At 45.9% G+C, this 51,604-nt stretch overlaps 2 long non-coding RNA genes across 4 annotated transcripts; one reads left to right on the plus strand and one right to left on the minus strand.

The window, feature by feature from the left end:
- Window positions 1-6,884: 6,884 nt before the first annotated feature.
- Window positions 6,885-24,835, minus strand: LOC132390565 (uncharacterized). 3 transcript variants are annotated; one of them, XR_009510940.1, is made up of 5 exons: window positions 24,695-24,835; window positions 13,731-14,253; window positions 11,650-11,808; window positions 10,891-11,543; window positions 6,898-7,917 (listed from the first exon to the last, which is right to left on the minus strand). It is a non-coding gene; the product is annotated as an uncharacterized LOC132390565 (long non-coding RNA). The 3 variants fall into 3 exon arrangements; XR_009510938.1 differs by having other exon boundaries at window positions 6,885-7,917; window positions 11,650-14,253; XR_009510939.1 differs by lacking the exon at window positions 24,695-24,835 and adding an exon at window positions 14,360-14,799 and having other exon boundaries at window positions 6,885-7,917; window positions 11,650-14,253.
- LOC132390563 (uncharacterized) lies at window positions 23,202-27,712 on the plus strand. Its single transcript, XR_009510937.1, has 3 exons — window positions 23,202-23,400; window positions 24,746-24,857; window positions 27,180-27,712. It is a non-coding gene; the product is annotated as an uncharacterized LOC132390563 (long non-coding RNA).
- Window positions 27,713-51,604: the final 23,892 nt, after the last annotated feature.

A 51,604-nucleotide genomic window follows, 5' to 3' on the forward strand; every position in this document is an offset into this window, starting at 1 on the left:
AGGCTTTCAGGAAAGAGAAGCAGAATAAAGTGTGTAAAGGTAGCAAGGTAGAAGTGAAAAAGTGTGTGTACTTCAATGCAAGGAGAATCAGGAACAAAGGTGATGAATGAGAGCTTGGATACGTACATGGAATTATGATGTAGTGGCCATTACGGAGACTTGTCTGGCACCAGGGCAGGAATGGGTTCTCAATAATCCTTGATTTCAGTGTTTTCAAAGGGATGGGGGGGGGGATGGGGAGGAGGGGTGGCATTACTGGTCAGGGATACTATTACAGCTACAGAAAGGGTGGGTAATGTAGCAGGATCCTCATTTGAGTCAGTATGTGTGGAAATCAGTAACAGGACGGGAGCAGTTACACGACTGGGGGTATTCTACAGGCCCCCTGGTAGCGGCAGAGATACCAAGGAGCAGATAGGGAGGCAGATTTTGGGAAGGTGCAAAAATAAGAGGGTGGTTTTCATGGGTGACTTTAACTTACTAAATATTGATTGGCATCTGATTAGTTCCAATGATTTTGACGGAGCAGAGTTTGTTAAGTGTGTCCAGGATGGATTCCTGTCACAGTATGTTGACAGGGCGACCTCGGGTAATGCCACACTAGATCTAGTATTAGTTAACGAACCGCGTCAGGTCACAGAACTGTAGGTGGGTGAGCATCTGTGGGACAGTGATCTCCGTTCCCTGGCCTTTAGCATTATAATGGAAAAGGATAGAATCAAACAGGACAGGAACATTTTTAGTTGGAGAAGGGCAAATTATGAAGCTATAAGTCTAGAACTTGCGTCTGTGAATTGGGATGATTTTATTTTGCAGGGAAATGTACCATGGACATGTGGACGATGTTTAGAGATCTCCTGCAGGATGTTAAGAAAAAACTTGTCCCAGTGATGAAGCTAAAGAATGGAAGGGTGAAGGAACCACAGGTGACAATTGAGGTGGAGAATCTACTCAGATGGAAGAAGGCAGCATACGTGAGGTTTAGGAAGCAAGGATCAGATGACTCTATTGAGGAATATATCAGCCAAGATGAACTGGCGGAGTAGACTAAATGGACCAAACAGCCTCATTCTGCGACTACATCTTTGGGTTTTATAGCTTTCCATCTGGTGTTTATCAAGCATCCAGACCTTCAATATAATCAGAAAAATCTTGACTTCCACCGGCCACCGAGATGGGATCCAAACAATTACAAACTACTCGAACAGAATAAATGATACAGATATATATCGATGTATTCACCTGAGGAAACGTAGTTTGAAAATCGTGCAGAATAGGGCTGTACAGCGCCCGCATGAAACGTTATTTGCTGTTCGGGAACAGTTCTTAATCTTGATATAAGGTGTGGAAAAATCCCAACATGTAAACACAACCTCAGTGATTCAAACACCAGCATGGCGAGAAGAACTTTATATTGAGCTACTGATTTCTTAATCACTGATACAAACCGCAGACCATAGTCTGGTGGGAAATGAAAAGCCAGAAAATTATGTTAACAATATTCTATTTCCTTGTGGGTATATTTCCAAGTAATGGCCTTCGCCCTTCATTTCAAACAATGAGCTGAGCAATATTTGGCTGGTTTAGGAGTTGTGGGTGAGGAATAAGGTTAATTCCTGACGAAAGGTCTCGGCCCAAAAATGTCGACTGTTTTGTGCTGTTCTGTGTTTCTTCAGAGTTTTGTGTGTGTTGCTCGGGGTTTCCGAATCAGAAGATCTTCCTAAGTGCAGGACGTCGCCGGTTGCGTTTCTGTGAAACTCAGAGCTCCTTGTCTCTGTGCAAGCTGCGGCCCTGAATGTTGGCCAAGTTCCCCCACGTACGCATTTCTCAGAACAGGGTGCGGCCTTTCTGCTGAAATCAGTTCAACCGGTTGGACAGTCGCCGCCCACATGCAGATGTGAGCAAAGATAGCACGATATTATGATTAACTATTTCTGTTTTCAGCAGACTCCAAGACACAATGGAATATAAAATATGATGCAAGGCATTTCTTACAGTTGCTTCCCAAATTTCTGCGAGTCTTACGCCATTTCTTCAAATAAATCAGTCGGAGACATTCTCCTTTCTAAACACCATGGTCATTCGGTGTCCTTTCTTCTTATAGAGAGAGTGATAGCGAACGGTGACTGGACCCCGCCCCTGGCAATTTGAGACCTGTGCAGACAAGATATTTTGTGATGAACTGGAAGGTGTCTAATACCCTAGTGGGTACGTTTGCTTGTGTAGTACTGGATGGGTTTGCGGGTTTAAACCGGAGTGGAAGGGGGTTGATATTCCGAGAGCCAGAACTGATACTGGAGAGTTGTGGCAGCTAGATGTTGTTTCGATCTTTGTCAAATGGTTGAGCACAGTTCGACTAATGTTCGACTGGGCTGCGGATATTCCGATACTAGAAGCATAGTGGAATCGTTTAGGAGGCACAGAAGGGGGCTTGTACTTGATTTGCAGGGGAGGGGAACAAGAGTGTTAGAGCAGATAGTGAGGTGGAGGAGGATTAAGGTCATGCGAGTACTGCAAGTATAGTGCATGGAGTAACATATAGAGAGGTTTTGAGGAAAGAGCAGCAGAATAAAAGGTATAAAGGTAGTAAGGTAGAAGGGCTAAAGTGTGTGTACTTCAATGCAGGAAGCTTCAAGAACAAAGGTGATGAACTGAGAGCTTGGATACGTACATGGAATTCGGGTGTAATGGCCATTACAGAGACTTGTCTGGCACCAGGGCAGGAATGGATCCTCAATATTCCTGGATTTCAGTGATTTCAAAGGGATGGAGAGGTGGGGAAAGGGGAGGACGGGTGGAATTACTGGTCAGGAATACTAATACAGCTACTGAAAGGGTGGCTAATGGAGCAGGATCCTCATTTGAGTCAGTATGTGTGGAAATCAGGAACAGGACGGGAGCAGTTACACGACTGGGGGTTTTCTACAGGCCCCCAGGTAGCGGCAGAGATACCGAGGAGCAGATTTGGAGGCAGATTTTGGAAAGGTGCAAAAATAAGAGGGTGGTTATCATGGGTGACTTTAACTTACTTAATATTAATTGGCATCTGATTAGTTGCAATGATTTAGACTGAGCAGTGTTTGGTAAGTGTGTCCAGGATGGATTCCTGTCACAGTACGTTGACTGGGCGAACTAGGGTAATGCCATACTAGATCTAGTATTAGGTAACGAAACGGATCAGGTCACAGTTCTGTATGTGTGTGAGCATCTGGGGGGGCAGTGATCACCGTTCCCTGGCCTTTAGCATTATAATGGAAAAGGATAGAATCAAACAAGACAGTATCATTTTTAGTTGGGGAAGGGCAAATTATGAGGCTATAAGTCTAGAACTTGCGTCTGTGAAATGGAGTGATATTTTTTTGCAGGGAAATGTACTATCGGCATGTGGTCGATATTTAGAGATCTCTTGCAGGATGTTAAGTATAAACCTGTCCCAGTGAGGAAGATAAAGAATGGTAGAGTGAAGGAACCACAGGTGACAATTGAGGTGGAGAATCTACTCGGATGGAAGAAGGCAGCATACGTGAGGTTTAGGAAGCAAGGATCAGATGACTCTATTGAGGAATATAGGGTAGCTGGAAAGGAAATTAAGAAGGAGATGAGGTGAGGAATAAGGGGCATGAGAAGTCCTTGGCTGGTAGGATAAAGATAAACCCCAAGGCATTCTTCAATTATGTGAAGAACCAAAGGTTGACAGGAGTGAAGATAGGACAGATTAGAGATAACGGTGGGAAGATGTGCTTGGAGGCTGTGGAAGTGAGCGAGGCCCTCAATGAATACTTATTTAACCATATATGTATATAGCAATTACAGCAAGGAAACAGGCCCTCTCGGACCTACCAGTCCGTGACGAAAGCTTACTCTCACCTACTCCCACAGACCTGCATTCAGCCAAGAACCTTCCATTCCTTTCCTGTCCATAAACCTATCCAATTTTACTTCAAGTGACAATATAGAACCTGCTTCTAAATCTTCTACTGGAAGCTCATTACACACAGTTACCACTCAATGAGTAAAGAAGTTGACCCTCGTGTTACCCCTAAACTTTTGTTCCTTAATTCTCAACTGATGTCGTCTTCTTCGAATCTCCCCGATTCTCAGTGAAAAAAGCCTATCCACGTCAACTCTATCTATACCCCCATAATTTTAAATACCTTTATCAATACCCCTCAACCTTCTACACTCTAAAGAATAAAGACCCAACTTACTCCAAATTCCAACTTACACCAATGCCTTGTACAATTGTAACATTACATCCCATTTCCTATACTCAATGCTGCGATTTATAAGACCAAAGGCTTTCGTCACCAACCTATCCACATGAGATTCTATCTTCAGTGAACTATGCCCCATTATTCCTAGATTACTCTGTTCTAAAGTATTCCGCAATGCTCTACCATTTACCATATATGTCCTATTTGGATTATTCCTACTAAAATGTAGCAACTGACACTTATCAGCATTAAACTCCATCTGCCATCTTTCACCCCACTCGTCTAATTGGCCTAAGTCTCTCTGCAAGCTTTGTAAACCTACTTCATTATCCACAACGCCACCTATCTGAGTACCATTTTTTACTAATCCTAATTTACCGACGGGATGCGAGCAGTATGGAGGAGTTTGGGTCTCAAATAAAATGATGAATCAGCCATGATGAACTGGCGGAGCAGAGTCAATGGACCAAACAGCCTCATTCTGCTACTTCATCGTTGGGTCTTATAGCTCTCCACCCCGGTGTTTATCAAGCCTCCAGACCTTCAATATAATCAAAAAAATCTTTACTTCCACCTGCCCCCGAGATGAGATCCAAACAATTACAAACTACCCGAACAGAATAAAAGAAACTGATATATATATATATATATATATATATATATATATATATATATCGGTGTATACACTTGAAGTAACTTATTTTGAAAATCGTGCAGGATTGGGCTGCACAGCCGTCGCATGAAACGTTTATTTCTGATTCTGGAACAGTTCTTAAACTTGTGATAAGGTGTGGAAAAATCCCAGCATGTGAACACAACCTCAGGGATACAAACACTAGCATGGCGAGAAGTTTATCACTGAGCTAATGAATTCTTGATCACTGATCCAACCCGCAGGCTATAGTCTGGTTGGAAATGAAAAACCGGAAAAATATTAACAATGTTCGATTTCCTTGTGGGAATATTTCCAAGTAATGGCCTTCGCCCTTCATTTCAAACAATGAGCCGAGGAATATTTGGCTGGTTTATGGTTAGGAATAAGGTTAATTCCTGATGAAAGGTCTCGGACCAAAATGTCGACTGTTTACTGTTTTGTGCTGTTCTGTGTTTCTTCAGAGTTTTGTGAGTGTTGCTCGGGGTTTCCGAATCAGAAGATCTTCCTAAGTGCAGGACGTCGCCGGGTGCGTTTCTGTGAAACTCAGAGCTCCTTGTCTCTGTGCAAGCTGCGGCCCGGAATGTTGGCCAGGTTCCCACACGTACGCATTTCTCAGAACAGGGTGCGGCCTTTCAGCTGAAATCAAGTTCAACCGGTTGGACAGTCGCCGCCCACATGCAGATGTGAGCCAAGATAGCATGATGTTATGTTTAACCATTTTTGTTTTCAGCAGACTCCGTGACACAATGGAATATAAAATATGATGCAAGGCAATTCTTACAGTTGCTTCCCAACTTCCTGCCAGTTATACGCTAGTTCTTTAAATAAATCAGTCTGAGACATTCTCAGACTTGCGGCTGTGAATTGGGATGATGCTTTTGAAGGGAAATTTACCATGGATATGTGGTCGATGTTTAGAGATCTCTTGCAAGATGTTAAGGATAAATTTGTCCCAGTGAGGAAGCTAAAGAATGGTAGGGTGAAGGAACCACAGGTGACAATTGAGGTGGAGAATCTACTCAGATGGAAGAAGGCAGCATACGTGAGGTTTAGGAAGCAAGGATCAGATTACTCTATTGAGGAATATAGGGTAGCTGGAAAGGAGCTGAAGAAGGAGCTGAGGAGAGGAATACGGGGCAGGGGAAGGCCTTGGCGAGTAGGGTAAAGATAAACCCCAAGGCATTCTTCAATTATATGAAGAACCAAAGGTTGACAGGAGAGAAGATAGGAATGATAAGAGATAAAGCTGGGAAGATCTGCTTGGAGGCTGTGGAAGTGAGCGAGGCCCTCAATGAATACTTATTTAAACATATATCCAGATAGCAATTACAGCACGCAAACAGGCCATCTCGGGCCTTCCAGTCTGTGCGTAAAGCGTACTCTCACCTATTCCCACCGAACGGCATTCAGCCAATAATCTTCCATTCCTTTCCTCTCCATATACCTATCCAATTTTACTTCAAGTGACAATATAGAACCTGCTTCTAACTCTTCTACTGGAAGCTCGTTACACACAGTTACCACCCTCTGAGTAAGGATGTTGACCCTCGTGTTACCCCTAAACTTTGGCCCTTAATTCTCAACTGATGTCGTCTTCTTTGAATCTCCCCGATTCTCAGTGAAAAAAGCCTATCCACGTCAACTCTATCTATACCCCCATAATTTTAAATACCTTTATCAATACCCCATCAACCTTCTACACGCCAAAGAATAAAGACCTAACTTACTTCAAATTCCAACTTACACCAATGCCTTGTACAATTTTAACATTACATCCCAATTCCTATACTCAGTGCTGTGATTTATATGGCCAGCATACCAAAAGCTTTCGTCACCACCCTATCCACATGAGTTTCTACCTTCAGGGAACTGTGCCCTATTATTCCTAGATCACTCTGTTCTACATTATTCCTTCATGCCCTACCATTTATCACATATGTCCTATTTGGATAATACATATCAAAATGCAGCATCTCACCCTTTCAGCATTAAACTCCATCTGTCATCTTTTAGCCCACTCGTCTAACTGGCCTAAGTCTCTCTGCAAGCTTTGTAAACCTACTTCATTATCCACAACGCCACCTATCTGAGTACCAGTACTTAGTAATCCTAATTTACTGACGGGATGGGAGCAGTAGGGAGGAGTTTGGGCCACAGATAAAACGTTGAATCAGCCATGATGATCTGGCTGAGCAGACTCAATGGACCAAACAGCCTCATTCTGCGACTACATCTTTGGGTTTTATAGCTTTCCACCCCGGTGTATATCAAGCACCCAGACCTTCAGTATAATCAAAAAAATCTTTACTTCCACCGGCCGCCGAGATGGGACACAAACAATTACAAACTACCCGAACAGAATAAATGATACAGATATATATCGATGTATTCACCTGAAGAAAGGTATTTTGAAAATCGTGCAGAATAGGGCTGTACAGCGCCCGCATGAAACGTTATTTGCTGTTAGGGAACAGTTCTTAATCTTGATATAAGGTGTGGAAAAATCCCAGCATGTAAACACAACCTCAGTGATTCAAACACCAGCATGGCGAGAAGAAGTTCATAACTGATCTAATGAATTCCTGATCACTGATACAAACTGCAGACAATAGTCTGGTTGGAAATGAAAATGTAGAAAAATATGGGAACAATATTCGATTTCCTTGTGGGAATATTTCCAAGAAATGGCCTTCGCCCTTCATTTCAAACAATGAGCTGAGCAATATTTGGCTGTTTTAGCAGTTGTGGGTTAGGTATGAGGTTAATTCCTGATGAAAGGTCTCGGCCCAAAATGTCGACTGTTTACTGTTTTGTGCTGTTCTGTGTTTCTTCAGAGTTTTGTGAGTGTTGCTCTGGGTTTCCGAATCAGAAGATCTTCCTGAGTGCCGGACATCGCCGGTTGCGTTTCTGTGAAACTCAGAGCTCCTTGTCTCTGTGCAAGCTGCGGCCCTGAATTTTGGCCAAGTTCCCCCACGTACGCATTTCTCAGAACAGGGTGCGGCCTTTCAGCTGAAATCAGGTTCAACTGGTTGGAGAGTCGCCGCCCACCTGCAGATGTGAGCAAAGATAGCATGACGTTATGTTTAACCATTTCTGTTTTCAGCAGACTCAATGACACAATGGAATATAAAATATGATGCAAGGCAATTCTTACAGTTGCTTCCCAACTTTCTGCGAGTCTTACGCAATTTCTTCAAATAAATCAGTCGGAGACATTCTCCTTTCTAAACACCATGGTCATTCGGTGTCCTTTATTCTTATAGAGAGAGTGAGAGCGACCGGTGACGGGACACTGCCCCTGGCAATTTGAGACCTGTGCAGACAAGATGGTTTGCGATGAACTGGAAGGGGTCTAATACCCTAGTGGGAACGCTTGCTTGTGGCGTATGGGATGGGGTTGGGGTTTTAAACAGGAGTTGAAGGCGGTTGATATTCAGAGAGCCAGAACTGATACTGGAGAGCTGTCGCAGCTAGATGTTGTTTAGACCTTTGTCAAATGGTTGAGCACAGTTCGACTAATGTTCGACTGGTCTGCGGATAGTTCGATGCTAGAAGCATAGTGGAAAAGTTTAGGAGGCACAGGAGCGGGCTTGTACCAGATTTGCAGGGAGAGGAGAACCAGAGTGTCAGAGCAGATAGTGATGTGGAGGAGGATAAAGGTCATGCGAGTACTGCAAGTATAGTGCACGGAGTAAAGTCAGATCTAACAAATAGAGAGGCTTTGAGCAAGGAGAAGCAGAATAAACAGCATAAAGGTAGTAAGGTAGAAGGGCTAAAGTGTGTGTACTTCAATGCAAGAAGCATCAGGAACAAAGGTGATGAACTGAGAGCTTGGATACATACATGGAATTAGGATATCGTGGCCATTACAGAGACTTGTCTCGCACCAGAGCAGGAATGGATTGTCAATATTCCTGGATTTCAGTGCTTTCAAAGGGATAATGAGCGGGGAAAAGGGGAGGACGGGTGGCATTACTGGTCAGGGATACTATTACAGCTACAGAAAGGGTGGGTAATGTAGCAGGATCCTCTTTTGAGTCTGTATGGGTGAAATCAGGAACAGAACGGGAGCTGTTACACGACTGGAGCTATTCTACAGGCCCGCTGTTAGCGGTAGAGATACCGAGCAGCAGATTGGGAGGCAGATTTTGGAAAGGTGTAATAATAAAAGGGTGCTTATCATGGGTGACTTTAACTTACTTAATATTGATTGGCATCTGATTAGTTCCAATGCTTTAGACGGAGCAGAGTTTGTTATGTGTGTACAGGATGGATTCCTGTCACAGTATGTTGACAGGTCAACCTGGGGTAATGCCATCCTAGATCTTGTATTAGGTAACGAATCGGGTGAGGTCACAGATCAGTAGGTGGGTGAACATCTGGGGAACAGTGATCTCCGTTCCCTGACATTTACCAATATAATGGAAAAGGATAGAATCAAACAGGGCAGGAAAATTTTTAGTTGGGAAGTGCAAATTATGAGGCTATAAGTCTAGTACTTGCGGCTGTGAATTGGGATGATTTTTATTTGCGAGGAAAGGTACTATGGACATGTGGTCGATGTTTAGAGATCTCTTGCAGGATGTTAAGGATAAATCTGTCTCAGTGAGGAAGATAAAGATTGGTAGGGTGAAGGAACCACAGGTGACAATTGAGGTGGAAAATCTACCCAGATTCAAGACGGCAGGATACGTGAGGTTTAGGAAGCAAGGATCAGATGACTCTATTGAGGAATATAGGGTAGCTGGAAAGGAGATTAAGAAGGAGCTGAGGAGAGGAACAAGGGGCATGAGAAGGCCTTGGCGAGTAGGGTAAATATAAACACCAAGGCATTCTTCAATTATGTGAAGAACCAAAGGTTGACAGGAGTGAAGATTGGACCGATTAGAGATAAAGATGGGAAGATGTGCTTGGAGGGTGTGGAAGTGAGCATGACCCTCAATGAATACTTATTTGGCCATATATCCATATAACAATGACAACACGGAAACAGGCCATCTCGGACCTTAAAGTCCGTGCCGAAAGCTTACTCTCACCTACTCACACCGACCAGCATTCAGCCAATAACCATCCATTCCTTTCCTGTCCATATACCTATCCAATTTTACTTCAAGTAACAATATAGAACCTGCCTCTAACTCTTCTACTGGAAGCTCGTTACACACAGTTACCACTCTATGAGTAAAGAAGTTGCCCCTCGTGTTACATCTAAACTTTTGTTCCTTAATTCTCAACTGATGTCCTCTTCTTTGAATCTCCTCGCTCCTCCGTTGAAAAAAGCCTATCCACGTCAACTCTATCTGTACCCCCCATAATTTTAAATACCTCTATCAATAACCCCTCAACCTTCTACACTCCAAAGAATAAAGAAATAACTTACACCAATGCCTTGTAGAATTGTAACATTACATCCCAATTCCTGTACTCAATGCTTCGATTTATAAGGCCAGCATATCAAAAGCTTTCGTCACCACCCTATCCACAAGAGATTCTACCTTCAGGGAACTATGCCCCATTATTCCTAGATCACTCTGTTCTACCGTATTCCGCAATGCCCTACCATTTACCATATATGTCCTTTTTAGATTATTCCCTCCAAAATGTTGCAACTCACGCTTATCAGCATTAAACTCCATCTGCCATCTTTCAGCCCATTGGCCTAAATCTCTCTGCAAGCTTTGAAAACCTACTTCATTATCCACAACGCCACCTACCTGAGTACCAGTACTTAGTCATTCTAATTTACTGACGGGATGCGAGCAGTAGGGAGGAGTTTGGGCCTCAAATAAGATGTTGAATCAGCCATGATGAACTGGCGGAGCAGACTCAATGGATCAAACAGCCTCATTCTGATACTCTGTCGATGGGTCTTATAGCTTTCCACCCCGGTGTTTATCAATCATCCATATCTTCATTATAATCAAAAAAATCTTTACTTTCACCGGCCACCGAGATGGGACCCAAACAATTACAATCTACCCGAACAGAATAAAAGAAACAGATATATATCGATGTATTCACCTGAAGTAACGTATTTTGAAAATCGTGCAGGATCGGGCTGTACAGCCGTCGCATGAAACGTTTATTGCTGATTCTGGAACAGTTCTTAAACTTGATATAAGGTGTGGAAAAATCCCAGCATGTGAACACAACCTCAGGGATACAAACACCAGCATGGCGAGAAGAAGTTTATCAAAAAGCTAAAGAATTCTTGATCACTGATACAACCCGCAGGCTATAGTCTGGTTGGAAATGAAAAGCCGGAAAAATATTAACAATGTTCGATATCCTTGTGGGAATATGTCCAAGTAATGGCCTTCGCCCTTCATTTCAAACAATGAGCTGAACAATATTTGGCTGGTTTAGGAGTTGTGGGTTAGGGATAAGGTTAATTCCTGAAGAAAGGCCTCGGCCCGAAATGTCGACTGTTTACTGGTTGGGCTGTTCTGTGTTTCTTCAGAGTTTTGTGTTTGTTGCTCTGGGTTTCCGAATCAGAAGATCTCCCTAAGTGCAGGTCGTCGCCGGGTGCGTTTCTGTGAAACTCAGAGCTCCTTGTCTCTGTGCAAGCTGCGGCCCTGTATGTTGGCCAGCTTCCCCCACGTACGCATTTCTCTGAACAGGGTGCGGTCTTCCTGCTGACATCAGGTTCAACCGGTTGGACAGTCGGCGCCCACCTGCAGATGTGAGCAAAGATAGCATGACGTTATGTTTAACCATTTCTGTTTTTAGAAGACTCCATGACACAATGGAATATAAAATATGATGCAAGGCAACTCTTACAGTTGCTTCCCAAATTTCTGCGAGTCCTACGCCATTTCTTCAAATAAATCGGTCGGAGACATTCTCCCTTCTAAACACCATGGTCATTCGGAGTCCTTTCTTCTTATAGAGAGAGTGAGAGCGACCGGTGAGGGGATCCTGCCCCTGGCAATTTGAGACCTGTGCAGACAAGATGGTTTGTGATGAACTGGAAGGCGTCTAATACCCTAGTTGGAAAGTTTGCTTGTGGCGTATGGGATGGTGTTGGGGGTTTAAACTGGAGTGGAAGGGGGTTGATATTCGGAGAGCCAGAACTGATACTGGAGAGTTGTCGCAGCTAGATGTTGTTTAGATCTTTGGCAAATGGTTGAGCACAGTTCGAATAATGTTCGACTGGGTTGCGGATTGTTCGATGCTAGAAGCATAGTAGAACTGATAAGGAGGCACAGGAGGGGGTTTAAACTGGATTTGCAGGGGGAGGGGAGCAAGAGCGTTAGAGCAGATAGTGAGGTGGAGGAGGATTAAGTTCATGCGAGTACTGCAAGTATGGTGCATGGAGTAAAGTCAGATCTAACACATAGAGAGGCTTTAAGCAAAGAGAAGCAGAATAAAGGATATAAAGGTAGTAATGTAGAAGGGCTAAAGTGTGTGTACTTCAATGCAAGAAGCATCAGGAACAAAGGTGATGAACTGAGAACTTGGATACGTACATGGAATTATCATGTATTGGCCATTACAGAGACTTGGCTGGCACCAAGGCAGGAATGCATTCTCAATTATGTGAAAAACCAAAGGTTGACAGGAGTGGAGTAAGGACCGATTAGAGATAAAGGTGGGAAGATGTGCTTGGAGGCTGTGGAAGTGAGCGAGGTCCTCAATGAATACTTCTTTAACCAGATATCCATATAGCAATGACAGCACGGAAGCAGGACATCTCGGACCTTCCAGTCCGTGCCGAAAGCTTACTCTCACCTACTTCCACCGACCTGCATTCAGCCAATAACCTTCCATTCCTTTCCTGTCCATATACCTATCCAACTTTACTTCAAGTGACAATATAGAACCTGCCTCTAAATCTTCTACTGGAAGCTCGTTACACACAGTTACCACTCAATGAGTAAAGAATTTGCCTCTCGAGTTACTCCTAAACTTTTGTTCCTTAATTCTCAACTGATGTCGTCTTCTTTGAATCTCCCCGATTCTCAGTGAAAAAAACCCTATCCACGTCAACTCTATCTATACCCCCATAATTTTAAATACCTTTATCAATACCCCCTCAACCTTCTACACTCCAAAGAAAAAAGGCCTAAATTCCAACTTACACAAATGCCTTGTAGAATTGTAACATTACATCCCATTTCCTATACTCAATGCTGCGATTTATAAGGACAGCATACCAAAAGTTTTCGTCACCAGCCTATCCACATGAGATTCTACCTTCAAGGAACTATGCCCTATTATTCCTAGATCACTCAGTTCTAAAGTATTCCGCAAAGCTCTATCATTTATCATATATGTCCTATTTGGATTATTCATACCAAAATGTAGCAACTCACACTTATCAGCATTAAACTCCATCTGCCATCTTTCAGCCCATTCGTCTAACAGGCCTAAATCTCTCTGCAAGCTTTGAAAACCTACTTCATTATCCACAACGCCACCTATCTGAGTACCAGTACGTACTAATCCTAATTTACCGACGGGATGCGCGCATCAGGGAGGAGTTTGGGCCTCAAATAAAATATTGAATCAGCCATGATGAACTGCCAGAACAGACTCAATGGACCAAACAGCCTCATTCTGCTACTCCATCGTTGGGTCTTATAGCTCTCCACCCCGGTGTTTATCAAGCATCTAGACCTTCAATATCAGCAATAAAATCTTTACTTCCACCGGCCACCGAGATCGGATCCAAACAATTGCAATCTACCCGAACAGAATAAAAGAAACAGATATATATTGAAGTATTCATCTGAGCATTCGTATTTTGAAAATCGTGCAGAATAGGGCTGTACAGCCCCCCATGAAACGTTATTTGCTGTTCGGGAACAGTTCTTAATCTTGATGTAAGGTGTGGAAAAATCCCAACATGTAAACACAACCTCAGTGATTCAAACACCAGCATGGCGAGAAGAAGTTCATAACTGATCTAATGAATTCTTGATCACTGATACAAACTGCAGACAATAGTCTGGTTGGAAATGAAAATCCAGAAAAATATGGTAACAATATTCGATTTCCTTTTGGGAATATTTCCAAGAAATGGCCTTCGCCCTTCATTTCAAACAATGAGCTGAGCAATATTTGGCTGCTTTAGGAGTTGTGGGTTAGGAATAAGTTAATTCCTGATGAAAGGTCTCGGCCCGAAATGTCGACTGTTTACTGTTTTGTGCTGTTCTGTGTTTCTTCAGAGTTTTGTGTGTGTTGCTCTGGGTTTCCGAATCAGAAGATCTTCCTAAGTGCAGGACGTCGCCGGTTGCGTTTCTGTGAAACTCAGAGCTCCTTGTCTCTGTGCAAGCTGCGGCCCTGAATGTTGCCCAGGTTCCCCCACGTACGCATTTCTCAGAACAGGGTGCGGCCTTTCTGCTGAAATCGTGTTCAACCGGTTGGAGAGTCGCCGCCCACCTGCAGATGTGAGCAAAGATAGCATGAATTTATGTTTAACCATTTCTGTTTTCAGAAGACCCCGTGACACAATGGAATATAAAATATGATGCAAGGCAATTCTTACAGTTGCTTCCTAACTTTCTGCGAGTCTTACACCATTTCTTCAAATAAATCAGTCGGAGACATTCTCCCTTCTAAACACCACGGTCATTCAGTGTCCTTTCTTCTGATAGTGAGAGTGAGAGCGAACGGTGACGGGACCCTGCCCCTGGCAATTTGAGAGCTGAGTAGACAGGATGGTTTGCGATGAACTGGAAGGGGTCTAATACCCTAGTGGGAACGTTTGCTTGTGGTGTACGGGATGGGGTTTGGGGTTTAAACCGGAGTGGAAGGGGGTTGATATTCGGAGAGCCAGAACTGATACTGGAGAGCTGTCGCAGCTAGATGTTGTTTAGCCCTTTGTCAAATGGTTGAGCACAGTTCGACTGATGTTCGACTGGGCTGCGGATAGTTCGATGCTAGAAGCATAGTGGAAAAGTTTAGGAGGCACAGGAGCGGGCTTGAGCTAGATTTGCAGGGGGAGGAGAGCAGATAGTGAGGTGGAGGAGGATAAAGTTCTTGCGAGTACTGCAAGTATAGTGCACGGTGTAAAGTCAGATCTAACATATAGAGAGGCTTTGAGCAAAGAGAAGCAGAATAAAGGGTATAAAGTTAGTAAGGTAGAAGGTGTAAAGTGTGTGTAATTCAATGCAAGAAGCATCAGGAACAAAGGTGATGAGCTGGGATCTTGGATACATACATTATGAGAGTAGGTTGAGTGAACTTGGCTTTTACTCCTTGGAGTGATGGAGGATGAGTGGTGACTTGATAGGAGTGTATAAGATGATGAGAGACATTGATCGTGTGGATAGTCAGAGGCTTTTTTCCAGGGCTGAAATGGCTGCCACACGAGGACTGGTTTAAGGTGCTGGAGAGTAGGTACAACGGAGCTGTCAGGGGTAAGTTTTTTACTCAGAGATTGGGGAGTGCGTGAAATGGGCTGCAGGTGGCGGTGGTGGTGACACATCTCTGTGTCTTTTCAGAGACTTTTGGGTCTGTAAATGGAGCTTAGAAAAAATAGAGGGCTACGGGTAAGACCGGCTGAAGGTTATAAGGCTCTTGTTTTATTCGGATGTATTGGGGTGTTACACCTGCGCTTCAAGGTCTCATCACACCCGACACTCAGCTTTTACCCGCGGCTCTAAGTTGTCTGCAGCTGACATTGGCCAGAACGCGGTGCACCGCTTCCACTGTCCAGCGACAAACTTGCGGGTGTGAATTGGGATGATGTTTTTGCAGGGAAAAGTACTATGGACATGTGTTCGATGTTTAAGGATCTCTTGCAGAATGTTAGGGATAAATTTGTCCCGGTGAGGAAGATAAAGAATGTTCGGGTGAAGGAACCATGAAGGAACAAATGAAGTGAAAAATCTAGTCAGGTGGGCGAAGGCAGCATACGTTTTAGGACGCAATGATCAGATGGGTCTTTTGAGGAATATAGGGTACAAGAAATGAGCTTACGAAGGTGCTGAGGAGAGCAAGAAGGGGGCATGAGAAGGCCTTGGCGAGTAGGGTAAAGGAAAACCCCGAGGCATTCTTCAATTATGTGAAGAACAAAAGGATGACAGAGGTGAAGGTAGGGACGATTAGAAATAAAAGTGGGAAGATGTGCCTGGAGGCTGTGGAAGTAAGCGAGGTCCTCAATGAATACTTCTCTTCGGTATTCACCACTGAGAGGGAACTTGATGAGGATGAGGACAATATGAGTGAGGTTGATGTTCTGGAGCATGTTGATATTCAGGGACAGGAGGTGTTGGAGTTGTTAAAATACATTAGGACGGATTAGTCCCCGGAGCCTGACAGAATATTCCCCAGGCTGCTCCACGAGGCGAGGGATGAGAATGCTGAGCCTCTGGCTAGGATCTTTATTTCCTCGTTGTCCACGGGAATGGTCCCGGAGGATTGGAGGGAGGCAAATGTTGTCCCCTTGTTCAAAAAAGTTAGTAGGGATAGTCCAGGTAAGTATAGACCAGTGAGCCTTCCGACTGTGGTGGGAAAGCTGTTGCGTTTCTGTGAAACTCAGAGCTCCTTGTCTCTGTGCAAGCTGCGGCCCTGTATGTTGGCCAGGTTCCACCCCATACGCATTTCTCAGAACAGGGTGCGGGCTTTCTGCTGAAATCGTGTTCAACCGGTTGGACAGTCGTCGCCCACCTGCAGCTGTGAGCAAAGATAGCATGAAGTTATGTTTAACCATTTCTCCTTTCAGAAGACTCCGTGACACAATGGAATATAAAATATGATGCAAGGCAATTCTTACAGTTGCTTCCCAACTTTCTGCCAGTTTTACGCCAGTTCTTTAAATAAATAAGTCTGAGACATTCTCAGACTTGCGGCTGTGAATTGGGATGATGCTTTTGAAGGGAAATGTACTATGTACATGTGGTCGATATTTAGAGATCTCTTGCAGGATGTTAAGGATAAACCTGTCCCAGTGAGGAATATAACGAATGGTAGGGTGAAGGAACCACAGGTGACAATTGAGTTGGAGAATCTACTCAGATGGAAGAAGGCAGCACACGTGAGGTTTAGGAAGCAAGAATCAGATGACTCTATTGAGGAATATAGGGGAGCTGGAAAGGAGCTTAAGAAGGAGCTGAGGAGAGGAACAAGGGGCATGAGAAGGTCTTGGGGATTAGGGTAAAGATAAATACCAAGGCATTCATCAATTATGTGAAGAACCAAAGGTTGACAGGAGTGAAGAAAGGACCGATTAGAGATAAAGGTGGGAAGATGTGCTTGGAGGCTGTGGAAGTGAGCGAGGCCCTCAATGAATACTTACTTAACCATATATCCAGACAACAATCACAGCACGGAAACAGGACATCTCGGACCTTCCAGTCCGTGCCGAAAGGTTACTCTCACCTCGTCCCACCGACCTGCATTCAGCCCATAACCTTCCATTCCTTTCCTGTACATATACCTATCCAATTTTACTTCATGTGAAAATATAGAACCTGCCTCTAACTCTTCTACTGGAAGCTCGTTACACACAGTTACCACCCTCTGAGTAAAGATGTTGCCCCTCGTGTTACTCCTAAACTTTTGTCCCTTAATTCTCAACTGATGTCGTCTTCTTTGAATCTCCCCGATTCTCAATGGAAAAAAGCCTATCCACGTCAACTCTATCTATACCCCCATAATTTTAAATACCTTTATCAATACCCCCCTCAACCTTCTACACTCCAAAGAATAAAGACCTAACTTACTCCAAATTCCAATTTACACCAATGCCTTGTAGAATTGTAACATTACATCCCATTTCCTATACTCAATGCTGCGATTTATAAGGCCAGCATACCAAAAGCTTTCATTACCACCCTATCCACATGAGATTCTACCTTCAGGGAACTATTCCCCATTATTCCTAGATCACTCAGTTCTACAGTATTCCTCAAAGATTAAGGAAATCTGTAAATATAAGGGTGTTGTTGACAGGGCAGGGAGGAGCTTGCCCTGGAGGGTTAGAGGGGGACACTGTCGGGGATGACGGTAGACAGAATAGTTCAAAATTGCCGGATAGATATCTCCCACAGAAGGAAATGCTCCGAAATGACAGGGATAGGCAACTGTGGCTGACAGAGGAAGTGAAAGACTGCACAAAAGCCAAGGAAAGGGTGTATAGGTCTGTGGGAAGTTGGATGATTGGGAACTTTTCCAAAGCAAATAAAAGGCAACTGAAAAGACATAAGATGAGAAAAGACGAAACACGAAGGCTGACTAGCCAATAATGTAAAGCATAATGCTAAAGGTGTTTTTGCTCAGTGACGTAAAGAGTTAAAAGGAGGTGGAAGTTGATACTGGGCCACTGAAATGGCGCTGGTGGGCTAATTATAAAATAAGTCAAAGTCAGCATGGTTTCTGTGAAGGGAAATCTTGCCTGACAAACCTGTTCGAGTTCTTTGAGGAAGTAACAAACAGTATGGACAAACGAGAGGCAGTGGATGTCATTTACTTGGAGATTTCAGAAGGCATTTGATAAGGTGTCACACATGAGGCTGCTGAAGAAGATAAAATCCTATGGCTTTGCAAGAAGGATAGTGGCGTGCTAGAGGAATGTCTGTCAGGCAGGAATTGAAGTGGTCTTTTCCGGTTGGCTGCCAGTGTTCCTCAGGGGTCTGTTTTGGGCTCGCTACTTTTGACATTGTTTGTCAATGATTTCGATCGGAATTGATGGTTTTGTGTCAGGGTTTACTAGGATAGGTTGAGGGGTAACTAGTGCTCAGAAAGCAATGCGATTGCAGGAAAACAAACAATTTGGAGGAACGGGCATAAAAGTGTCAGATGTAATGTAGTGCTTGGAAATGTCTGATAGTAACAGGAGCAATGGTGCAGACTATTATGTGAATTGGAAGAAAGCTCAAACATCAGAATTGCAAAGGAAGTTGGGAGTCCTCGTGCAAGACGCCAGAAGATTAATTTACAAATTGTGTCTGTGATAACGAAGGCAAATGCAATGTTGGCATTTATTTCAAGGGGAATAGAATATAAAAGCAAGGAGATAATGCTGAGCTTTTGTAAGACACTAGTCAGGTCGCACGTGGTGTATTGTCAACAGTTTCGGGACCCATGTCTCAGAAGGGATGTGTTGTCATTGGAGACAGTCCACAGTAGGTTCATGCGGATTATTCCGGAAATTAAGGGGTTAACGTATGAGGAGTAGCCGGTACTAATTTCCATGCTTGTAGCTTTCCTATAATACTGGGGTCTCTTAACTTGTTAAACGGCCTCGTGTGGCTCCTTGCCAACGGCCTTCTGAAACCCAGGGGCACAGTACCCACCGACTCTCACTTGTCCAGCGTGTTTGCTATTTCTACAAATATTCCCCACAAATTTCTCAGGCAAGATTTTCCCTCGAGGAAACCACGTTGACTACGGCCTATTTTATCATGTGCCCCCAGGTCAACCGAACCGACATCCTGCACAATCGACTCCAACATCTTCCCAGCCACCATGCTACCATACATATTCTCGCCTCTCTTTTATTACTTAATAACTCGGAAGAAATGCTTTGCTACCTTCTTTTATGCAATTAGCTAGTTTATAATTGCATTCCATCTATTCGTTCTTTTTGACTTTTAGGAACACGAATGCGTCTAATGGCGACTCCTTTGCTACTATCTTCGGAAACAGCTCTATTTATATCTCTGATATCTCTTTCTTTTTTCCTTGACCAGTTTCTTTAGAAGACCCCGACCTGGAGTTACACGCTGACTTTGATTCCTTGCGGGGCCTCACGACCGGCCGCTTCTCGACATGCCAAGGGTGCGGCCTAGAAGACGAGTGCGCCTTCGGTGTGCCGGAATTTCCTGGCTCTGGAGACGGCCAGATTCCAGGCCGGTGACGCCGCCTGCTGGGTCGAGGAACACGAAAGATCGTCAGCAGCGAGCAGGCTGCTGGCTGTGCACCCTGGGACCCGAGCTCGGAAAAAACAAAACGACGCAACAGACTTTTAACACCACAGATTGGCGAGCTGCTTTGTTGATTCTCCCCTCTCGCTGGGAAACCGAGATATCACTTTCTCCCTTGTTCGCGAGAGAGAGAGAGAGCCTGTGGTATGTCGAATACCAGGTGAAAGGGTAGTCTTAGAAGAACATAGAACATAGAATAGTACAGCACATTACAGGTCCTTCGGCCCACAATGTATTGCCGACGCACAAACCCTGCCTCCCATATAACCCCCCCCACCTTAAATTCCTCCATATACCTGTCTAGTAGTCTCTTAAACTTCACTAGAGTATCTGCCTCAACCACTGACTCAGGCAGTGCATTCCACACCAACCAATAAAAAACCTTCCTCTAATATCCCCCTTCAACTTCCCACAACTTACCTTAAAGCCATGTCCTCCTGTATTGAGCAGTGGTGCCCTGGAGAAGAGGCGCTGGCTGTCCACTCTGTCTATTCCTCTTAATATCTTGTACACCTCTATCATGTCTCCTCTTATCCTCCATCTCTCCAAAGAGTAAAGCCCTAGCTCCCCTAATCTCTGATCATAATCCATACTCTCTAAACCAGGCAGCATCCTGGTAAATCTCCTCTGTACCTTTTCCAATCCCTCTGCTATCTAGTCCGGTTGGACTGCTAAAATAACGTGAGGGAGATGTGATGGGGACAAGGAAATGGCGGAAAAATCTGAATAGTTATTTTGCGTCAATGTTAACTGCAGAACAGTCTGCTGTAAGTTCGAGAGTGTCAGGAGGAAGAAGAATGTGAAGTTGCCATTACCAGGGAGAGGGTACTTGGGACATTGAACGGTCACCAGGCAAGAAGATAGACATCCCAGTGTTCTGAAAGTGGAGGTGGAAGAGATGTTGGAGGCATTAATAATGCTATTTCAAGAATCAATTGATCCTGGCATGTTCTTGTTGGAATAGAAAATTACAAATGTTACTCCACTCTTCAAGAGGGGAGGGAGGTAGAAGGAAGAAAATTACAGGCCAGTTAGTCTGACCACAGTGTTTGGACTTGGTTGCGAAGTAGATGGTTTCAGTGTACCCGGAGGAACATGATGTAATAGGTCGCTGACAGCACGGTTTCCTTGGGGGAAATTTTTGCCTGACATATCTGTTGGAATTATTTGAAGAAATAACAAGCATGTTAGAGACTGGGGAATCGGTGGATGTTGTTTAGTCAAATCAAGTCCAGTCGCTTTTTCTTGTCGTTTCGACCATAAGCTGCTGGTACAGTACACAGTGAAAACGAAACAACGTTCCTCCAGGACCCTGGTGTTACATGAAACAACACAAAACTACACTAGACTATGTGAGACAGCACAAGGCTACACCAGACTACGTAAAGCAATATAAAAGTTGCACCAGACTACAGATCTACACAGGACTACATAAAGTGCACAAAACAGTGCAGGGCAGTACAATAATTAATAAACAAGACAATAGGCACAGTAGAGGACAAATTTCAATATAATAATAAATGATGAAGGTGTCAGGCCAGACTCTGGGTATTGAGGAGTCTGACGGCTTGGGGGAAGAAACTATTACATAGTCTGGTTGTGAGAGCCCGAATGCTTCAGTACCTTTTCCCAGACGGCAGGAGGGAGAAGAGTTTGTATGAGGGGTGCGTGGGGTCCTTCATGATGCTGTTTGCTTTGCGGATGCAGCTTGTGGTGTAAATCTCCGTGATGGCGGGAAGAGAGACCACAATGGTCTTCTCAGCTGACCTCACTATCCGCTGCAGGGTCTTGCGATCTGAGATGGTGCAATTTCCGAACCAGGCAGTGGTGCAGCTGCTCAGGATGCTCCCTATACAACCCCTGAAGAATGTGATAAGGATGGGGGTTGGAAGATGGACTTTCCTCAGCCTTCGCAAAAAGTAGAGACGCTGCTGGACTTTCTTTGCTGTGGAGCTGGTGCTTAACAAGTTAAGACCTGATGATATTACAGGAAAGATACTGGCATGGAAAAAACATTGGCTGTTTGCGGAGTCAAGGGATATGGGGAGAAGGCAGCAACGGGGTACTGATTGTATATGATCAGCCATGATCACAGTGAATGGCGGTGCTGGCTAGAAGGGCCGAATGGCCTACTCCTGCACCTATTGTCTATTGTCTATTGATTGCCAGCCAAAGAGTGGGAAGTAAGGGAACTTTTTTTGGTTGGCTCCCGGTGACTAGTGCTGTTCCACAGGGGTCTGTGCTGTGACTGATTCTTTTTACGTTATATGTTAATGATTTGGATGAAGGAATCGATAGTTTTGTTGCAAACTTTACAGAGTCATAGAGATAAACGACATACAGTCATGCCCTTCCGCCCATCTAGTCCATTCACAGCTGGATCATAGACTTCCAGAAGCCTCCTGTCCACTCCTGCTCGCAGTTCATTCCACACTCTCACGACCTTCTGAGTGAAGACTTTCCCCCTCATGTTCCCCTTAAACTTCTCACCTTTCACCCTTGATCCTTGATCTCTGCTTGCAGTCTCACCCAACCACCGTGGATAAAGCCAGTAAACCTCTATCAAATCCCCTCTCTATCTTCTACCTTCTAAATAGTGCAGTCCTACCTCATTCAATGTTTCCTGAAAACCCGGGTCCAAGTCAGACCCCACTTGGAGTAATGTGCTCAGTTCTGGTCTCCTCACTACTGGAAAGAGGTGGAAGCCGTAGAATGGGTGCAGAGGAGATTTACAAGGATGTTGCCTGGATTGGGGAGCATGCCTTATGAGAATAGGTTGAGTGAACTCGGCGTTTTCTCCTTGGGGGGACGGAGGATGAGAGGTGACCTGCCAGAGGTGTATAAGATGATGAGAGGCATTGATCACGTGGATAGTCAGAGGCTTTTTCCCAGTGCTGAAATGGCTAACACAAAAAGGCAGTTTCAAGGTGCTTGGAGGTAGGTACAGAGGAGATGTCAGGGGTAAGTTTTTTACTCAGAGAGTGGTGAGTGCGTGGAATGGGCTACCGGCATCGGTGGTGGATACAGATACGATAGGGGCCTTTAAAAGGCTTTTAGATAGGTACATGGAGCTTAGTAAAACAGAGGGTTATAGGTAAGCCTGGTAATATCTGAGGTGTGGAGATATAGGGCACAATTTTGTGGGCCGAATGGCCTGTATTGCGCTGTAGGTTTTCTATGTTTCCATGTTTCGATGTTTCTATACTGACCCAGCAACATCTTTGTGAATGTTCTTTATGCTCTGTACATCTTTCCTGTAGATAGGTCACATTCGAGCAGTGCCTGGGTCAGGTTCCATGCCCCAGGAGGAGGGGAAGAGCCCAAGAGAGGGCAGAACGGGGAGGGGAATAGCTGAGCGGGGGAGGGACCTGTCGGGGAGGGGCCAGATCTTTAAAAGCAGCCCTGACAGGTAGCGAGACAGCGAGTGAGAGAGAGAGAGAGAGAGAGAGAGAGAGAGAGAGAGAGAGAGAGAGAGAGAGAGAGAGAGAGAGAGAGAGAGAGAGAGAGAGAGAGAGAGAGAGAGAGAGAGAGAGAGAGAGAGAGAGAGAAAGAGAGAGAGAGAATGAGCGAACGAACGGGTGCAATAGAGACAGAGATGGCTCCAGTGTGGACAGGTGAACGGACGGCCACGTCAGACGTCCAGAATATCGCAGATGCGGTGAGTTGCAAAATCTTTCAGAACCCTTAAACTACCCTCGTCGGGTACATACATGCGAGAGACGGGTAGAGATGTAAAGGCATGGAAAAGGCAGTGGAAGTCCATTTGGAGAAGGGAGAGGAGAGGATTTAGTAAAGGACGGGGAGGATAATGGTGACAGCAACAGGACAGAGGCTGGACGAAGGAGGAGAGTGCGGGAAAGGTGTGAGGGGCTATATATGGGAGAGGATAGGGGAGGGCGTCGGTACCGGGGAGGGAAGGGAGGTAGAGGGAGAAGGGGGGGTTGGGAAGGGAGGGGGACGAAAGTGGGAAGGAAGGAGGAGGAGGAGGGTTTGGATTAGGCTGCGGGAGGAAAGTTGGAGAAGGAAACGGAATGCGAGGGGCAGGAACAGTAGGAGAAAGGGAGGTGGAAGGAGGAAGAGCCAGGAGTGGAGAGAGCGAGAAATAGCAAAAGGGGGGAATAGCGAGATAATTGAAAATCGAAGAGAGAGAGAGAGTGAGAGAGAGTGAGAGAGAGAGAGAGAGAGAGAGAGAGAGAGAGAGAGAGAGAGAGAGAGAGAGAGAGAGACGGGGAGAGGAAGGGGATAGATCAGGGGAAGTAGGGAGAGGTGGGAGGGTGGAGAAAGAGTAGTGGGAGTGGGGAGATGGGAGAGAGAGACAGGGATACGGGGAGAAGAGCAGGGAAAATAGAGATATGCGAGAGGCCAGAAAGGGGAGGGAGGGCAGGGGAATTTTCGAGCGCGGAGAGGGAAGGAGAAGGAAAGAGAGGGAGGTAGAGAGAGAGAAAAAAGAGAGAGACGGATGAAAGGTGTGAGTTCCTGCAGACGAATTGGAGAGAAGGTAAAGGATAGAGACGGGGAGGGGGGAAGAGCGAGAGCGAGACGGGAAAAGTGTGAGAAAGGGCAGGGAATGTGGAATAAGGGAACAGAGAGTGAAACGAAGGAGGTGTTGGCTGGGGCAGGGAAAGTGGAGAAAGTTCAGTGACGGAGCGACGCGAAAGAGGAAAGAGGAAATGCCCGGATAGGGTAAAGAGTATTGAGGCACACAGAAAGGGGGATAAGAGCAGTGGAGGAGGAGAGCGGGGAAGAGGGAGACGGTGAGTGTGGGTGAAAGAGCTGGGGAGGCGGAGAGAGGGGGGGAAGAGAGTGACGGATTGAGGATTAAATGACAGTTTGGAGAGAGTCGAGGGAGAGTGAGGATTAAGGGTTCGATGTGAAAAGCGTGCGTCGGAGCAAACGGGAGAGAGGGGTGAGAGAGAAAAAATGATACCGCCACTCGGTTCCAGACACCCTACCTCGTCTCGCTCTGTCCTCTCCGGGAGATTCAGATGTCTGTGTTGTTCCAGGTGAAATCCAGTGTGGAACATCAGATCGGCCATAAACTGACGACGTACATCGCGAAAACCTGCCGTGACCAGGACCAGCCTTGTATGCTGGGGAAAACTTTACCTGATCAAGGTCGAGAAGGGGGCAGGGTTGGGAATGGAATGGAGTCCGGGATGTGTGGGAGGGAAATGGAGACCGGGATGTGTGGGAGGGAAATGGAGACCGGGATGTGGTGTGAGGGGAATAGAGACAGGGAGGGGGGAGAGAAATGGAGACCGGGAGGGGTGGGAGGGAAATGGAGACCGGGATGTGTGGGAGGGAAATGGAGACCGGGATGTGGTGTGAGGGGAATAGAGACAGGGAGGGGGGAGAGAAATGGAGACCGGGAGGGGTGGGAGGGAAATGGAGACCGGGAGGGGTGGGAGGGAAATGGAGACAGGGATGTGATGTGAGTGGAACAGAGACAGGGAGGGGGGAGAGAAATGGAAATCGGGAGGGGTGGGAGGGGAATGGAGTCCGGGAGAGGGTGGGAGGGAAATGGAGACCGGGAGGGGTGGGAGGGGAATGGAGACAGGGATGTGGTGTGAGGGGAATAGAGACAGGGAGGGGGGAGAGAAATGGAGACCGGGAGGGGGTGGGAGGGAAATGGAGACCGGGAGGGGTGGGAGGGAATTGGAGACAGGGATGTGGTGTGAGGGGAATAGAGACAGGGAGGGGGGAGAGAAATGGAGACCGGGAGGGGGTGTGATGGGAATGGAGACAGGGAGAGGGGAGAGAAATGGAGACCGGGAGGGGGTGGGAGAGAAATGGAGACCGGGAGAGGGTAGGAGGGGAGAGGTGTAGGTTAGGAATAGCAAAGACGGGAAGGGTGCAGGGCTGGGAGAGGAATGGAGACGGGAGGGGTATAGAGACGGGAGGAGGTGGGAGGGGAATGGAGACCGGGAGGGGGTGGGAGAGGAGAAGTGTACGGGAGGTTAGGATTAAGAAAGACGGGAAGGCTGCAGGACTGGGAGGGGAACGGAGACTGGGAGAGGGTGTGAGGTGAGAGGTGTAGGGGAGGTGATCGAATGGGGTAGGTCTGTAGGGGTGGAAGGGGGCGACAGAGACGGAGAGGTGTGTAGGGAAGATTGGAAGTGCCGCAGACGGGGAGGGGCATAGGGGATGGGGAGGGGTGTCGGGTAGGAACGGACGATGGAGACGGGGGTTGTAGGCGAGGGTGGGGTGATGGATACATGGAGTTGTGTAGGAGTCGGAGGGGCAATGGAGACGAGGAGGGGTGTATGGAGGGGCGATGGAGTCGGGGGTGTAGGGTAGGAGGTGTGCTGGAGACGGCGTGTGTAGGGGAGGGAGGGGCGATGGAGACGGGGGTATGTAGGGGAGGGAGGGGCGATGGAGACGGTGGGTGTAGGGGAGGGAGGTGTGCTGGAGACGGGGTGTGTAGGGGAGGGAGGGGCGATGGAGACGGGGGGTGTAGGGGAGGGAGGTGTGCTGGAGACGGGGTGTGTAGGGGAGGGAGGGGCGATGGAGACGGGGGGTGTAGGGGAGGGAGGGGCGATGGAGACGGGTGGTGTAGGGGAGGGAGGTGTGCTGGAGACGGTGGGTGTAGGGGAGGGAGGGGCGATGGAGACGGGTGGTGTAGGGGAGGGAGGTGTGCTGGAGACGGTGGGTGTAGGGGAGGGAGGGTCGATGGAGACGGGTGGTGTAGGGGAGGGAGGTGTGCTGGAGACGGTGGGTGTAGGGGAGGGAGGTGTGCTGGAGACGGGTGGTGTAGGGGAGGGAGGTGTGCTGGAGACGGGGTGTGTAGGGGAGGGAGGTGCGATGGAGACGGGGGTGTAGGGGAGGGAGGTGTGCTGGAGACGGTGGGTGTAGGGGAGGGAGGGTCGATGGAGACGGGTGGTGTAGGGGAGGGAGGTGTGCTGGAGACGGTGGGTGTAGGGGAGGGAGGTGTGCTGGAGACGGGTGGTGTAGGGGAGGGAGGTGTGCTGGAGACAGGGTGTGTAGGGGAGGGAGGTGCGATGGAGACGGGGGTGTAGGGGAGGGAGCGGTGATGGAGACGGGGTGTGTAGGGGAGGGAGGTGCGATGGAGACGGGGGGTGTAGGGGAGGGAGGGGCGATGCAGACGGGGGTGTAGGGGATGGAGGGGCGATGGAGACGGGTGGTGTAGGAGAGGGAGGGGCGATGGAGACGGGGGGTGTAGGGGAGGGTGGGGCGATGGAGACGGGAGTGTAGGGGAGGGAGGGGCGATGGAGACGGGGTGTGTAGGGGAGGGAGGTGCGATGGAGACGGGGGTGTAGGGGAGGGAGCGGTGATGGAGACGGGGCTGCGATTAGCGCGGGATGAAGTGACGGAGATGTGGAGGGAAGCCTGGCGAGAGCGCGGATCAGGGAAGTGGCAATGGGAAGGAGGGGTTGTCGGACGGGTCTTCCATGACTAACCGAGTGACCCTCCCCACAGATCGATAGCGGAGATTCCAACAACGTCCTCCACATTGAGGTGTTCGTTCCACGTCAGCACTCTATCTCTGATTCAGTTCTGCTGGCGGTCGTGGAAAACTTCAGGATGAGCGATCCGCTGGAACCCTTGGTCTGAGAAACGAGAGTTTCCTGACCGATGCCAACCCCTCGCTGTGCTTGCGGCCCACCCCTCGGGAATATTCCCCTCCCTCCCTACAAAGCTCGTCACACGGGGTAGTTGGGACACCCTTCAGCTACCCACTGTTTAATGCTGGGTTTGGTTCTTCCTGTCCACAGATCCCAGACACACTCCCACCTCCCCCAGACCCTACACACCCACCTCCCCCCCGCCAACTCACCGACACGTCCCGCGCTCCCGGAATACCAGCAGACCCACCTCTCCAGCTCGCTGAGGCCACCTGAACCGTCAGCTGTTCGACGCACAAGCTTTTCGCTAATAAAACGCGTTGATCCGATTGGTCGTCTGGTCGTCTATAACCATCCCCTCTTTCGGATGCTGGGGGCGGGGGCAACGCTGCGGGGCAGCTAGTGCGGATGTCGGAGGGGGAGTGTATAATTTCGGAAGTTCGCGGGCCGTTGAACTACAGTCTGACGGAGATCCAATCGGAGGGAGGCGGTCACGGAGACAAGGGGAGGGGGCGCGGTTCGAGGAGGCGTGGTGAGGGGAATCACTGCGAGGTGTGGATGGTGTCAGCGGGAGGAGAGCGGCCAGTGAGAGATGGTCGGGATGAGGGAAAATAGAGGGCGGGGTTAGGGGAGGAGAGGTCACACCTGGAATTTGATTTTGCAGTTAACAATCACTATTTTATGAGTAACTACTAAATATAGCAACTGAACCAGGTAATCAAAAGTTAGCAGCATTACGCATATATCGGAGTACAGATAAAGTTCCCCAAACAACTGCAAGCTCAGGTGGTAATAGTTACAGTCTTACGATGGTATGTAAGGAAGTTCAGTTCAGTTCCAATGCACAGAGTGGTTATTGTTGTTATGAGGGAGATAGGTCTGGAACCAGGGTTGAGATTTTTGATTTTTCTAAGGCTAACTTTAAAGACATGCGAAAGGATTTAGAAGGAGTGGATTGGGACAATTTGTTTCATGGGAAGGATGTAATAGAAAAATTGAGGTCATCTAAAGGTGACATTTTGAGGGTGCAGAATCTTTATCTTCCTGTTAGGTTGAAAGGAAATGTTAAAAGTTTGAAAGAGCCTTGGTTTTCAAGGTATAGTGGAAACTTGGTTCGGAAAATAGAGAGAGATCTACAATAAATATAGGCTGCATGGAGTAAATGAGGTGCTCGTGGGATATAAAGAATGTAAGAAGAATCTTCAGAAAGAAATTAGGAAAGCTAAAAAAGGTACGAGGTTGCTATCCAAGTAAGGGGAAAATAAATCCGAAGGGTTTCTACAGTTATATTAATAGCAAAAGGATAGTGAGGGATAAAATTGGTCCCTCAGAGAATCAGAGTGGACAGTTATGTGTGGAGCCGAAAGAGATGGGGGAGATTTTGAACAATTTATTTTCTTCGGTATTCACTAAGGAGAAGGATATTGAATTGTGTCAGGTAAGGGAAACAAGTAGGGTAGTTATGGAAACTATGATGATTAAATAAGGCGCTGTACTGGCGCTTTTAAAGAATATAAAAGTGGATAAGTCTCCGGATCCTGACAGGATTTCCCTAGGACCTTAAGGGAAGTTAATGTAGTAATAGCAGGAGCTCTGACAAAAATATTTCAGATGTCATTAGAAACGGGGATGGTGCTAGAGGATTGGGGTATTCCTCATTTGGTTCCATTGTTCAGAAAGGGTTCTGAGAGTAAACCTAGAAATTATCGGCCTGAACGTTTAACGTCAGCGGTGGGTAAATTAATGGAAAGTATTCTTAGAGATGGTATATATAATTATCTGGATAGACAGGGTCTGATTAGAAAAGTCAACATGGATTTGTGCGTGGAAGGTCATGTTTGACAAATCTTATTGAGCTTTTTGAAGAAGTTACGAGGAAATTTGACGACAGTAAAGCAGTGGATGTTGTCTATATGGACTTCAGTGAGGCCCTTGACAAGGTTCCACATGGAAGGTTAGTTAGTAAGGTTCAATCATAGGTGTTAATATTGAAGTAGTAAAATGGATTCAACTCTGGCTGAATGGGAGATGCTTGAGTGTAGTGGTGGATAACTGTTTGTTAACCAGAGACTCATTCCACCGAGATGTAACACTGAGCGTCATACGAAGTCATTCCTGCCTGTGGCCATCAAACTTTGCAACTCCTCCCTCGGAGAGTCAGACACCCTGAGCCATTAGGCTCGTCCTGGACTTATTTCCACTGGATTATGATTAACTTATTATTATTTATGGTTTTATATTGCTATATTTCTGCACTATTCTTGGTTGGTGTGGCTGTAACGAAACCCAGTTTCCCTCAGGATCAATAAAGTATGCCTGCCTGTCTGTCTGTCTGTCAGGTTGGATGCCCTTGACTAGTGGTGTACCTCAGGGAGGAGCAGTCAACATGGATTTCTGCATGGAAGGTCATGTTTGACAAATCTTATTGAATTTTTTGAAGAGGTTACGAGGAAAGTTGACGAGGGTGAAGCAGTCTATACGGGCTTCAGTAAGGCCTTTGACAAGGTTCCACACGGAAGGTTTGTTAAGAAGGACCAATCGTTAGGTATTAATATTGAAGTAGTGAAATGGATTCAACAGTGGCTGGATGGGAGATGCCAGAGAGTAGTGGTGGATAACTGTTTATCAGGTTGGAGGCCGGTGACTAGAGGTGTGCCTCAGGGATCTGTACTGGGTCCAATGTTGTTTATCATATACATTAATGATCTGGATGATGGGGTGGTAAATTGGATTAATAAGTATGCAAATGAAACTAAGATAGGTGGCTTTGTGGATATTGAAGTAGGTTTTCAAAGCTTTCACAGAGATTTAGGCCAGTTAGAAGAGTGGGCTGAAAGATGGCAGATGGAGTTTAATGCTGATAAGTGTGAGGTGTTACATTTAGGTAGGAATAATCCAAATAGGACATACACGGTAAATGGTAAGGCATTCAGGAATGCAGTAGAACCGAGTAATCTGGGAATAATGGTGCATAGTTCCCTGAAGGTGGAATCTCATGTGGACAGGGTGGTGAAGAAAGCTTTTGGTATGTTGTCCTTTATAAATCAGAGCATTGAATATAGGAGTTGGGATGTAATGTTAAAATTGTACAAGGCATTGGTGAGGCCGAATTTGGAGTATTTTGTACAGTTATGGTCACGGAATTATAGGAAAGATGTCAACAAAATAGAGAGAGTACAGAGGAGATTTACTAGAATGTTACCTGGGTTTCAGCATCTAAGTCACAGGGAAAGGTTGAACAAGTTAGGTCTTTATTCTTTGGAGCGTAGAAGGTTGAGGGGAGACGATAGAGGTATTTACAATTATGAGGGGGATAGATAGAGTTGGCGTGGATAGGCTTTTTCCATTGAGAGTAGGGGAAATTCAAACAAGAGGAAATCAGTTGAAAGATCAGGGGCAAAAGTTTAGGGGTAACACGAGGGGGTATTTATTTTCTCAGAGTGGTGGCTGTGTGGAACGAGCTTCCAGTAGAAGTGGTACAGGCAGGTTCGGTATTGTCATTTAAAGTTAAATTGGATAGGTATATGGACAGGAAAGGAATGGAGGGTTATGGGCTGAGTGCGGGCCGGTGGGACTAGGTGAGAGTAAGCGTTCGGCACCGACTAGAAGGGCCGAGATGTCCTGCTTGCGTGCTGTGATTGTTATATGGTTTTATGTTGTATTTGTAATCCAAGGCGAAATCCACGACAGGGGAAAATCAAATAAACAGGTGTCGTCGATCTTCCGGTTGTCCTCCGAATCCTCACACGAGGTATCACCAACAGTAGCTGATCACAAAGGGGACCCGTGTTCAACCCGGAGAAGAATGAGGTGGTACACTTTGGAAGGACAAACTCCAAGGCAGAGTACAAAGTAAATTGCAGGATACTTGGTAGTGTGGAGGAGTAGAGGGATCTGTGGGTATATGTCCACAGATCCCTGAAAGTTGCCTCACAGGTAGATAGGGTAGTTATGAAAGCTTATGGGGTGTTGGCCTCATAAGTCGAGGGATAGTGTTTTAGAGTCGCGAGGTGGTGATGCAGTTCTATAAAATTCTGGTTAGGCCACACTTGGAGTACAATGACCAGTTCTGGCCGCCTCACTATAGGAAGGATGTGGAAGCATTGGAAAGATTACGGTGGCAATTTACCAGGATGTTGCCTGGTTTGGAGAGTATGTATTATGACCAGAGATTAAGGGAGCTGGGGCTTTATTTTCTGTAGAGAAGGGGGATGAGGGGAGACGTGATAGAGGTGCACAAGATATTAAGAGGAATAGATAGAGTGGTCAGCCAGCGCCTCTACCCCAGGGCACCACTGCTCAGTACAAGAGGGCATGGCTTTAAGGCAAGGGGAGGGAAGTTCAAGGGGGATATTAGAGGAAGGTTTTTTTTACTCAGAGAGTGGCTGGTGCGTGGAATGCACTGAGGAGGATGATACGCTAGTGAAATTTGAGAGACTATTGAAGAGGTATTTGGAGGAATCTAATTTGCGGGTCATATGGGAGGCAGGGTTAAGGGTTGACACAACATTGTGGGCCGAAGGGCCTTTACTGTGCTGTACTGCTGTCTGTTCCTTGTTCTATGTTAAGTATGATGCAACCAATATCCTGAGCTGTCTGTATTTCAATGCAAGTACTATCGTAGGAGAGGCGGACGATAGTGCTGAAGATGAGGTAGCTGGTTGAAAAACAGGGGTAGTGTGTAGTGAGGAATGGCTGTTGCTGGGGAAAAACGGAGGTCAATAAGATGGGTTGCAACGTAAAAGGCGGACAAAACGGAACAGGATAAAAACAGTAGATAAGGTGGTATATTTGAATGCACGCAGTGCACGGGACAAATTCGATGAACTCGTAACAGTTACAGATTTGCAGGTATGGTGTTGCAGGCGTCAATGAAACATGTCTGAAAGACTATAGCTGGAAGCTTAATGTCCAAGGGTACACATTCTGTCAAAAGGACAGGCGGGAAGGCACTGGTGTCGGCGTTGCTCTATTGGTAAGAAAAATAAATCAAATCATTAGGACAGGTGATATAGGGTCGGACGATATTACAACGAGGAGGTAAAAATTGCAAAGGCCAATGTTACAATAGTTAAGGGGGACTTCAATATACAGGTCGATTGGGAAAATCAGGTTAGTGCGGGATTCCAAAAGAGGAAACTTTGCGTGAAATCGAAATGCCTTTTTAGAATTACTGGTCATTGAGCCCACTTGGGTATCAGGTATTCTAGACAGGGCGTTACGGAAACATGGAAACAGAGAAAACCTACAGCACAATACAAACCATTCGGCGCAAAGCCGTGCTGACTATTCCTAATCATATTATGCCTCTCCAAATGTTCATAAATTCTGCCTCTCAGGATAATTTCCATCAACCTACCAAGCACTGAATCAGTTTTGAGCTTCTTCTGCTGGTGGAGGTGTTTGTATCCCTCCGTCCTTCTTTACAAGTTGGGAAGATTTACACCTTATATCAAAATCAAGGACTTTTCTTGAATCAGTGATAACGGTTTCATGCAAGGGCTGTATAATATAAGCTTGCACGGTTTTAATTATCGATTATTTCAGGTGAGTACATTGATGTATATTTTCTTTCTATCTGTTTGGAAATACTGTCAATGGCCACTGGAATGAAAGATTTGTTTTGATTATATTGAAGGCCTAGTTGTTTGATAAACCGTGGGGTAGAGAGCTATAAGATCCGAAGATAATGGAGCAGAATGAGGCTATTTGGTCCATTGAGTCTGCTATGACAAGCCATTCAATCCTGGATTCATTTTCCTGAAACTCCTTTGAGCCCCCTCCTGTTCCAGCACATCGTTTATTTGATAAGCTGCCCCGAAATGCTAAACGTACTGCAAGTGAGACCTCACCACTGTTTTACACAGTCTCAGAATTACACCCTTGCTTTTACTGTCCAGTCCTCTTGAAATGAATGCTAAAATCGCCTTATTCAATACAGAATCAAGCTGCAAATTAACCTGAGAGATCCCTGCACAAGGAGGCCGAGTCAATTTGCACTTCACCTTTTGTATTTTCTCTCAATTTTAGAAAAGAGTAACCATTTCATTTCTTCTACCAATGCGCATGACCACACACTTCCCGAGTTTGTACTCCATCTGACATTTTCTTGCCTATTCTTGTAAACTGTGTAAGTCCTTCTGAAGAATCTCGACTTCCTCAAAACTACGTACCGCTCCAGCTACGTTCATATCGCCAGCAAACTTTGCAGCAAAGCCAGCAATCCTATCATCCAAATCATGGACATATACGCAAAAGTTTAGGTTTCATCAAATCTTCCCTGACATGCCATGGGCTCGTAACTCATTAAGCAGCCTCACATGTGTGGCTCCATGCCAAAGGCCTTCTGAAAATCCATGTACACAACATCGACGGTTCTCCTTTGTCTCTCCGGCTTGTTATTTGTTGAAACAACTCCAGCAGATTATCAGACAGGATTTTCCCTTGAGGAAACCTTGTTGACTGTAGCCTATCTGATCACGTGAGTCCAAATACTCTGAGACCTCATCCTCAATAATCGACTCCAATATCGATGCTTGAACTTGCCAAAGGTCTAAACAACATCTAGCTGCGACAACTCTCCAGTATCAGTTCTGGCTCTCCGAATTCTATCCCCTCCCACTCCGGTTTAAACCCACAAACCCCTCCCCTACACCGTAAGGGAATGTTCCCCTTCCAGTTCATCGCAAACCATCTTGCCTGCACAAGTCTCAAATACCTAGGGTCAGGATCCCGTCACCGGTCGCTCTCACTCTCTGAAAGTGAGAAGAAAGGACACTGAATGACCGTGGTGTTTAGAAAGGAGAATGTTTCAGATTGATTTATTTAAAGGAATGGCGGAAACATGCAGAAGGTTGTGCAGCAACTGAGTAACAATTGCCTTGCATCTGATTTCTTATTCCATCCCGTCATGGAGCCCGTTGCTTTCTGCTGAAAACAGAAATGGTTAAACATAAAATCTTTGTCCACAGCTGCAAGTGAGCGGCGACTGTCCAACTGGTTGAACTTGATTTCAGCGGAAAGGACGCACCCTGTTCTGAATCATGTGTGGGTGTTGGAATCTGTCCAATATCCAGGGCGGATGCTAGCACGGAGATAATGAGCTCTGAGTTTCACAGAAAAACAACGGGCTCTTCCTATACTTAAGAAGAAATGCTGATGCTGAAACCCAAAGCAACACACGGGAAACTCTGAAGAAACACAGAATACCAGACAGTTGCCGTGTTGGGCCGAGACCTTTGATCAGGAACTAACCCTCAACTCCTAAACCAGCCAAGTATTCCTCTGCTCGTTGTTTGGAATAAAGGTAGAAACAACTACTTGGAAATATACCCACAAGGAAATAGAACATTGTTTATATTTTTTCCGGCTTTTCATTTCCAACCAGACTATAGCCTGCGGTTTGTATCAGTGATCAAGAATTCATTAGCTCAGTGATAAACTTCTTCTCGTCATGCTGGTGTTTGTTTCCCTGAGGTTGTGTTTACATGTTGGGATTTTTCCACACCATATATCAAGATTAAGAACTGTTCCAGAATCAGCAATAAACGTTTCATGCGAGGGCTGTACAGCCCTATCCTGCACGATTTTCAAAATATGTTACTTCAGGTGAATACATCGACATATATCTGTTTCCTTTATTCTGTTCGGGTAGATTGTAATTGTTTAGATCTCCACTCGGTGGCCAGTGGACTAAGGATGTTTTTCATTATATTGAAGGTCTGGATGCTTGATAAACCGTGGGGTGGAGATCCGAATCTACCCGAACGAAATAAAAGAAACGTAGAGCACAGAACATAGAATCGTGCCGGACAGTACAGGCCCTTCGGCCCACAATGGTGCATCGACCCCTAAACCCTGCCTCCCATATAACCCCCAACATAAATTCCTCCATATAACTGTCCAGCAGTTTCTTAAATTTCGGTAGTTTATCTGTCTCCACCACTGACTCAGGCAGTGCATTCCAGGCACCAACCACTCTGTGAGTACAAAACCTTCCTCTAATATCCCCCTTGAACTTCCCTCCCTGTACCTTAAAGCCATGTCCTCTTGTGCTGAGCAGTGGTGCCCTGGGGGAGAGGCGCTGACGATCCACACTATCTGTTCCTCTTAATATCTTGTACACCTCTATCATGTCTCCTCTCATCCTCCTTCTCTCCAGAGAGTAAAGCCCGAGCTCCCTTAAACTCTGATCAAAATCCAAACACTCTACACGAGGCATCATCCTGATAACTGTCCTCTGTGCCCTTTCCAATGCTTCCACATCTTTCCTATAGTGAGGGGACCAGAACTGGACACAGTACTCCGGGTGTGGCCAAATCAGCGTTTAATAGATCTAAATCATTACATCGCGTCTCTTAAACTCTATCCCGAGACTTATGAAAGCTGACACCCCATAAGTTTTCTTAACTACCCGATCTACCTGTGAGGAAAATTTCAGGGATCTGTGGACATGTACCCCCAGATCCTTCTGCTCCTCCACACTACCAACTATCCTGCCATTTACTTTCTGCTCTGCCTTGGTGTTTGTCCTTCCAAAGTGTACCACCTCACACTTCTCCGGGTTGAACTACATCTGCCACTTCTCAGCCACTTCTGCATCCTATCAATGTCTCTCTGCAATCTTCGACAATCCTCTACAGTATCTACAACACCACCAACATTTGTGTCGTCTGCAAACTTGCCAACCCACCCTTCTACCTTCACAACCAGGTCGTTAATAAAAATCACGAAAAGTAGAGGTCCCAAAACAGATGCTTGTGGGATACCACCAGTCACAACCCTCCAATATGAATGTTCTACCTCCGCCACGAACATATGCCTTCTGCAGGCAAGCCAATTCTGAATCCACCTGGCCAAACTTCCCTGGATCCCATGCCTTCTGACTTTCTGAATAAGTTTCTGAATACCATGTGGAACCTTGTCAAAAGCCTTACTAAAATCAATGTCGATTATATCCACTGCACTACCCTCATCTAAATGCCTGGTCGCCTCTTCAAAGAACTCTATCAGGCTTATCAGACACGTTCTGCCCTTCACAAAGCCATGCTGACTGTCCCTGATCAGACCATGATTCTCTAAAGGCCCATAGATCCTCTCTCTAAGAAACTTTTCCAACAGCTTTTCCACCACAGACGTAAGGATCACTGGTCTATAATTACCCGGACTATTTCTACTACACTTTTTGAACAAGGGGACAACTTTCGCCTCCATCCAATCCTCTGATACCATTCCCGTAGGCAACGAGGTCATAAAGATCCTCGCCAGAGGTTCAGCAATCTCTTCCCTTGGTTCATGGTGCAGCCTGGTGAATATGGTCAGGCCTCGGGGACTTATCCGTCCTAACAACTCCAACATCTCCTCTCCATTTATATCGACATGCTCCAGAACATCAACCTCACTCATATTGTCCTCACCGTCATCAAGTTCCCTCTCAGTGGTAAATACCGAAGAGAAGTATTCATTGAGGACCTCGCTCACTTCCACAGCCTCTAGGCACATCTTCCCACTTTTATCTCTAATCGGTCCTACCTTCGTCCTGTCATCCTTTTATTCTTTACATAATTGAAGAATGCCTTGGGATTTTCCTTTACCCTACTCACAAAGAACTTCTCATGCCCCCTTCTTGCTCTTGTCAGCCCCTTTTTAAGCTCCTTTCTTGCTACCCTATATTACTCAAAAGACCCATCTGATCCTTGCTTCCTAAACTTTATGTGTGCTGCTTTCTTCCATCTGACTAGATTTTCCACCTCACCCGTCACCCAGGCTTCCTTCACGCTACCATTCTTTATTATTTTCTTCGGGACAAATTAATCCCTAACATCCTACAAGAGATCCTTAAACATCGACCACGTGTCCATAGTACATTTCCCTGCAAAAACATCATCCCAATTCACACCCGCAAGTCAATGTAATGGTCCCTACATCATAATTCCGTGTATGTATCCAAGATCTCATTTCATCACCTTTGTTCTTGAAGCTTCTTGCATTAAAATACACACACTTTAGCCCTTCTACTTTACTGCCTTTACACCCTTTATTCTGCTTCTCTTTCTGGATGCATTGGAAAGGGTACAGAGGAGATTTACCAGGATGCTGCCTGGTTTAGAGAGTATGGATTATGATCAGAGATTAAGGGAGCTAGGGCTTTACTCTTTGGAGAGAAGGAGGACGAGAGGAGACATGATAGAGGTGTACAAGATATTAAGAGGAATGGACAGAGTGGACAGCCAGCGCCTCTTCCCCATGGCACCACTGCTCAGTACAAGAGGACATGTCTTTCAGGTAAGGGGAGGGAAGTTCAAGGGGGATATTAGAGGAAGGTTTCTTTTACTCAGAAAGTGGTTGGTGCGTGGAATGCACTGCCTGAGTCAATGGTGGAGGCAGGTAAACTAATGAAGTTTAAGAGACTACTATACAGGTATATGTGTAATTTAAGGTCGGGGGTTATATGGGAGGCAGGTTTTGAGGTTCGGCACAACATTGTGGGCCGAAGGGCCTGTAATGCGCTGTACTATAGAAAATAGACAGTAGGTGCAGGAGTAGGCCAATCGGCCCTTCTAGCCAGCACCCCCATTCACTGTGATCATGGCTGATCATACACAATCAGTACCCCGTTCCTGCCCTCTTCCCATATCACTTGACCCCGCTATCTGTAAGAGCTCTATCTAACTCTCTCTTGAATGCATCCAGAGACTTGGCCTCCACTGCCTTCTGGGACAGAGCATTCCACATCTCCACCACTCTCTGGGTGAAAATGTCTTCCCGCATCTCCGTTCTAAATGGTCTCCCCTTATTCTTAAACTGTGGTCTCTAGTTCTGGACTCACCCATCAGCGAGAACATGCTTCCTGCCTCCAGTGTGTCCAATCCCTTAATAATCTTATATGTTTCAATCAGATCCCCTCTCATCCCTCTAGTGTATAGAAGCCCAGTCTCTCCAATCTTTCAACATATGACAGTCCCGCCATTCCGGGAATTAACCTCGTGAACCTACGCTCCACTCCCTCAATAGCAAGAATGTCCTTCCTCAAATGTGGAGATCAAAACTGCACACAATACTCCAGGTGGGGGTCTCACCAGGGCCCTGTACATCTGCAGAAGGACCTCTTTACACCTATACTCAATTCCTCTTGTTATAAAAGCCAGAATGCCATTAGCTTTCTTCACAGCCTGCTGTACATGCATGCTTGCTTTCCTTGACTGATGTACAAGAACACCAGGATCTCGTTGTACTTCTCGCTGAACAAGGAGCCTGGGCGTCGACTACGAGCCCGAGACACCACAAGGACACAGAACCTGGGTCGTGACTCGGGCTTGGACCCCAATCCAGGCGAAGACATGACGAGGCCTGGGTTCTTGAGGCTTTAGGCTGGGGTCTAGAGGTTTGAGGCTGGGAATTTGAGGCTTGCATAACTCGGAGGCTGGAGCTTGGAGGCAGACCGGGAACTGTACATCAACGTAGAGCCGGGGCTTCTCCTTCGAAAAGCTGGGATTCCTCTTTAACAAGACACTAACATGAGACTGGACAGTACATAGACATAGAACCGGGACTTGTCCTTCAACAAGCCGGGAGACAACTTTTACTCCACACCAAGGTGGGGCAGGTCCAACCGTCGGGTAACGGCCAACCTTGGCTGGCTACGGAAACAATAGACAATGGATAACAGACAGTAGGTGCAGGAGTAGGCCATTCGGCCCTACCAGCTAGCACAGCCATTCACTGTGATCACGGCTGATCAACACAATCAGTACCCCGTTCCTGCCATCTCCCCATATCCCCTGACCCCCAAACCCCCACTTGAATCAACCGGATCTCTACCTAGCCTGGAGTGGCTGAGGGCCACCCAGCTGGCCCGGAAAACGTCCGATCCATACCGCAATGACCGCTCCGACTACTGACAGCAAGTCTCCAAGAAGCAATGGATATCCAACGCGGCCTAAAGATGGCAAGTGGTCGATCTAGACTTCCACCAGCAGTTTGTTCCCAGAAATCTTGACAAGACAACCCCCACAACCACACTCAACCCCAGGGTAACTTATATTCGCAGGAAAAAAATGAGCATCAGATGCTGATGCTTCAGTCCAGCCGAAACAAGGGACAGCCGGAGGACCCGCAGTCCGGAGTCCGCGGACCGGACAATGAACTGCACTGCGGACTTCGGACCAGACCATCACACTGCTTAGCCAATACCCTTCGCCCTTCTTATCTCACTTTCACACTGCACTCACCAACTCAGTCTCATAGGTATATTTCTAACTTACCCCTCACCCTCTCTACCACGATTTCCTCTTGTTTACGTCGCGCTTTTCGGAATAAGGTAGATGAAGATAAAGCGCATTCCAGTTTGGCAGGTATGATGTCGTCGGCATCACGGAATCACACCTGAAAGAAAACTGCAGCTGGGAGCTTAATGTCTAAGGGTGCACATTGCATCGAACGGACAGGCAAGAAGGCAGAGTGGCGACGTTGCCCTGTTGGTACAAAATGAAGTTAAATTGTCAGAAAGCGGTGATATATGGCCTATGGAAGGCTTGGAATCATTTTGGATGGAACGGAGGAACGGCAAAATTAACAAAAACACTGAATGGAGTTATATACTGACCCCAGGTCAGACCATATAACCATATCGCAGTTTCAGCACGGAAACAGGCCATCTCGGCCCTTCTAGTACGTGCCGAACTCTTACTCTCACCTAGTCCCACCGACCTTCACTCAGCCCTTAACCCTCCATTCCTTTCCTGTCCACATACCTATCCAATTTCTTTTTTAAATAACAAAATCGAACCTGTCTCTACCACTTCTACTGGAAGCTCCTTCCGCACAGCTACCACTCTCTGAGTAAAGACGTTCTCCCTCGTGTTACCCCTAGACATTTGCCCCTTAACTCTCAGCTCATGACCTCTTGTTTGAATCTCACATACTCTCAAATCCAAGTACAAATCCATGTTGACTGCTCGTAATCTCACCCTTTCTATCCAGATAATTATATATGCCATCTCTAAGAATATATTCCATTAATTTACCCACCACTGACGTCACAGAGGCCGATAATTTCTCGGTTTACTCTTAGAACCCTTTTTAAACATTGGAACCACAAGAGCAATACGCCAATCCTCCGTCACCATTACGGTTTCCAATGAGATTTAAAATATTTCTGTCAGAGCCCCTGTTATTTCTACACTAACTTCCCTGAATGGTAGGGAATATCCTGTCAGGAAATGGAGACTTATGCACTTTTATATTATTTAAAAGCTCTCGTACTTCGTCTTCTTTAATCATAATACTTTCCATAACTACCCTACTTGTTTCCTTTACCTTACACAATTCAATATCCTGGTCCTTAATGAATACTGGTGAAAGGAAATTGTTCTGAATCTCCCGCATCTCTTTCGGTTCCACACATAACCGTCCACTCTGATTCTCTAAGGGACCAATTTTACCCCTCACTATCCTTTTGCTATTAATGTAACTGTAGAAACCCTTCGGATTTATTTTCATCTTACTTGCCAAAGCAACCTCGTATCTTCTTTTAGCTTTCCTACTTTCTTTCTTAAGATTCTTCTTACATTCTTTATATTCCTAGAGCACCTCATTTACTCCATGCTGCCTATATTTATTGTAGATTTCTCTCTTTTTCCGAACCAAGCTTCCAATATCCCTTGAAAACCATGGCTCTCTCAATCTTTTAACCTTTCCTTTCAACCTAACAGTAACATAGAGATTCTGTACCCTCAGAATTTCACCTTTAAATGTCCTCCATTTCTCTATTACATCCTTCCCATAAAACAATTATCCTAATCCACTCCTTCTAAATCGTTTCGCATCTCCTCAAAGTTAAACATTCTCCAATCAAAAATCTCAACCCTGGGTCCAGTCCTATCCTTCTCCATAATTATATTGAAACTAATTTTATTGTGATCACTGGACGCGAAGTGCTCCCCAACACATACCTCCGTCACCTGGCCTTTCTCATCCACAAACAGGAGATCCAACACACCCCCTTCTCTAGATGGTACCTCTATGTATTGCTGCAGAAAACTATCCTGCACACATTTTACAAACTCCAAACCATCCATCCCTTTTACAGAATGGGCTTCCCAGTCTATGTGCGGAAAATTAAAATCTCCCACAATCACAAACCTGTGGTTACTACAAATATCTGTTATCTCCTTACAGATTTGCTCCTCCAATTCTCACTCTCCATGTAGGAGTCTCATATTGAGTCTCCTCCACCGTTTCAAACAGGGCGCCCTCCTTTTCTGTGGTAGTGTCCCCTGTACCTAGAATCCCCCATCATCGGAAGCACCTTCTCCACACATACTTTGGATCAGTCATTCATGAGCTGAGTTTTGAGCTTCTTCTGCTGGTGGAGGTGTTTGTATCCCCGCGGTCTTGTTTACACGTTGGGAAGATTCATACCTGATATCAAGATCAAGGACTTTTCTTGATTCAGTGATAACGGTTTCAGACAAGGGCTGTATAATATAAGCCTGCTCGGTTTTAATTATCGGTTATTTCAGATGAGTACATCGATGTATATTTTTTATTTGTATCTGTTTGGAAACCTGTCAATAGCCACTGGACGGAAAGAATTGTTTGATTATATTGAATGCCTAGGTGTTGGATAAACCGTGGGGTGGAGAGCTATAAGACCCGAAGATACTGGAGCAGAATGAGGCTACTTGGTCCATTGATTCTGCTCCGCCATTTCATCAAGGCCGATTCTTTTTTTTTAAATTATCTGAGGCCAAAGCTCCTGTCAACTGCTCGTATCCCGTCATGCCCAGCGGAGGACACATTCTCGCCACATCCATCCTATCAACACCTTCGGAATTCCATAGGTGTCAGCTGAATTGCATTGAAGCCAGGCTCAGAGCCATCAAGCGTTGTTGATATGACAAGCCATCCAATCCTGGATTCACTTTCGTGAAACTCCTTTGAGCCCCCTCCTGTTCCAGCACATCGTGTCGTCGATAAGCGGCCCCGGAATGCTAAAAGTACTGCAAGTGAGACCTCACCACTGTTTTACACAGTCTCAGAATTACACCCTTGCTTTTACTGTCTAGTCCTCTTGAAATGAATGCTAAAATCGCCTTATTCAACACAGAATCAAGCTGCAAATTAACCTGAGAGATCCCTGCACAAGGACGCCGAGTCACTTTGCACTTCACCTTTTGTATTTTCTCGCAATTTTAGAAAATAGTTACCATTTCATTTCTTCTACCAATGCGCATGAGCACACACTTCCCGAGTTTGTACTCCATCTGACATTTTCTTGCCTATTCTTGTAAACTGTGTAAGTCCTTCTGAAGAATCTCGACTTCCTCAAAACTACGTACCGCTCCAGCTACGTTCATATCGCCACCAAACTTTGCAGCAAAGCCAGCAATCCTATCATCCAAATCATGGACATAAACGAAAAAGTATCGGTTTCAACATAAACTCTTGTGGAACACCACTGGTCACCGAAAGCCAAGCAAAAAATGGATCGTTTTGTTCCCACTCTTTACCACTTTCTTGTCAGCTTCTGCTTCAGCCTTTCTAGAATCTTCTGTGTAATGCCATGGGGTCATAACTCATTAAGCAGCCTCACATGTGTGGCTCCATATCAAAGGCCTTCTGAAAATCCATGTACACAACATCGACGGTTCTCCTTTGTCTCTCCTGCTTGTTATTTGTTGAAACAACTCCAGCAGGTTATCAGACAGGATTTTCCCTTGAGGAAACCTCCCACATTGGGCTCCAGCAGACCTGTTTCTCCAACTCACTCCTTTTACCTCAGTTTCCCTGAAACCTCTTGACAAGAGACACAGAACATTGAACAGTACAGTACCAGAACAAGCCCTTCGGCCCAAAACGTTTTGCTCAGCTATTTAAATTAGGAATCAAATGGCTAACTAATCCCTTCTGCCAATACAATGTCCTCACGTCTCTCACACTCGTGTGCTGATTTAAGTATCTTTTAAAAGTCACCGCTGTGTCTGCCAGAACCAGCACCCCGGGCAACACATCCTAGCAACCCGCCACTCTCTCTGGTAATAAGACTTGCCCGTCACATCTGCTGTCAAACTACTCCCCCTCACTTTAAATACATGGCCTCTTCTATTAGACATGTCTAACCAGGATAAAAAATATTGTTTGTCTTCTCTATCTCTGCCTCTCATAATGTTATACACCTCCATCGTCTCACCCCAGCCTGCAGGGCTCCAGAGAAAACAACACAAGTTTGTCCAACCTCTCATTATAGCTCATGCCTTTTAATCCAGACAGTATCCTGGTAAACCTCTTCTGCACCATCTATGCGTTAAGTAATGAGGGGCTGAGGTGCAGTGGCTAGGGATGGAGGTAGAAAGTACTTTGTATTTATTGTAAGAGTTATCAGGTATAAGAATGAAAATGACTTTAACGATTATTTGGACTTTGTTGTGATTGTATCTGGAATATGGTGCAAAATCCTGCCACACCCCAATACTAACGGGGTTTATATAGACCAAAGAACAAACTGCCGGAGGAACTCAGTGGGTCGGGCAGCATCTGTGGAGGGAAATGGACCGTCAACATTTCGGGCCGAGACCATCCCTCTGGCCTGAGAGTGGGCGGGAAATACTCAGAGAAAAGAGGTGAGGGGTGGGGATGGGGCAAGAGCTGGGGAGTGAGAGGTGGATCCAGGTGAGGGGGAGGTCGGAAGGTGGAAGGTGGAATTCCATGGAGGATTAACAAAGAGGTTAAAGAGTATTTGTTGTAGAGAGAGCAACAAAGATTCACCAGACTGATCCCTGGGGTGGTGAGGTCATCATATGAAGAAAGAGCAAATGTGATAGCCCTTTCATTTGGAGAATCGGGGACTGAGAGGTGAACACATTGAAATGCACAACATCATTACCGGTTGAACAGGGATTCCAGTCTCTGGAAAAGGGGGTGAACTGTCCGGGACTGAGATGAGGGGAAAAGTCTCCACTCCGAGGGTGGTGAATTTATGTAAATCCCTACCACAGAGGGAGGTGAAGACTTGGTGATCGTCCTCATGTAAAACAGAGGCCGGCAGATGTGTGGAGACCGAAGCGATCGAGGAAATGAAGATCGGGCAGAAACATGTGGCTGAGATGGGAGAGCAGCCGCCATCTTGTTGATGGTTGGAGGGGCTGAATGGCCACCTCCTGTTGCTTCTCGCTTGATGTTTCAGTGTTCCTGTTCAGTGAGGCCGGGGAAATGTGAATAGAAACATAGACTGATTTAAATAAAACCTGCACAATTCTGGTTTGGGTCTAAAATGTGTGCCGGACCGGGATGGGATTCAAACCCGTAACTGTGACCCGGGGGGGGGGGGAGGAATGGGGACGGGGAAGATGCAGAGGGAAATTTTAAAATATATCCAGTGTAATTATGAGATGATGTTTGAAATACGGTGGGGGGGGGGGTGTCGGGCAGCGTGTGAGGGGCGAGGAGAGGAGTCACCGAGTCACGTGGGAGACCGTCCACCCGTCATGTGATCCCGTTGTACCGCAGGGCTGCAGCATCTGTCGGTTCGTTTCCGAGGCCCCGCCCATCGCTCTGATAACGCGCTGACGTCATCGCGCATGCTCAGTACGGGAAGGGAGTTATTTATCGTTCTTTGTTGACATGGGTCGGGGATCGGGATCTGCGGGGAGCCGGGGACGGATTATTCTCTGCCGGGCGACAGCAAGAATTCCCTTTCGGTGAGTATTGAAGCCCGTCCCGAGCGGGGAGGTCTGACGTTGCGCAGTGAGCCCGTTTAACTTTCCCGAATTCAAACAAGAGAAAATCTGCAGTTGCTGGAAATTCGAGCAACGCGCACAAAATCCTGGATGAACTCAGCAGGCCGGGCAGAATCTAGGAAAAGAGTACAGTCGACGTTACCGGCCGAAACCCTTCGGCAGGAATGGAGAACAAAAGGTGGGGGTGGGGAGGGAGAGAGAAACACAAGGTGATCGGTGAAGCCTGAAGGGGCAGGGGATGAACTTGCCCGAACTGGCGGCCTCGCCTCGCTTCCTTCACAGAATCTGCCGGGGTCGGACCTTCACACCGAACCGTCTGAGATGAGCCGCCGCTCAGCCCGTTGTTCTGGTCCTGTTAGCCGGATGAAGTAAAACATGTTTCTATCTTGTTACTGACAGACAATTGTACAATTTGTGTTCCGTGTGTTATCGGAATGTACTTGCCTGTGATGCTGCCACAAGTCAGTGTTTCTCTGTCCCTGTACCTTCCCGTACTTGTGCATGAAGTTGTGTTGCAGGTTTGTAAAACTAGTTAATCCACATCGGGAGTGTTTCATACAGTTCTGGTCGCACCCATTCTCGGAAGGATGTCGGGGCTTTGGAGAGGGTTCAGAAGAGGTTTACCAGGACACTGCCTGGATTAGAGGGCATGAGCTAAAACGAGAGGCTGGACAAACTTGTGTTGTTTTCTCCAGAGCGGCGCAGGCCGGGGTGAGACTGGATGGACGGTTTTCAGATTACAAGAGAAATAGATGAGTGGACAGACGGTATATTTTCCCCAGGGTTGAAATTTCTAAGATAAGAGGCCATCCATTTGAGGTGAGAGGGGGTAGGTTAATGGAGATATGAGGGGCGTTTTTGTTTTTCCTCACCAAGTCTGCTGGGTCGGTCGCTGGACTTTGCTCCCCGGGGCGACCCTCCGCCCTGACGCAGTAATCAGTTTCCCATCGGTGAGTACTGAGGCCAGTGTCGAGTCGGCAGCTGTGATGTTGGGCAGCGAGTCTCGTTAACTTCCCGAACTGTCGGCCATTTGCTAATTTTCCAACTCTCCGGGCCCCTCTGAGACGGACACACTTCACTGATCTCTCCCTGCGAACCAGCAACCCAGGCGGTCAATCTCCACACAATTAAAATGGTGAATCAGCCTCAGGGCAAAGGGGCGCCTATTTAAAACAGAAATTCGGAGACATTTCTGTAGCCAGAGTGTGGAATTAGCAGAGGGAGCTGTGGGTGTTCTTGAGTGGTTCCGATGAGAAGGCCGTGGAGTGGGGCTGAGGAGGGGTAAAAAGGTCAGCTAGACTCGATGGGCCAAACGGCCTAATTATTCTGCTCTGTCCTATGGAGCCGGTTTGTTGTCGGGGAGACGCGCCCACCGGTCACGGTATCCTGTTTTCCGCTCTTATTCTGCCGCAGATCTGCAGGCTGCGGCTTTTTCCCGAGGCCCCCCCCCCCGGCTGTCGATGTGAGAATCGCATCGCGCATGCTCACAGTCTGCCGAATGCAGTGATTTTTGGCTGGCGGAGTCCAGTGACCGTTTTGTGCTGGCGTGGATTTTTTGGAGAAATCTAATATTGGCCAATGAGTCCCGTTAACTTCCCGAACTGTCGACTTCGCCTCGCTTCCTGGAACTTCTCAAAAACGTTTTCACTTCAGATGAGCCGCTTTTAAGCCTGGTGATATGTATCTTCTCCCCCCTAATGGGGGTGGGTGAGAAAAGGGAATGCCCAGGTTGTGGGGATCTTTGATTTTACCGAGCGAGGGAGCGGGAAGTCCAGAAGGAGTTCACGTAGGGAAGACTGGTTTCTGAGATGAGCTGATCTGTGTCCGTAACTCTGCAGTTCCTTGCAGCCATGGGCGAAGCAGTCGCCGTACCAATGCGTGGAGTGTCCGGATGGGAAACTTTTATGATGCATTGATAAAATTTGCTGATGGGCAAAGCGTATATTCCAAAGTTCTTATGGTTTGTTCTAGCTTTGTTATTTTCAGATCTTTTATACAGTAGTATTGCGATAGGGAATACTGTTAGGGAATGCGATAGGTCAGCTGACAGATGTATGTGTTGGGGAGCACTTCGGGTCCAGTGATCACAATAGCATTAGCTTCAACATAATTATGGAGAAGGACAGGACTGGACCTAGAGTTGAGATTTTTGATTGGAGAAAGGCTAACTTTGAGGAGATGCAAAGGGATTTAGAGAGAGTGGATTGGTTCAAGTTGTTTTATGGGAAGGATGTAATAGAGAAATGGAGGTCATTTAAGGGTGAAATTATGAGGGTACAGAATCTTTATGTTCCTGTTAGGTTGAAAGGAAAGGTTAAAGGTTTGAAAGCACCATGGTTTTCAAGGGATATTAGAAACTTGGTTCGGAAAAAGAGGGATGTCTACAATAGATATAGGCAGCATGGAGTAAAGGAATTGCTCGAGGAATATAAAGAATGTAAAAGGAATCTTAAGAAAGAGATTAGAAAAGCTAAAAGAAGAGGTTGGTTTGGCAAATAAGGTGAAAGTAAATCCGAAAGGTTTCTACAGTTATATTAAAAGCAAGAGGATAGTGAGGGATAAAATTGGTCCCTTAGAGAACCAGGGTGGTCAGGTATGTGTGGAGCCGAGGGAGATGAGAGAGATTTTGAACGATTTCTTCTCTTCGGTATTCACGAAGGAGAAGGATATTGAATTGAGTACGGTATGGGAAACATGTAAGGAAGTTATGGAACCTACGACAATTAAAGAAGTGGAAGTACTGGCGCTTTTAAGAAATTTAAAAGTGGATAAATTTCCAGGTCCTGACAGGATATTCCCCAGGACCTTGAGGGAAGTTTGTGTAGAGATAGCAGGAGCTCTGACGAAGATCTTTCAGATGTCATTAGAAACGGGGATTGTGCCGGAGAATTGGCGTATTGCTCATGTGGTTCCATTGTTTAAAAAGGGTTCTAGAAGTAAGCCTAGCAATTATAGACCTGTCAGTTTGACATCAGTGGTGAGTAAATTAATGGAAAGTATTCTTAGAGACAGTATTTATAATTATCTGGATAGACAGGATCTGATTAGGAGTAGCCAGCATGGATTTGTGCGTGGAAGGTCATGTTTGACAAACCTTATTGAATTTTTTGAAGATGTTACGAGGAATGTTGATGAGGGTAAGGCAGTGGATGTAGTCTATATGGACTTCAGCAAGGCCTTTGACAAAGTTCCACATGGAAGGTTAGTTAAGAAGGTTCAGTCATTAGGTATTAATGCTGGAGTAATAAAATGGATTCAACAGTGGCTAGATGGGAGATGCCAGAGAGTAGTGCTGGATAATTGTTTATCGGGATGGAGGCCGGTGACTAGCGGGGTGCCTCAGGGATCTGTTTTGGGCCCAATGTTGTTTGTAATATACATAAATGATCTGGATGATGGGGTGGTAAATTGGATTAATATGTATGCCGATGATACTATGGTAGGAGGTGTTGTGGATAATGAGGTGGGTTTTCAAAGCTTGCAGGGAGATTTATGCCGGTTAGAAGAATGGGCTGAACGTTGGCAGATGGAGTTTAATGCTGAGAAGTGTGAGGTTCTACATTTTGGCAGGAATAATCCAAATAGAACATGCAGGGTAAATGGTAGGGCATTGAGGAATGCAGTGGAACAGAGAGATCTAGGAATAACAGTGCATAATTCCCTGAAGGTGGAGTCTCATGTGGATAGGGTGGTGAAGAAGGCTTTTGGAACACTGGCCTTTATAAATCAGAGCATTGAGTACAGAAGTTGGGATGTAATGTTAAAATTGTACAAGGCATTGGTGAGGCCAAATTTGGAATATTGTGTACAGTTCTGGTCACCGAATTATAGGAAAGATATCAATAAATTAGAGAGAGTGCAGAGATGATTTACTAGGATGTTCCCTGGGTTTCAGCACTTAAGTTACAGAGAAATGTTGAACAAGTTAGGTCTCTATTCATTGGAGTGTAGAAGGTTGAGGGGGGATTTGATCGAGGTATTTAAAATTTTGAGAGGGATAGATACAGTTGATGTGAATAAGCTGTTTTCATTGAGAATAGGGGAGATTGAAATGAGAGGACATGATTTGAGAGTTAGGGGGCAAAAGATTAAGGGAAACACGAGGGGGTATTTCTTTACTCAGAGAGTGACAGCTGTGTGGAATGAGCTTCCTGTAGAAGTAGTAGAGGCCAGTTCAGTTTTGTCATTTAAGGTAAAATTGGATAGGTATATGGACAGGAAATGAGTGGAGGGTTATGGGCTGAGTGTGGGTACGTGGGACTAGGTGAGATTAAGGGTTCGACACGGACTAGGAGGGCCGAGATGGCCTGTTTCCGTGCTGTGTTTGTTATATGGTTATTGTGGTGAGCATTTTGTCCATAACGACAGATGAGGCAGCTCGTTAAACTCAATAACAGTTTTATCGTGATAAACACAAAATAGACCGGCCAGCACGACCCAACCAGTCTCATACAGACGGGAGGTGACCATCACACACCCCGGTTACAGTTAGTGTGACCCAGAAATACACAAGCAAATAACTGTATAATCCAAGCTAAAAGGTAACAATAAATGAATTGGAACATCCCATCATAATCCCACAAAGGCATTTTAACACAAGAACAATAAACAGTGCTGCTCATTAGAAATGTAGGGGCGGGCTGTTGACCAACCCCTCCTCCTGAGGACCATCAGTGATCGTCCTTGATCCCTTCTCCCAGCTGATTCCATCTGCACATTCCCCACCCATCTTGTTCAACCTCTGTCCAGCCTGTATCCCACCACCTCAATGATATATATCAACCATTTTGTTCACTCTCTGTCCAATCTGTATCCCACCACCTCAATGATATATATCAACCATCTTGTTCAATCTCTGTCCAGACTGTATCCCACCATCTCAATGATATATATCAACCATCTTGTTAAAACCTCTGTCCAGCCTGTAACCCATCACCTCAATGATATATATCAACCTTCTTGTTCAACCTCTGTCCGGCCTGTATCCCACTACCTCAATGATATATATCAATCATCTTGTTCAACCTCTGTCCAGCCTGTAACCCATCACCTCAATGATATATATCAATCATCTTGTTCAACCTCTGTCCAGTCGGTATCCCACCACCTCAATGATATATATCAGCCATCATCTTCAACCTCTGTCCAGTCTGTATCCCACCACCTCAATGATATATATCAACATCTTGTTCAACCTCTGTCCAGCCTGTTTCCCAGTACCTCAATGATATATATCAACCTACTTGTTCAATCTCTGTCCAGAATGTATCCCACCACCTCAATGATATATATCAACCTTCTTGTTCAACCTCTGTCCAGCCTGTATCCCACCAACTCAATGATATATATCAATCTACTTGTTCAATCTCTGTCCAGCCTGTATCCCACCACCTCAATGATATATATCAACCATCATTTTCAATCTCTGTCCAGTGTGTATCACACCATCTCAATGATATGTATCAACCATCTCATTCAACCTCTGTCCAGCCTGTATCCCACTACCTCAATTACATATATCAACCATCTTGTTCAATCTCTGTCCTGTCTGTATCCCACCACCTCAATGATCTATATCAACCCTTGTTCAATCTCTGTCCAGCCTGTATCCCACCACCTCAATGATATATATATAAATCGCCTGCCTCAATGTCTGTCCAGCCTGTATGCCACCAGCTCAATGATATATATCAACTATCTTGTTCAACCTCTGTCCAGCCTGTATCCCATCACCTCAATGATATATATCAACCTTCTAGTTCAATCTCTGTCCTGCCTGTATGCCACCAGCTTAATGATATATATATCAACCTGCTTGCTCAATGTTTGTCCAGCCTGTATCCCAATGCCGTAATGATATATTTCAGCAATCTCTCTTCTAAACTTTGTCTTCATTGTGAAGTTTAGTATTGCACCTTTCTATTTATTTATTTATTTATTTGTTTGTTTGTTTGTGTGCCTGTCTGATTGTTTATTTAGTTATTTAGTTATTGTTTGCTAGGAATACCAGAGGTTTAGTTGGACACAACACGTGGCAGGGTAAAAGCAACCATTTCAATTTTAGATTCACCGTTACAAAATGGCTGCAGTGTTAATCTTTGTCATAATGGAACTCATAGCATCTGATGTTGAGTTTGTTATTTCCTTTCTCGGTTATTTTATGTTGAGTTTGTTATTTCCTTCCTCTGTTATTTTCATTGAGCACTTCCTCTGTTTCCATGGTAACAGCCCGTCAGAGCTGCAGCAAGTGTTGCACTTTTTATCACTCTGTGGTCACCGCCTCTCAGCGTAGAGACATTGGCCTCGGGAGCAAATGTAACAGAGTGATAGAGGGAGGAAAGGATGCTGTGAGCATTGACTGTGTGGGATGTGTTACACCAGGGTCAGAGTGAACTCAGAACTAACAAATTGTTTGGGGTGGGGTGGCATTTACAGTTCAGGGTGGCAATCAGTTACTATCTGTGCATTAAAATGAAGAGGGAGAAAATACTACAGTTGCAGGAAATTTAAAGTAAGGAAGGGAAAATACTGGAGACGCTCA

This window comes from Hypanus sabinus, unplaced genomic scaffold (genome assembly GCF_030144855.1).
Source record: "Hypanus sabinus isolate sHypSab1 unplaced genomic scaffold, sHypSab1.hap1 scaffold_954, whole genome shotgun sequence".
NCBI classification, from domain to species: domain Eukaryota; kingdom Metazoa; phylum Chordata; class Chondrichthyes; order Myliobatiformes; family Dasyatidae; genus Hypanus; species Hypanus sabinus.